Source organism: Triticum aestivum, chromosome 6B (genome assembly GCF_018294505.1).
Source record: "Triticum aestivum cultivar Chinese Spring chromosome 6B, IWGSC CS RefSeq v2.1, whole genome shotgun sequence".
NCBI lineage: Eukaryota > Viridiplantae > Streptophyta > Magnoliopsida > Poales > Poaceae > Triticum > Triticum aestivum.
The window spans coordinates 701,930,865-701,981,423 of record NC_057810.1 but is presented as its reverse complement, the minus strand read 5'-3'; the positions used below and the strand labels follow the sequence as shown (position 1 = coordinate 701,981,423).

Genomic DNA, 50,559 nt, shown 5'->3' with positions numbered 1-50,559 from the left:
CCACCCCTTGCTCCTATATAAGTAGATCCATCTAGTACCTTTTCCTTGGGATTTGTTTAGTTAAAAGTTAGCCATTGCAACTTCGTGTACTTCGTTTGTGTCCAACGACCAGACCAAGACCGCTTCCGGATCCCCACCATTATCAATACTTCATATTTATTTGCAATATTCAGATTGCTTTATCATATTCTTGCTCGTTCTTCGATTGCTTGCAGGAATAGACCTTCGTGGTCAGGCTGACCGTGCTTCCAGCATCGTCAGTAACCTCAGGAGATTGGTTTAGCGATTGCTAAGGCGCAACGTCGTGCACGTTTGTAGTCAGATCGTCAAAGTCGTCTCCACCAAATCGATAGTTATCATCTCATCGAAAGATCGGGACCCTCGCCTCTATCAAGTGGTATCAGTTTTCAGGTTGCTCGGTGAGAATTTCCAGTTTTTCCTAGATTAGATTTATTTTCTTACCTATTGTCCAAGAAAAAGGCACAAAACAAAAGTTAGATCTATTCATCCTTTGTCTTAGCCAGACTGAGCCTTTGCAATTTTCTTTTCATTGTTTGCATTATTGAATTATCGGTTGCATCGCCGTGTCGAATTGCTGGTCTTAGTGTCTAGTTCCTTTAGAGTTTCGAGTTCTGTTCATATTAGTCACGCAGCCGCTGCATCATTATTCCATCCGCTGTCCATCATCCCATCCACCAATTTCCACCATGTGCTACGCACTATTTATTGTCATAATCATAGTTGAGGTCACTCACATCTTCGCCTGATCGAATCTGCATCTTATCTAGTTTGTCTTGGAAAGAGGGAGAAAAAGAAGATAAAGAAAAAAAAAGAGAGGAAAAAGGAAAGAAAAAAAAAGAAAAAGAGGGAGAAGAAAAAGAAAAAAAAGGCGTGAGAAAAATAAGAGAGAAGAAAAAAAATTGGATCTATCTAGAATCAATCTCGTACCTGAATTCGGATTGGAATCTGTTTTGCGCACTGTTCAGTAAAATAGGTGTATCTTCCTCATACGAAGTCAGTTTTGGCTCCGTGAGTACTCAAATTGAAGATAGCGACGAGCCGCATCTAAATAGTTGCAGAAGCTAGTTCAATTTTTGACACCTCAAAATCGGCTTCTAAATAGGTCTTTTTGCCCTCCGAAGTTCGTGAACACAACTTGTTCCAATTTTTCAGGCCAGTTTTAGAATTCTTTGACTCCTCATATCAACTCGGAATTGAGTGATTCTTTTTGCATTGGAAAGCTTGAGTTAGTAGCATTCTTTGAAAGAATTTATCAGAAAATTGTCTCAAACTTTTAAAGAGGAAAGTTGGAGAGAGAGTTGTTGTATATCCTGCTTGGCAGTTGTTTTTCATCATTATCTTCACTGCCGTTGTGATCTTCACTTATATCTTGCTGTCAAGAGCTACTTAGTATCCTTCATTGATGCTAGTTGTGCTACGCCGTGACCTCATTAGTGTTCTAGGCTCGCGTCTCTAGTCCGGTCTAGCCTAGGACTAGCACAGTATCGTCGTTGAGCGTTTATTCAACATTGCATCTTTGAATTGATTATTGCTAATCTTTTGCTACCATATATAGCCAACCCAGCTCCACATATTTCTACACCGTGTATACGTACGCTCCCCTGGCAATCGCTTTACTCAATATTCGGAGTTACTTGACACCGCTGGTTGCCGATCACCGCCTGCTGCATGGTAAGAACTTGTAAGACATTGATATTTGCTTTACTGTGAGCGTTTTACCACCACATCCTTGTAGTTATAGGAACATTATTTTTGGGTTTTGTTTCTTGTTCTACTAATCATGACAGGATCCAGAGTCAATTCATGGGCTTTGTCGATCGCGGGAGACGTGCCACCACCTTTGCAAATACCACAACCGTCACGAGAGGTGCACAAACATCCAAATGCACATGATCAGGTTAATGTATCTATACCACCATTTAATGGCCGTTTTAAACCTGCTTTATATATTGAATGGGAGTTCGACATAAAAAATATATTTGCTTCCCATAATTTCAATGAACATAAAAAGGTTAAGGTTGCGGTTGGTTCTTTCACTGGTTTTGCTTTGGTTTGGTGGAGTGAATATTGTCGGTTATACCCTGATTATATACCTACTACTTGGGATGATTTGAAACTTGTCATGCGACATACTTTCGTCCCTGCTTATTATACTCGTGACATGATTAAGAAGTTGCAACACTTAAAACAAGGTAGTGAAACTGTAATAAAATATTATGATGATTTACAAACTACCTTGTTGCATTCCTCTTTAGAAGAAAGTGAAGATGATTTTATGGATAGATTTTGGGGAGGATTAAACCGTGATATTCAAGAGATACTAATTCATGAAGAGTGTTATCCTATGGACCATTTGTTTCATCTTGCTTGCAAAGCTGAACAGGAAATAAAACGACGTGTTGGCCACGAGGAGAACAAGCGCACGGTGCACATTCCAAGAGTTGATATGATTGTTCCTTCAACTACTAGGCATACTATGACAACCACATCCGTTGTTGTCAGGACTACATCACCTCCACCATGTGACACATCGCCCCCGAGAGTGGCTACATCATCTGAGTTGATCATAAGAGGTAATGACAAAGGTACTGATCTTCCATCTCTACATGAGAATGATGAATGCCTTGTCAATTTGAATGCACCATCTGATGAGCTACCCACTACTTTGATCACACCACCTATTTTAGAGGACTACGTTGATAATTTGACTTTGCCATGTGATCAAACAACTGAAATACCAACAATTTTGAGTGCACCCATTGAATTAACTATTGATGCAAAAGAACCAATGTTTAATCATTTTGATATGACCTCTAATCTTGGTGATGATTCTGTGTTGAATGACTTATTGCATGTTTGCTTATTTAAGCATGTTGTAGCATGTAAATTTGATGCAAGTAAGGTTTATTCACCAATGTTGGGATGGTTTAATGATGAACATTGTCAATCTTTTGAAATGAATAAGAGCTTCACTTATATGTGCAAACTGAGTTGCAATATTTTCATGCCTTCTACTTCTTGTGCTAATTTTTTGGCTTTAGACTTTATGAACTATGTAAGTTACTCATCTATTCATGTGTCATATATGCAAAAATCAAGGGAAGTAAAAATGAATGACATATACATATACAACATGTACACCTTGTCTCTTTTGTTAGCCACATTTCAGATTAAGCAACGCCGAGGACGGCTTTATTTTGAAGAAGGGGAGGATGATGAGGACATGACTACCTTGGATATGACCAAAAATATTGCATATATGCATATTTGTCAGGTGATTTCTAGTGCAAACTATTGAATAATCTATTTATGTTATCCAGAACAAAAATACTTCACACACTTTTGTGTTTTGTCTAATTGCAGGTGTATGGGACATTTGTACAATCCAGATATGAAGATAAGGAAGAAAGAGATGTTTATTTGCTGTCCAAAAAGTTCTCTCACGTCACTTTTGGCCCAAGAGAAGATAGAGTCCAAGTCTCTCACGTTCTGGATTCAGATTCGGACTGCACAGACATACCTGACTCAAAACGCACACAAGTTTTTCATACGGACTCCGAATTGGGTGATTCTTTTTTTTGTTGGAAACTAGATTTCGTGCACTTTCCAACCCAATTGGAATCACCTTCAAATTCGTCCGGAGCGTTGAGTTGTGGACGAAACAATCTGATGCTGCAGCAGAATCCGAGTCAAACTACAAGTCCAAAGGTGTTACATCACCTCCACTTGGGCCCATTGGCCTTGTACGACCTAGATTTAGTTTTAGGCTGCCTTGGGACGTCCTCCCACCTCCTTGGCCGCCACCCCTTGCTCCTATATAAGTAGATCCATCTAGTACCTTTTCCTTGGGATTTGTTTAGTTAAAAGTTAGCCATTGCAACTTTGTTTCTGTCCAACGACCAGACCAAGACCGCTTCCGGATCCCCACCATTATCAATACTTCATATTTATTTGCAATATTCAGATTGCTTTATCATATTCTTGCTCGTTCTTCGATTGCTTGCAGGAATAGACCTTCGTGGTCAGGCTGACCGTGCTTCCAGCATCGTCAGTAACCTCAGGAGATTGGTTTAGCGATTGCTAAGGCGCAACGTCGTGCATGTTTGTAGTCGGATCGTCAAAGTCGTCTCCACCAAATCGATAGTTATCATCTCATCGAAAGATCGGGACCCTCGCCTCTATCACGTCGTCTGCATTCCTTTCTAAAAAACAATCTGTTTGAGTTGTTGCAAGTGAAAGCTTAACTATCCATCTAAATTTCACCTCGATCACTAGATTAACGCGTATGCCAAGTTAAGGTTTTTATTTATGTCTTTTAGATGATAAGAAATTTTATTCATGTTGTATTAAAGAAGGTACAACGTGCATCAGGAGATTTTGCCGGCATGAACACAACCCACAAAAGCAAAGTAAAGAAAGAACATCCACGGCCGTCCTTCATTTTGTCCATTTAGTCGATTCTCAGCATAATAAATTTAGCCAACACCTGCAAACTAATCTATTTTAAGTACTGATATTCCGCCCGGGTTTCATCCGCCGGCGAGGGCAGCGGCTGGTGTTCCTTGATGCCAACGAGGTTGTGATCGACGGTCAGGGATGGCGCGACGACGCAGGCTTCAAAGAGGGCCAGATAGTACAGTTCCCGTGCCACTTGGCTAGGATTGCGGCGTCTGGCCGGTGGGGCGAGCGCGATGCGAATTCCAATGTGAGTAATGGCAAGAGAGGGGGAGGATATTAGGCGGTCACGGCCCAGTATAGTCCCTCCGACACTCCGCCATTATGCCATTATGCCATTATGCCATATGGCATGACCTGCCAGAAAAAAAGCGCTCAAAAAATTATATGACACGACGCCACGACACATGACTATAGTGTGATACTCTAATTATTACTAGTGACCATTAATCAACCTCAATTTTTTAGGGATAATCAATCTTGTTTAGTGTGGGTGCTTAGCCAAGTGTGATTGTTTGCTCTTTCTGTTAGTTATTCTATTGCCTCCTGCATCATGTAATCTTCTCATCTCTTTCGTCTGATGAGTTGATTATTCAATTCATAAAAGCTTGACAAAAGCGTTCTCGCCTGCCTTTCTGGTTTCACCAATCTCCTAAGTAATCAATTTGATCCACGTGCCTACCATGCACGCGCGCGATCCGTAGCTAAGAGAAACATGTCATGGAGTTCTTTTTTCTTTTTTGAGACAAACATGTCATGGAGCTGTGGCCAGAAAAAGAAACATGTCGCGGAGAAAAGTCGGAGCTAATTATTTACATGTATTTGTCGGCTGGGATGTGTTTATAAGTCCTGGCGTCTGGTCCCGCGGTACGTCTCTTCCGATCTACTCCCTCCATTTCACAATGTAGTGCTTCCTCTATCCTCGTGCTTCAACTTTGACCGCAAATTTAACTACCAGGACCGATTGCGGCGGGAGCAAAAATTATATCAGTGAATTCGTATTCAAAAGAAGTTTTCAATTATATATTTTTTCTCCCGCCGCAGTTGGTCTCGTTGGTTAAATTTATGGTCAAAGTTGGACCTCGAAAAGCGTGGGCGCACTATATTTTGGAATGGAGGGAGTAGATCTATCCACGAGATCTATCCCATCATGGAAGCAGGCGGCAATGAGATCTCGCGCCTGTCGGAGGAAGTCCTGGCGTCGATCCTCTCCCTCACGTCGCCGCCTGACGCAGGACGCTGTGCCGCCGTCTCCCATGCCTTCCTCGCCGCCGCGGACTCGGACGCCGTCTGGTCCCGCTTCCTGCTCCACGACCTCCCACGGTTCGCTCAGGGCGTGCTCTGCCGCGCGCCGCCGTCCAAGAAGGGCTTGTTCCGATGCCTCTCCGACCAACCGGCGCTCCTCCCAGACAAGCTCGTGGTACGTAGTACAGATCCCATGCATATCACCTCAACCCAACTAGTAGTACTGCTTATCAAAATCGGCTACTGAATCGATCTGCTGTTCTTTTGTGTAGAGCATGCGGCTGGACCGGGCTACTGGCGCCAAGTGCTACATTCTCTCCGTGAGGTCGCTGCATATTTCGTGAGGCGAGACAAGACAATACTGGGAATGGATCAAGCTCCCTTCTGATGATATCCAAGCAAACAAGAGGTTCGTGCTAATTAATTGGGCCTATTAGTTTAGTTATCGTCTCTCTATGATCTGATGGTATTGGTTCCATCTAATGTCAGTACTAACCATACCATATGCTCGCATCTGCGACAGCTTCTTTGAAGCAGCTCAGCTTTGGGGAGTTTGGTGGTTATTAATCCGTGGCAAAATACATAGCACAATGCTCTGCCGGAACTCCAAGTATGCTGCTTACATGGTGTTCAAACTAGCGGATGAGTTCAGCAAGCTTGATTTCCCGTTTCAAGTGGCATCAATAAGTGTTGGAGGGAATGATTCATCAACACGCCAAGTTTGCCTCCAAGCTTACATGGAGGATGGGGATGACGGAGTATCTCGCAAACATATCTTGAGGTCAAGTTGGGAAAGCTATCTGCCTCATACGAAACGCCGTGCAATTCCTCTCACGGATGCCGTTATGCTCCCTCGAAAAAGGGCTGACGGCTGGATGGAGGTCGAGCTAGGCGAGTTCTACAATGGAGAAGGATGTGACGGTGATGTGTTTGTGACCCTAATGGAGACAGAAGCAGGAAATTTCAAGAGTGGTCTTATTGTGTGGGGTATGGAGATTAGAACTAAGCAACGATGTTGATGAGCTTGTTGGGTTAAGAACCGTCGTCTACATTCCTTTCTAAAAAACAATCCGTTTGAGTTGTTGCAAGTGAAACATGAACTATCCGTCCAAATTTTCGAAACCATTCATCGACGAAAGTACATGACTGTTGCTATTTGTAACAAAGTATACTTTTTGTCCTTCAATTCTTGGCAGAGTCTAGATTTGGTTCTTTAACTTTGAAACCGTACAAATTGCACCCTTAACTCTTCAAACCGTACAAGTTTTGTCCCTTGACTGAGCAAAAGCAGTTTTATGCTAACTCGGTGTGGTTTTGACGGGTCAGCGCTCACGTGGCAGTCTCTTCCCTCTGTCTTATTTTACCTCTGGTCAGCATTTCCTCGAGCGGTTGCCGTGTGCCTGCGCCACCACCGGCACCAGAGACAACGCTGGCCACTGCCATGCTGGCCGGGCCGGAGTGGAGCTCCTCCGAAGCTGGTCTGGGCATCAGCACGAGGTACCTGCAGCGGCATGGACCTCCGGAACGCATCCATGCTAGGCGGCGGCGTCGACATGCGCACCTCCACGCCCATGCCTGCAAGGCGTCCCTCCGCCGCGGCCATGGTGCCTGTCCTCGTCATCTTCACCGTGTGCGTGCCGAAGAAGATAGCGAGGCGTGGGTCTCTGCCACCTTCACTCCCAACTTTGTGTGGCTTACCCCGGGCGAGCCAGTCACCGGTGGCCACGCCGACAGCTCAAGCTGAGTGCACCACGCGCCACTCTTGCCAGGCCGCGGGAAGTTGGGAACGGACCATGACGAGATGGCATGGAGCTTGGGACGCAGACGTGTAGGGAGTTTGAGCCACTTCCGGGTGCCCTGCGACTACAAGCATTGCACGCCCATCGCCAACGCCTCCGCGAGACGCGACACATGGGACCTTCAGCCATACAGCCAAGGCAGTCGTCAAAAAGCAAGACCGTCACCTGCGAGTACGCGCTCTACTTCACGGTACCCCTGCTCACCAACGCCGCGGTGTTCGCCGCTCTGCTCACGGAGTTCAGTACCACAGGGGCGTTGTGGCTGGGCTCCGACTCCGACGATAGGGCTGCAAGTGCAGCCGACGAGGTGGTGGAAGTGCAGGCGCGCCGCAAGTGCTGGACAGAATGCCTACAAGAAATAGGATGAGAAGGACAAAGGAGAGAGAAAAATATTGCCATGTGCGCAACGACTCGTCAAAACCATGCTAACTCAGTATGGATGCGGCTTCTTTCGTATCAAAGGACGAAACTTAACCGGTTTGAAGAGTTTAGGGTGCAAATTGTCCGGTTTTGAAATTGAGGGACTAAATCTAGACTCGGCCAAGAATTGAGGGACGGAAAGTGTACTTTTCTCTTATCTATATTCATCTCGACCACTACATTGACTCGTATGCAAAGTCAAGGTTTTTATTTACGTCTTTTATATGATGGGAAATTTTATTGATGTTGTATTAAAGAAGGTACAACATGTATCAAGAGATTTTGCCGGCATCTGCGGGAACACAATCCACAAAAGCAAAGTAAAGAAAGAACATCCACGGTCGTTCTTCATTTGGTTCATTTAGTCGATTCTCAGCGAAATAAATTTAGCCTACACCTGCAAACTAATCTATTTTAAGTACTGTATGTAGCAACAGTTCTCCATGATTGTATCAGAACTGAGCTGAATTGCCTCAACTCACTCCACACGGTTTAGTGATTTTTTTTTTGCGAAGAACACGGTTTAGTGATTTCACAAAAGAAATTGAAACCCCACTGTTAGATCCTTTGATGGTTAAACTCCTAGAAGATAACGAAGCGGAATGTCTACAAAGAGGCAAGGCAACAGAAGTACAAAAATGATTGCAAAATTCACTACAGCAACGCATTGTTCATGAAAGAAAGCAAATGTCATCAAAACAAGTTAAACAATCCACAACCGCTCAAATTTAATTCTACAAAACAATGACTACAATACTTCCTTATTTGGAAACAAGGTATATAGTAGTTGTCTGATTTATGATTCACAACTGAAACCTTCTTCACTCAGTAATATTTTTAATCTTGACACGCCTTTATTTAAAATTATGTTACTCAATTGCTTCATTCTACTTCCTTTTATTTTTCCTTTTTGCAGCCAAAGTATTTCGTATACTGAAAGAACAGCTCAGCCCAGTTTGCATGTAGCTGGCACATATGTTTGCCGAAAAACAGACGAGGTTGAGTGTGTGTGTGTGTGTGTGTGTAAGTGTGTTCTTACTGCTTTAATACTTAGAGTGACTGATCAACAATGATTGTGGGCAGCAAGCAGGGAATGCTCACGATGGTGGTGGTGGTGATTGAAGAGCCTTGAATCAATTCGGCCCTATAGATTGGAGCAACAACATGGGAGTTGCCTCTGCACCATGTAGCTCCGTCTGTTTGATTCATCTCCATTTCTTGGATCTATGAACTGGAGCAATCTACAGGTACGTGCAGCATGTTTTCTACTAACAAGAGAGTAACATATGTGTGAAGACTCTCATTTCTGATTTACTTTCAGCCTGTCACAATTATTTTAACCGAAGAAACTATTATTGTTAGTTGGATGAGAGTTGATGCTATACTTCTAGTAGATAGACTATGGTGCAAACTGTCTTAGTCTGTGCAAATAACAGTGCAAACCAACCTTGTATTCTATGAGGAACAAACTGATATTATGGTTATACTTTTGAACAAAAAACAAGGAATCTTAGTAAGCATCATATATTGATGTTACATCGTTTTCTGACCTTACGACCGTAAGCTGGGCATGACCTTACAAAATGCGTGCATTATCTGGCCAGCCATTCTTCCTTTTGCTACCTGAACTGACAACAAAGCAATGTAGTAACATGTTGTTTATGTCCATTCCAGATTCTCGAATACATTCCCGACCTCACGCAATCGATCGTGTCAAAACCAGAAAATGTGGCATAGACCTGAAAGATGATTTCGTACTGATTGTTGCCTGAAATTGTGTCATGGGTAGTAATGAACTAACATTATCTTCCTAGTATCTTCTTAGTTGAGCTCGAAGAGGTAATTAAAGCTCCTACATGTTTTCGGAGAAAGAAGTTCTATTAACTGTTTTTAGAACAAAAGACTAGAACATGAGAGGAAACAAAAATCACTATGTAACAAAGACACTTCAAAAAGGTCATTTTTTAACTGCCAGGAGTTACTTAATGGTATGCTACAATCATGTCGGCTTTTGTTGCTTACTACTGAGCTCAGTTCCCAGCACAAGAAGAACAGACTTTGCTTTCTCCCGAGAAGCTGATGGACACCTTGCCACCATCGCCAACTTCGTCGTTATGGAACTCACCCAAGTCCATTCCATCCAGCCATCAATATTTTTACGAGGGAAATGAACGTCCTCTCTTGGAGTAATTGCATCACAGCTAAGACACTCTCTGCAACCTTGAAAGATATGTCTCCGAGGCGAATTGCCATCCCCATACCCATCGGGTGACCCACGGGCATGACCTTATGCCCATACCCTACGCACGACTAATCGGCTTACCCATCGGGCTTACTCATGGGTGAACGTGACGACCCATATCCTAGCCATTTGAGTAGGGTGCCCATGGGCGTGGCTGCCCATGGGTCAGATTGCCGGCTTGACCATAGACAGACGTTGGAGAACAACCGGGGCCCCGACGCCGCCGTCAGCCACCTGGGCGTTGCCTAGTGGCATTTCCAGCAGCGGCAAGGAGGGAGAAGGTGGAGAGGGAGGTCGCAAAAAATCATATCGAGATCGCCTCCTGTGCTGCCCATCCGGATTGAATCACAATGTTTTGTTGTGCATAAACAAATAAGAGTGCACTTGTTTAAGACCAGATTTACTGGCAGACGATGATTCACACTGAAACATTATGATGCACTTTGAAACAAGAAAAAAAACTAGTGAAATAGTTTGAAACAAAACAAGACAAATTGTGTCAAAAACCAGAAACTATAGCACGAATCTCAAAACAATAACGGACGTTGTATCCATGCATGATTGCATGGTAGAATATTATGTCTTGTGGGAGCGGTTTTCTCACAAAGGAAAATAATAATTGTAAAGAGGGCCAGATACACCTTTGCATATATCTTTGCTGTTTTTGTGCATGCCTCTCACAAGACTCCGTCAAAGAAGATGGATGGGATGGCGTACAACAATGATGAAACTACATATAATGGGTTCATTATACGTCACATGTCTAGCATTTACTCCCTCCATCCCAGAAATAAGACGTTTTTGCAAGCTATGTTAGCTTGTAAAAACATCTTATAATATGGGATAATATGGGACAGAGGGAGTACTTGCCATCTAGACATAGTGGGATTACATGGGTTCAAATCCCAGGTTTTTCACTGGCTGGCCTGTAAATTCTCTGCCCATATTCTTCTGGTGTTGTTGCGGGCAGTAATGAACTAGCAGTATCTTTTTAGTTGAGCTCGAAGAGGTAATTAAAGCTCCTACATGTTTCTAAGAATTTCTATTAACTGTGTTCAGGACAAAATACTAGAACATGAGAGGAAACAAAAATCACTATGTAACAAAGAAACTTCAAAAATGTCCCCTTTTAACTCCCAGGAGTTACTCAATGGCAATGCTACAATTATGTAGGCTTTTGTTGCTTACTTATGAGTTCAATGCCCAACACTTTAAGACAAGACTTGCTTTCTCCCGTGAAGCTGATGGACACCTCACCACCATCGTCGGCTTCGTCATTATGGAACTCACCCAACTCCACTTCCATCCAGCCATCGGCATTTTCACGAGGGAAATGAATGTCCTCTCCTGAAGTAATTGCGTCACAACTAAGAGTCCCTCTGCAACCTTGAAAGATGTGTCTATGAGGCGCATTGCCATCCCCATCTCCATCCTTGATGTTGCCTTGCACGGAAACTAGTCGGGTCGACTCCCTCCCAGCAACACCAACGGAGGCCACCTCGTACGGGAATCCGAACTCATAGTATACATATTCTAGCTTGAACACCAAGTATACGGCATATGTTGTGTTCTGTGAGAGCATCTTCCTTTGTACCTTGGCCCGGATCTCCAACTCATTGACACGATAGAACTGAGCGGCTTCGGAGAAGATCCTACATGTTGCAATTCACAAAACATAAGTACAATAGCGAACAATGTGGCAATCTCGGGATGGTGCCGCTGGAGCAATGCAGGGAGCTCAACTCTCTAGTGATCATCACTATCCGCTATATATCTATGGCTCGAGAGGAACAACCGTGTGTTCGGCAATATTGCGTCTCTTCCAGTGCCTGTGGTTGCTAGAGTTAAGGCAAGAGTTTTCTCTATGGAATTTGGCTAGATCAGGTGGGACCTATGGGGATAGAGGATAGTGTTGTTTTCTGTGTGGAGCGTTGGCTGATTTTACTGGGTATGGCCGGCAGCTGTGGCAGCCCGGTGCCCAATCTTACTCCCTCCGTCCGGAAATACTCGTCGGAGAAATGCATAAAAATGGATGTATCTAGAACTAAAATATGTCTAGATACATCCATTCCTCCGACAAGTATTTCGGGACGGAGGGAGTATTTGTCTGTACAACTCTATTTTCCCTATATTTAAGTGACACACTTAACTTATGCGCGTTCTTGAAAAAAAAACAATGTGGCAATCGATCTTACTTTGTGGGAGGCAAAAGCACTAAATTCGCTAGTTAAGTACTCCATCCGTTCTAAAATAAGTGTATTGACTTTAGTATTAATTTAACTTACTAAAATTCCTACAAAGTTGAGACACTTATATATTTTAAAACGGAAAGAGTATAAGGTTGGAGACGGTTTGAACCTTTTGTTTCCTTTGCTGCAGTTGGAAAGCGAAGCTACAGGTGCCCGGTTCTGCAGCGCCCTCGCCGAAAGCGTGAAGCGCTGGGCGCCGGTAGCCCTGTCCAGCTGCATGCTCTGCATCAAGCAATTCAACAGAAAACGACATTAAGTTAAGCCTATGAATTGAACTGCAAGAACGTATGGCACGCATGAACGATAAAGAAAATTAAGCGGCATGCTTAACTGGCTAGCTGGGTTGAGAACTTGGGAGCGTACCATCAACTTGTGTGGGAGGAGAGCTGGCTGGTCGGAGAGGCGCCGGAACAGCTCCTTCTTGCTCGACGGCGGCGTGCGGGGGAGCTCGCCTTTGGCGAACCGCGGGAGGTTACGGGGCAGGAACATGGACCACACGGCGTCGGAGTCCGCCGCGGCGCGGAAGGCCCGGGAGACGGCAGCCGCGCGGCGGCGACGTGAGCGAGACCACGCGCATGAGGAGCTCCTCCGGCAGGCGCTCCATCTCGCAAGCGGCCGGCGTTCTCTTGTTATGTGCGCGGTTCTGTCCTTCCGACGTTCTGGAACTCGTGACCATATATAGGAACGTATATAAGACCGAGACCATGGCAGAGTCGGAAAGCTGAATAGAGGCGCCAAACCTACGTGGTGAGGGAGAGACGCGTGATGGTTTTGGTATAACACATCTACGCCACGTCACCCCAGAATAAGGTCTCACCTCCTCGTGCTTGGTTGTTTGTTTGTTTGTTTTCGTTCCCCCATTTTTCTTTTCTTTTTTGGCGAGGACCCATTTTTCTAGTTGTTGGTCATGTTTTTCTTCTCCAGCATTTTTTTTCTTGTTTGTCCTTTGTCATGCAGCACATTATACGTCAACACTTTCCCTCACGTGTGGCTCCCTTAGACCTAAAGGTGGACCGAAAGTGAGCTGCAATTTAATTGCGTCAGCCGGGTCTTGAACTTAAGACCTCTTGGCTTAGATACCATGTAGAAGTGCATGCTCTAGCCAATGCAACCAAAAGACCGATCTGATGGAAGAGACTATGCAGCACATTATACGTCAACCGTCCCTGTTTGTGTCACCTAAATTGAGAAGCAATCGTTGGCGTCCTCGGTCCTGGTTATCTCTTCTTCTTCTTCTTCTTCTTCTTCTTCTCTCTCTCCTAATAACTATAACTTTTGATGATAAGAACGAGACTAGGTGATGCAGCACCAATCAATCGCTCGTTCAAAAATTTGTGGCCCAAGTTTACTATTATTTCTCCTTTCTATTAAAAATAAGAAAAATAAATATGGGTTGGCTAAATCTCAGTTGAACCAAGTCTCAGTCGATTCTATATTGATGAGATCTTGCGTGGAGATTCGTGTAAAGCTTTTTTTTAAAATATATTTCTTCGTTTTTATATGTTCTGTCATTTGACTGAGACTTCGACTGAGATCTAGCCACACTCCAAGAAAAAACTAAAATAATAATAGAATAAATCGCTTGTCTGTATTGGTCGTTTGTGTTCCGCCGGAGATCACCCCAGTTGTTGAGTTGGCTTGAATAAATTGACAAGTTGGTTTGTTACTAGCTAGCTGCTTGGGCTATTTATGTACACAGAATTTCCTTATGATCACCGATGGACTACATGCAAGTATGTGTGCATTGTGGCTGGAAAGAATCGATCTACAAAGTAGCTTGGTCTACGTGAGCACGACCAACAAGCAAAACGACGCATGATCAATCCCATCGAACGGTGCGGCGAGAGGATCATGTCCTATCTGCTGAACAACGAGCAAAGCGAGTTAATTAGTGTGTTTCAATGAAATTAATCAGAAAGTGCATGATGAGTCGGGAATGCGTTCCAATGAAACTAATTGGAAGTGCACAATAAGTCAGGCCTACACCAATATGACCAAAAAGCGGTGACATTGTAAGACTTGAGGAAAACTGCAAAACCGGTCACCCTCTGCAAACCTCCTCACTAGGAAAGGACATCAGAAATGTATCATCACCATGTGGTACAACCTCCCAAGTCCACTCGTGCTAAAACCGAGCGATTTTGGCCACCTCTACCTCCACAATGTCGGCAGAAAGTGAACTGTCAGAAATCGATACCAAAGTTATCAGTGAGTCTACAGTGAGAGATCCATCCTACAAACTTTACCAGGCATCTGAAAAAACGCCATGCTTTCAGTTCCGTAACCACAGAGCATTGCCACCGGCTTCGGTAACTTTAGGGCAGGGCACCGCCACATGATGGCAAAGTTATAAACTGCACCTGCGTTGCTGTCATTGCGGATGAATAGGACGAGCTGGGCATTAGCCATGGATTGCATCGGCTGTGCAGTAGCAAAATTAGGGGAGCGCGCGCGCACACACACACACAAATGATACAAAAAGGTCATCCCACTCATTCGTATATAGAGCGGAGTATTAATTTTATTTGTGTACCCTCAAAAAAAATATGGAATGGAGAAAAATAGAAGAGAAAAAATGATGTCTGAGCCCAGGTTCGAACTGGGGACCTTTAGTGTGTGAGACTAACGTGATAACCAACTACACCACCCAGACAACATGTTTATTTCTGACAACTATATTATTTCAGGAATTGGATAAATCTTACCTGTAGAAAACGCGTCATGGCCTTCAACTGGATTACATATGGGCTTCCTTTTTTTTTTGATAAACATATGGGCTTCGTTTAGTGCTGTTGGGTGGGGCCGCTGATTAGGCGCCCTGCAACTGCTGCTATCGCCTGTCATGTGATTTCCCTCGGACTTTGTATGAACACTGTCCTCTGAGGTAGCTCTTGAGCTATCTAGCTTGGCAAAATTCGGTAGCCCTTCTGTTTGGTTGGTTGAACCCACTAGCGCCCGATCAATAAAGTGCCGATGGGCGTTTAGCTTCAAAAAAAAACCACTAATGGCACTGTCTTTGTTTGTTCATGATGTAACTTTGATCACCAATGAATAAAAGGGGTGTTTTGCTGTAAAAAAAAGGCGACAAAACTCCGACTTGAAAAAACCGATGACAAAACTCGAGAATGGCCTTATTGTTTAGGGCATTTGTAAGAGTAAGCAACAAATGCAAGTAAGATTGTAGTATTTGGTACCATACCACGTGAGAGCTAGAAAGAAAGACTTCATTGTACAAGTTTTGTTCCCAAACGCTATATGGGCTGAGGATCGTCCAGCGTTTTTGAATTTGTACACTGGTATTTTTCACTTCTGGGTCTTGAAACACCAACTCACGGGCTATTTCTTCGGTTTTGCCCGCGCAACAATGGGCTTCAAGCCACGCCACTCGAGCCACTTCTTCTAGTTTTCCGTTCCCCCCTTATCAGTTGGTTTTCTACCCCTAAACAGTCAGTTGGTTTTTCTCCCATACCCCTAAAAGACCTTGCCCGCCTGAGTGGGTGGAGCCGAAGCAGAAGCAGCAGCCAATTACCCCACCGCACGCGCCGGCGGCAAGACTGACACCATGGCCATATCCATGGCCGGCCGATGTACATCGACCTCGTCGACGCGGATGACGACAAGGGCAAGGGCGACGACTAGTAGAGTAGATCTAGGTTTAAAACATTTTGGTTATGTTTTTATTTTAATTAATGTACCAAATGAACTTTTGATGGCAGTGTATATATTTTTATTTCAAAATTTGGCCAAAAAACTGAAATGTTGCCCGACGCGTTAGGCGCACCGGCGGGCGGGACACAAGTAGACTTTTGGTGTCCGCGTGGCGATCTAAACAGATAAAAAAACAGATACATTGCGTGTCCGTTTAGGTCAACCCGTTGGAGTTGCCCTTTGTCCTTACAGCAAATATAGCTTGGCAAAACTACCAAGTTATAGACTTGTTGACAAGTTTAAAACGCTAATGTACAACACATCAATGTAACATACACATGAACAAATCAACTACACGCTACATCAATTTATTTAGTAATACGAACTGATGATTCTTTTCTTCCGAAACGGATGGAGAGGTGCCCAGGGCATAGGCTTCCTACTTGAACCTGGCCTTGACGGCGTCGATGTCTTCGTTATCGACCCTGAAGGCCTTGGCCAGCACGTCGGTTGGCACTGGTGGTGTGGCAGCGAAGAGTGTGGTGGCGATGGCTTGTGTGCCCTGGAGCTGGCTGTTGAAGGCGGCAATGACGGAGGCGGGGCGATGTCCCCTGTTCTGTTGGAAGTGCACGAGGCCACGAGGGAAGACGAACACCTCTCCGACGGTGACGAACCTAGTGAAGAGCTTGTTGGCGGTGGTGATGAAGCCCACCTCGAGGGTTCCCTCGGTGACGAAGATGATCTCGGTGGCGCGAGGGTGGGTGTGCGGCGGGTTCTGCCCTCCGACCGCGTAGTCGATGCGCGCCATGGACACGCCGAGCGTGTTCACCCCGGGGAATGACTGCACGTTGGCCGCCGTGACGACCGACCCTGCGGGGTTGTTGGTGTTACCGGCCTTCTTGAGACCGGCAAAGAAGAAGTCGTCTGCCGTGATGTTGGCCTTGCACGGGAACCCGTTGATCTTGATCGCTGCCGCGAAGCATTTGATCGAACACACAGCGTGAGCAACAACCAGGACACCAAGATCCAAAGAAGAAGCTGACAAGCTAAGATGAACTCATAATTTTGCAGGATGACTCACGGGATGCCAGGTCGGCGACGCAGACGTCCTGGAGCATGTCGGGGTCGCCGGCGAGGGAGGGGGCGGCAAGCGCGAGGAGGACGGCGCAGGCCGCTATGGCGGAAAGGTGAAGCCTCGCCATGGTCGATTGGTCAATGCTTGCTTGCTATGAGCTTGGCCTTGGTGGTATAGCTTGGGTCTGGAAATAGCAGAGGCAGGGAGGTGGTACTTGTAGGCAAGTTGATTCGTGTGTGGAACTATGGATAGCATCGCTATCCCAAGGTCAAACAGGGGTAGGCTGCGACGAGGCGACAGGGTTGGATGGGGAGGGAGAAGCAAGCATACGATTCCATTAATTTGGAGCCAATGGAGATATACTACTCTGAGTCAGATCCATGATCCAATCCATTCGGTGGCACGCTATGAGACACGAGGAAACAACCCCCCCCCCCCCCCCCCCCCCCCCCCCCCCCAATTTTCGCGGGTCTCTTGCCACGAACAATGCACGATTGCACATGCATGGCGACGGGTGTATCGAGTAGTTGCACATGCTAGTTCGTAGTCCCTCCGCTCCCGGTTTAGTAGCCCTCTCATATTTTGGGTCAAAATTTGACCATCTATTTGACTAATAAAATATAATGTATATGGTACAAAAATATAGTCTTGAATTTGTATTCGAAATAGGTTTCCGGTAGTATAATTTTTGTGGCATATAGTTTACATTTGTTTAGATAAATCTTTGTTCAAACTTTAGCCTAAATAAGAGGGGGCCTGATAAACCGGACCGAGCGAGATAGTACCGTTAGACCTCACGGTGATTGACCAATACATACATACCCCTGCCTCATTGATGGCAAGCTGTCCCAGCCAGTAATCAATTCCACTCGCATCAAAGAGGAGCCATTCTGCTCAACAACTACATCCAGATTTTGTTCCAGGAGAGGAGATGAGAAGGATGCTTCTGACTATTTTTTGCTTGCGAGGCTGATCTGGAACAGCTCTCGTACTACTTACTTAATTGTTAGAACTACTTAATTGTTACTGGAAATCATGGTGCCCAACACCATGCCCCATCAGAGACTTTTGTTTCTTGTGGGAATATTTTTTCCGTTGGCTAAACCGAGCACTCACCCACTCACCATATTTTTAAATACTTCCTTCATTTCATAATGTAGTGCATGTATATATTTTTAAAAGTCGAGAAACATATTTATATTTAGAATACCAAATGTATATCATCGGATACATGGTGAGTTAAATGTTCATAATGTTCATATCGTATATGTTTGGTATTGGAGATATAGATAGTTTTCTTCATAAACTTGCTCAAAGTTTCTTAAGTTTGACATTGCAGAAAATCTATATGCATTACATTATGGAACGGAGGGAGTATAGCGGACGAAGCAGCGAGAGCGAGGCGAGACTTATGCCGAAGAATCTGATGTTCTTCATGGTGATTAGAGCATCTACAGCCAGAACCCGTGGATGCGCTCACGGACAGTGACCAGACGGGTCTTAAATTTTACAATTTGCAACCATGTACCTTATTTCTAACGTCTTGGACCGGCGAGGCTGTCAAAACACACCAAAAATTGCTCATACTTAGGATGCAGACATGCAGTAACATCAGAGGTGGGGACACTTCTACACGGTCTGAACTTGGCAGGTCAGGTCGGCTATAATTTTATCGAGGTTAAATCAGACAGTCTCTTTTTCTTTTTGAGTATTGAATCAGGCTGCCTCGAGGCGATCAAAGTGATGAAGAACGTAATTTTATAGGCCCCACTGCAGCCATCTTCGAAGAGTGCTCATTCTTGTCTCGCAACTTCAGTTTTGTTTCTTTTAATCATTGCCCTAGGGAAGCTAATAGCGCTGTTGATGGATCCCCGAACTACTGTTTGGAACGGGGGGTATCCTTCATTTTTGGCTAATGTATTACTAGCGAAGGATGTATTCATTATGCATAGTTTAATATTTCCGCCGTCCTAAAATAAGTAACTCAACTTTGTGTTAACTTTAGTATAAATTTGTGTCACTTATTTATTTTGGGACGGAGCGAGTATAACCACCATAAATGTTTTCTTCAAAAAGGACAGCAAAACTTCAATTAAAAAAGAGAGACCACTTACCTCTAGAGTGGCCCATCGTTTAGGGCAATCATTAGAGCTAAGTAACAAAGGCAAATAAAGATTGTAGTATTTCGTACCATACCATGCGAGAGCGAGAGACTTAATTGTACTACAGGTTCTGTTCCGAAAAGCTATATGCTAACGTCCCAATTTTAATCTTGCTACTCAAACGCTTCGAGAACCACTTCTCTCGGTTTTCCCTTTCTCGCTTATCAGTTGGTTTTCTTCTTTACGTGGGTGGTTTTTTTCTCCGGTATCTCCTGGTTTTTCCTCTTGCGCTTATCAGTTGATTTTTTTCTCATGCGACAAAGTTCTCCTGTATTTGGGTGGTTAGTTCTTATGAAAAATGTAGCTTGGAAAACTACTGCCAAGTTATAGATTAGTTGACAACAGTGGCGGAGACAGCACCCGGCGAGCCGGGGCTGCTGCCCGGGCTCCCATGGTGCATGTGCATGGAGCTCTAGTAGTAAACAAATGGTTTCTTAACTGTTTATTTGGGAAAAATATAATTAACTTGGCATTACGTATATCTTGCCCAGGCTCTAAGTTTGAGCTGGCTCCGCCACTGGTTGACAAGTTGAAAAAACCAATGTAATAACACATCGCACTACTAAAATGTGGTAACATACAGTGCGCGAAACAGAAGCAAGTTTTATTATCTCAAAGAGCAACAAATGTAACATACACAACAACAAATCAACTACACGCTACAGCTCACTTGATGACTTGATTACCATTTATTCAGTAACAAACAAACGATTTGTTTTCTTCCGAAACGGATGGAGAGCTGCCGACAGCAGAGGCTCCCTAGTTGAACCTTGCTTTGACGGCGTCGATGTCTTCGTTATCGACCCGGAAGGCCTTGGCCAGCACGTCCGTCGGCACCGGTGGTGTGGCAGCCAAGAGCGTGGTGGCGATGGCCTGGGTGCCCTGAAGCTGGCTGTTAAAGGCGGCGATGACGGAGGCGGGGCAGTCTCCCCTGTTCTGCTGGAAGTGCACGAGCCCACGCGGGAAGACAAACACCTCTCCGACGGTGACGACCTTAGTGAAGAGCTTGTTGGCCGTGGTGATGAATCCCACCTCCAGAGTTCCCTCGGTGACAAAGATGATCTCGGTGGCGCGCGGGTGGGTGTGTGGCGGGTTCTGCCCTCCCACGGCATAGTCGATGCGGGCCATGGACACGCCGAGCGTGTTCACCCCGGGGAATGACTGCACATTGGCCGCCGTGACGACGGACCCCGCCGGGTTGTTGGTGTTGCCGGCCTTCTTGAGTCCGGCGAAGAAGAAGTCGTCGGCCGTGATGTTGGCCTTGCAAGGGAACCCGTTGATCTTGATTGCTGCCGCCATTCATGGGTCAGCCATCAGCAAGATCCAGCTAGCACACAAGATGCAACATGGAAGTTGACAAAGTTGAGTGAATAACTCAGCAGCAGGATGACTCACGGGATGCGAGGTCGGCGACGCAGACGTCCTGGAGCATGTCGGGGTCGCCGGCGAGGGAGGGGGCCGCGAGCGCGAGGAGGACGGTGCAGGCCGCCACGACGGAAAGCTGAAGCCTCGCCATGTTCGATTGCTCAATGCTTGCTTACTACGAGCTTGGTGGTAGTATAGCTTGGTTCTGGAAATAGCATTGGTAGGAGGTGGTACTTGTAGGCAAGGTGATTTGCGAACTATGGATGGGATCGCCATTTCAAGGTCAAACAAACAGGGTGGGCTGCGACGACGCGACATGGCCGGATGGGAGCCAATTCAAGCATCCGATTACATTAATTTGGAGCCAATTCAATGAGGGTGTAGGAGTAGTTGTTTATGCGCTCCTTGCAGGCTACCCTTTCACATGCGTTTCTGGATCAGATCCACGGTTCATCGATTATTGACACGAGGCGTATGACGCGTATCCTCTTGGAAACAACACCCCTGTTTCGTGGGTCTCGATCGCCAGAAACAATGCAGGATTGCACATGGCGACGGGTGGCTCGAGTAGTTGCACTTGCACATGTTAGTTCGTACCGTTAGACCTCATGGTAACCAAGTTGAGTTTCCGCCTCTGGGGTGGTTGCCAAAACAAAAGAGGACCCTGCCTGATGGAACGGAAGCTGTCTCTGCCAGTAATCAATTCCACTTGCATCAGAGAGCAGCCATTCTGGTCAATAACTCCATCCTGATTTTGTTCCAGCAGAGGAGAGGAGAACGATGGCTTCTGACTGTTTTGCTTGCGAGGCTGAGCTGGAACAGCTCTCCTACAGGAGAGATTAGATGTACTATAGAACTACGTACTACTAATGATGCTGGAAATCACGTTGCCCAGCACCATGCTCCATCAGAGACTTTTGTTTCTTGTGGGAATATATTTTTCCCTGGGCTACACCGAGCACTCAGCCACTGACCTTATTCAATTAGGGCGAGGGCGAGGGGAGACTTGTGCCAAACTGCAAAGCATTACATGCGGTTCCTGGTGGTTAGTGGTCAGGGAGTAAATCGGTAGCTGTCCGGCCGTCTCTATCACCGACAGGGCACGTACCCCGATAAAATCTCAACGTTCGGATTTTAAGCATTTCATCCGGAACATTTTTTTTTCCGCATGCAAACGAGCACCACAGCTTCACTCACTCGTCGTCGGGCGACGGGGCGGCTCCCGTGCTCGCGGCCGCGATGGCGCCGTCCGCCGCCGATGATCGCCGGCGCGTCGGCGGGCGGTTCTGGGCTCTCGCCGAGTCCGACGAGGATGATGCGGACGACGATGGGGATGCATCCCCGGCGAAGTCATCGCCCTCACCCTCAGTGACACCTTCGGATCTCATTTGTGACTTTTTTCATTCAGGTTATAACGAAGATGAAGTGGCAACTACGATCAATCATGTTCTGCCATCGGACGATCCGGCGCGAATCGGTCTTCACGCAGGCGAGAAGAATGAGATAATCCGACGCGTTGTTCATCGGAGGACGGCGGTGTCGGCGCTCAGACCTTGGAAGGGTCCCTTACCTAAGGTGATGTTGGGGAACGTTGCAGAAAACAAAAAATTTCCTACTCGTTTCACCAAGATCATCTAGGAGTTCATCTAGCAACGAGTGATTAGATGCATCTACATACCTTTGTAGATCGCGAGCGGAAGCGTTCAAAAGAACGGTGATGATGTAGTCGTACTCGACGTGATTCAAATCACCGATGACCAGCGCCGAACGGACGGCACCTCCGCGTTCAACACACGTACGGAACAGCCACGTCTCCTCCTTCTTGATCCAGCAAGGGAGGGAGGAGAGGTTGAGGGAGATGGCACCAACAGCAGCACGACGGCGTGGTGTTGATGGAGCTGCAGTACTCCGGCAGAGCTTCGATAAGCACTATGGAGGTGGAGGAGGTGTTGGGGAGGGAGAAGGAGGCAACCAAAGGCCAGGGCGTTCAGGTATGAAGTCCCTCCTCTCCCCCACTATATATAGGGGTGCCAAGGGGGGGTGGTGCGCAGCCTAGGAGATCCAATCTCCTATGGCCGGCGGCCAAGGGGAGGTTTCCCTCCCCCCCAAGGCACCTAGGAGGTGCCTTACCCTCCTAGGACTCTTGTCCCCTTAAACCCTAGGCGCATGGGCCTATGTGGGGCTGGTGCCCTTGGCCCATTAGGCCAAGGCGCACCCCCTTACAGCCCATGTGGCCCCCCGGGACAGGTGGACCCACCCGGTGGACCCCCGGGACCCTTCCGGTGGTCCCGGTACAATACCGATAACCCCGAAACTTGTCCCGATGCCCGAAACAGGACTTCCCATATATAAATCTTTACCTCCGGACCATTCCGGAACTCCTCGTGACGTCCGGGATCTCATCCGGGAATCCGAACAACATTCGGGTTACTGCATATACATATCCCTACAACCCTAGCGTAACCGAACCTTAAGTGTGTAGACCCTACGGGTTCGGGAGACAAGCAGACATGACCGAGACGACTCTCCGGTCAATAACCAACAGCGGGATCTGGATACCCATGTTGGCTCCCACATGCTCCACGATGATCTCATCGGATGAACCACGATGTCGAGGATTCAATCAACCCCGTACGCTATTCCCTTTGTCTATCGATATGTTACTTGCCCGAGATTCGATCGTCGGTATCCCAATACCTTGTTCAATCTCGTTACCGGCAAGTCACTTTACTCGTACCGTAATGCATGATCCCGTGACCAGACACTTGGTCAGTCTGAGCTCATTATGATGATGCATTACCGAGTGGGCCCAGTGATACCTCTCCGTCATACGGAGTGACAAATCCCAGTCTTGATCCATGTCACCCAACAGACACTTTCGGAGATACCCGTAGTCTACCTTTATAGTCACCCAGTTACGTTGTGACGTTTGGCATACCCAAAGCACTCCTACGGTATCCGGGAGTTACACGATCTCATGGTCTAAGGAAAAGATACTTTGACATTGGAAAACTCTAGCAAACGAACTATACGATCTTGTGCTATGTTTAGGATTGGGTCTTGTCCATCACATCATTCTCCTAATGATGTGATCTCGTTATCAATGACATCCAGTGTCCATAGTCAGGAAACCATGACTATCTGTTGATCAACGAGCTAGTCAACTAGAGGCTCACTAGGGACATTTTGATGTCTATTATTCACACATGTATTACGATTTCCGGATAACACAATTATAGCATGAATAAAGACAATTATCATGAACAAGGAAATATAATAATAATGCTTTTATTATTGCCTCTAGGGCATATTTCCAACAGGTGAGTCTTCCGAATCTTACGCTTTTCGATATGATTAGGCCGGAGTCGTGGATTACTGTTAAGAAGAGGAAGCATGCGAGGCGGATCAACTCGTCAGGCACCGGTGGCGCCCGTGATGGCCGTGCCGGCGACCGGGATCTCGGAGATGAGATCGCTACGTTTGAAACACTTACTGGGTTGTGCTGGCCCGCTCGGAGGGAGCCGGGTCCGCAAGGAGATGGCCCAGGGTCAGATGGGTATGAGGCCCATGCTGTATCGGACCATAGTCTTACCCGTATCGTGATCCCATGCACGTTCGAGGGTGATCGATCTTCTTTCCTGCGTGCGCCGTCTCCTGCTGCTCCTAGGGTTCACAGACACGGGACCCGAGGTTTCCCGGTGTGTGGTGCTCGTCGGGCGAGGAGGATCCGGCCTCTCCTGGACATGGCCGGCCGCGGGGCTGCGCCGCCGCCAGCCAAGAAGAGTGTCTCATCCGCTCCAGCAGGACGGAGCGGGCCGGCTCCGCTGCCGGCGGACGGTGTCGGGCGTGGAGCCCTGGTGCCGCTTGGCCAGAGACCGCTGGCAGGCGGGGGTGTTTCTCTGGGCAACCCGGGCCGTGGCACTGGCCACTTGGGCGTGCGGCTGCTGAGGCAAGTGCCCTTGCAATCTGCGATAGGGCGGGGCGGGCTGAGGCCTCCAGCGCCGGGTGCGGCGTTCGCCGCTCAGCCGACCGCGGGTCATGGTGGGCCTCGGCCGCAAGCGTCGGGCGCGGCCGGTGTGGCTGCTGCTGGCCGGGGTGGTTTTGCCCTTGGGGTGGCGCCGACATCTACGGGCGGTCAGCCTCGTGCCGCGCCTCCGCCTCACGTCGTCGCGAGGCCAGCTCAGAACAGGTTGGGACCGGCACAGACAAGGCGGAATTCTAACACTAGAGAGTCCCATGATCCACCCCGAGGCGAGTTGGGGGACGATGGGTATGATGCGTATGGAGAGGGACAACATCGTGGTTCCTCTTCCACAGGAGGAGGTTGAGGTTATGCCTGGCAGAGTGACGGGTCTACTGAGAGACCGTTTCTCGGCCCTCCATGTGGATTTGTCGAGGGAGCCTCAGGTCCGGACCACCGCCAGAGAGGTGGCTACCGTGGACATCGTGGTGGTCGGGGTGGTGGCCGTTGGAGGTATCGCCGACAGCCTCCGCCTCTGGCAGTTGTTGACCATGCGGCGTCAGCAGTGGAGACCGATCACGCTCAGTCCACGGATCTCCCTCCCCAGGCGATGGATGTGGTGACGGCCTTGGCCAATGTTGAGGTTCCTGCGACTGGGACTGTGGTTGAGGCTACCGACAGGTCTGATGCAGAGAGGGCGTCCAAGTGGGCGCGTAGAAAGGAAAGGATGCTTTGCTACCGTTGTGGTGAGAAGAGCCACTTCATTGCTGAGTGCGTGGCGGAGCTGTGTGAGTCGTGTGGCAAGCCAGCTCATGCCTCGGGGGATTGCCCGTTATTGCGTGACCAGGCTCCGGCTCTGACAATGTATGGGGTATATTGTGCTGAGCTAATGTTCTTTGAGTCACCTGCCGCGAGAGAGATTCCGGAGGAGACAATGAGCTTGACCACCGGGGTTGTGAAAGCTACCCAGGGTGCGGTAACTGAGGCTCAGATTGTGCGGAGGCTTCAAGAGCTGGCACCGGGAGACTTCCAATGGGAGATGGTTCCTCTTGAGGCTAATATTTTTAAGGTTGATTTCCCCACTATGGATGATTTCCAGAGACTGCTGAGCTTTGGCTTATGTAGAGTGCCTGGCACTAAGTGCATTCTGGAGTTTAATGAGTGGAAGAAGGTGGAGCCTAAGTGAAAGCCATTGACGTAGGTCTGGTTGAGGTTTTCGGGGGCTCCATCTAAGCCTTTGCAGGATGTTCAAGTTGTGGCCAGTATGGGTATTATGGTTGGCTAGACGGAGAAAGTGGATATGGCTTTTACCTGTACTCATGGAGTGGCCCGGATTTTAGTGAGCATTCTGGATATTGAGTACATGCCCGATGTGGTCAACTGGACTTATAGGGGAGAGGTGTTTTCGCTAGAGATCGAGTTCAAGGAAACGGATCTGTTTGCTGAGGCGATTAATGGGAATGATGTTGATATGCACGAGGGTGACGACAGTGCGGGTGCCAAGGGGGCGCCGACTGATGACTCGACACGGGAGGGGTCTAATGGTGCTCGCCCTCATGCTCAGTTGACCGGGGATGGGACCGGGGTTGAGCCAGCGCCCTCACTAGCGGTGCCCATGACTTCGTTGCGTTTTGGGTCCTTTGAGCCAGCCTCGGCCCCTCCCAGACTTTGGAGTGACCGGGTAGATTCTGATGATGTGTTTGAACATACGCTCCCTTTGTTGGAGTTCGAGGGTGCTGGCGGATCCTCGGCTGGACGCCTGGTGATGGCATCGTCGGCGAGGGCTTTGGATAGAGTTGGGGAGGTAGAGCCAGTGGTTGCTCCTATTTCCCTTGCTTCACCTGTGGTCGAGGCTCCGGAGATGACGACTGCGTCCGAGGTGGAGCTTGGGGGAGGGGGTTCGGGGCAGGTGGCTTTGACTTCTCTCCTCCCTATCCCGACGCCGGCGACGCCGGTAACGATGACGTCGGCTGGTGCTGGGAGAGGTGGCCCGAGGCAGGAGGCCTCGGCTCTTTCTCCTCCAGTCGTGGTGACGGCGCCTGCGCTTCCAATGGCGCTGGGGGGGGGGGCTGGGGCAGGTGGCCCTGGCTCCTCCTCCCTCTTCGGCGGTCAGGAGGACCGCGTCTCCGTCGACGACGGCACTCGACTCTGCGTCGAGGGGTGGGGCGGGAGGAGGGCTCGGGCAGGCGGTCCCTATCATCCTCTCTCCCGTTGTGCCTGTGGACCTGGGCCTCGGTGTGGGGCACTCGTCCGAGGGGCATGGGAGCCCTCAGCCGCCTCCTCCGGTAACCTTGGTTGACCCTTTGTGGGATTCCGCGCGAGGCTTTACTAGGGAGGAGGTCGTTGCTTTTGGCGGGATCCCTGACCCGGTCTCGACGGGGAGACGGATGAGTGCTCGCGTTCAGGAGCTTCCGGGGGTTGATGACATGCAGCAGAGGTGCGCTATGAGGGCGGCCAAGCTTCATGATGCTTAGATCTCTACTGGTATGTCCGTCAACATATCTAATTCTTTATTGCATTTTTCTAATGAGGAAATTATAAATAATGCAAACCAATTAGGAGTTTCACTAGGGGCTACTGATAGTGATATTTCCAATTCGGTGAATGATTTGTTAGATTTGGAGGCGGAGCGTGCCTTAGAGACTATTCGTAATCTTGCAGCGGTAAAACCCATGAATGATGATGAGATTGATGCGTTAGGAGTCAGAGTGCTCGATAACCTGTGTGCGGATCTAGCACCCTCCAATCATGAGTCTGAGGATGATGATGTGCCCCTAGATAATGCAGTTGCTAGTACCGCTGAGCCCGGTTATGAGGACCGTGTGACAGAACCTAGTAAACCAAAGCGCAAGTGGAAACAGAAGATTTATCCCGACTCTGCAGTTCGTAGGAGTGCTAGGATTCAGACTACTAAAAAATTTCATGATGAATTATGAAAGGAATCTTTTGGAATAGCAGAGGTCTGAAAGACTTGGCTAAAAGAAGGTTTCTTGCTGAGGCATCTCTGGAGCATCGTTTAGATTTTATTGCTCTTTCGGAAACTGGTAGAGATAACTCTGCGCCCCAGTTTCTTTCCTCTCTTGCGGGTGGTGTTGATTTCGATTGGCATTGCCTCCCTCCGCGAGGAAGATCGGGTGGTATCTTGCTGGGTGTGAGATGCGATTCACTTGAAGTCCGAAGTGTAGTGATGGGAGACTTCACGGTTAAGTTTCGAGTTAGGTCTAAAGTTGATGGGTTCAACTAGGCTTTGGTGGCGGTTTATGGTGCTGCACAGCCCGAGCTTAAACCGGAGTTTCTGGCGGACCTTGTTCGAATCTGTGGGTCCGAGCAGCTTCCAGTTTTAGTTGGGGGTGATTTCAATATCATTAGGAGGAGAGAGGAGAAGAATAATGATAACTTTGACGGCAGGTGGTCGTTTATGTTCAATACCATTATTGAAAGCTTGGATCTGAGGGAGATAGAGCTTTCTGGTAGAAATTTTACCTGGGCTAATGCTATGCCAAATCCGACTTACGAAAAGCTTGATCGAGTTCTCGCGAGCGTGGAGTGGGAACAGAAGTTCCCTCTTGTTACGGTTCAAGCTCTCTTGCGGGGCGTGTCTAATCACACACCCTTGTTCGTGGACTCAGGGGAGCCGAACCACATGGGAAACAAGAACACCTTTTCATTCGAGATGGCCTGGTTCAAACGCGAAGGGTTCTTGGACCTGGTTGCCAGGGAATGGGCTAAGGGTGCAGGAGGTAGGACTGCGGTCAAGTGTTGGCAGAATAAGATTAGGAATTTGAGAAGTTTCTTACGGGGTTGGGCTAAGCACCTTAGTGGGGTGTATAAGATTGAAAAGGATAGGCTCCTTTCTCTTATACAGACCCTATACTTAAAGGCCGAAACCATGATTTTGCTGCCAGCTGAGCTTCAGGTTAAAAATGAGGCAGAAAGAGGTTGAAAGAACTTCTCCGCGAAGAAGAATTGAAGTGGGCTTTGCGGGCTAAGGTCCGCAAAGTGGTCCAAGGGGACGCGAATACTCAATTCTTTCACTTGATTGCTAATGGTAAGCACAGAAAGAAGAGAATCTTCCAACTTGAACAAGATGAGGGCACTATTTTAGGACAGGACAACCTAAAAAGCTATATAACCGAGTATTATAGGCAGTTATTTGGACCTCCGGAGGATAATTGTGTGTCCCTCGATGAGTCCAGGACTGAGGATGTGCCGCAACTATCGGCTGCTGATAATGATATTCTGGTTGCCCCGTTCTCAGAGAAGGAGGTGTTTGATGCTATTGCACAGATGAAAAACAATAAGGCTCCCGGACCGGATGGATTCCCGGTCGAGTTCTACAAAAAGTGCTGGCACATTATTAAGGGGGATTTGCTACCTATGTTTCATGATCTGTTCTCTGGACAGCTTCACTTATTTCACTTGAATTTTGGAACTATCACACTGCTTCCTAAGAAAACGAATGTTGTGAGAATTGAGCAGTTCAGGCCGATATGCCTTCTCAATGTTAGTTTCAAAATCTTTACCAAGGTCGGGACTAATAGGCTCACACAGATTGCGCATTCTGTGGTGCAACAATCCCAAACTGCTTTCATGCCGGACATAAACATCCTTGAAGGGGTGGTTGTCCTTCATGAAACGCTCCATGAAATCCATTCCAAAAAATTAGATGGAGTAATTTTTAAGGTGGATTTCGAGAAAGCGTACGATAAGGTCAAATGGCCTTTCCTCCAACAGGCATTGCGTATGAAAGGTTTTTGATGAAGCCTGGCGTCGCCAGGTTGAATCATTTACGCAAAAAGGGAGTGTGGGAATTAAAGTGAATAACGATATTGGTCATTACTTCCAGACACATAAAGGCCTAAGACAAGGAGATCCGATGTCCCCTATCCTGTTTAACATTGTGGTTGATATGTTAGCGATTTTGATAGGAAGGGCTAAGGAGAATGGTCAAGTAGGTGGCTTGGTACCTCATCTTGTTGATGGAGGTATATCCATCCTTCAGTACGCTGATGATACAATCATCTTTTTGGAGCATGACTTGGCCAAGGGGAGAAATATGAAACTGGTGTTATGCCTTTTCGAACAATTGACCGGGTTAAAGATTAACTTTCATAAGAGCGAGTTGTTCTGCTTTGGTAGAGCCAAAGACGAACATGAGTCTTATAGGCAATTGTTTGGGTGCGAGATGGGGGATTTACCTTTCTCTTACCTAGGTATCCCAATCCACCATCGTGAGCTGACAAACAGAGAATGTAAGTGCATCGAAGACCGATTTGAGAAGAAACTGAGTTGCTGGAAGGGCAAGCTCATGTCATGCGGAGGCCGATTAATTCTAATAAATTTGGTGCTCACAAGTATGCCTATGTTTCTCTTATTGTTCTTTGAAGTCCCAGTTGGTGTCAGGAAAAGACTGGACTTTTATCGATGGCGTTTCTTTTGGCAGGGTGATGAACTAAAAAGAAAATACCGGCTTGCTAAATGGGATATCATCTGCAGACCGAAAGACCAAGGGGGTCTTGGTATTGAGAATCTTGAAGTAAAGAACAGATGCCTTCTCAGTAAGTGGCTGTGGAAGTTGTCATCTGAGACTGTTGCCACGTGGGCGCAAATCCTTCGCAGCAAGTACCTACAGACAAAATCACTGTCCCAGGTCACAGTCAGGCCGACTGACTCGCCTTTCTGGAAAGGACTGATGAAAGTAAAACAATCCTTGTTTAATAGGACAACGTTTGTTATTGGCAACGGCGCTAGTACACGTTTCTGGGAGGATACTTGGCTCGGCGACACACCCTTGGCCATTCAATATCCGTCTTTATATCGTATTGTTCAACGACGTGAGGTGTTCGTTGCAACGGTATTTCAATCTATCCCCCTTAGTATTCAGTTCAGACGGTCGCTAGCGGGCAATCATTGGGAAGAATGGCTCCGTCTAGTTAGAAGACTGATGGAGGTTCAACTTTCTCAATAGCCTGATGAATTACACTGGAAACTGACTAGGTCTGGAGTATTCACAATTAAATCAATGTATATTGATGTTATTAATTCGAACTCCATTCCTACCTCCAAGCATGTTTGGGCTGTCAAAGTTTCATTGAAAATAAAAGTGTTTATGTGGTTTGTCCATAAACAAGTTATTTTAACCAAGGACAACTTGATAAAGCGTAATTGGACAGGACCTACTAGGTGTAGTTTCTGTGATCGGGATGAGACGATCAAACACCTCTTTCTTGATTGCCCGTTGGCCAAGGTCCTTTGGCGGACGGTCCACATTGCTTTTAATATTACTCCACCGAATTCTGTCAACACGTTATTTGGGACATGGCTTAATGGGATTGAGCCTGACTTAGTGAGACATATTCGTGTTGGAGTTTGCGCTTTATTGTGGACTATTTGGAATTGCATAAATGATTTAGTTTTTAAGAGAACATCACGTATTCACTTTTTGCAGGTTATTTTCCGAGCCACGGCATTGATCCGTTCGTGGTCGCTACTCACTCCGATGGAGGCCAGGGAGCATTTGGTTACTGGATCCATCCGTTGGGAGATGGTAGCTCGGGATATCTTCAACCGGTTTGGATGGCGGTCATGTAATAGGATAGGAAATTAGTTTACCTATCTATCTTTAGCCAGTCGGTTGTGGCGTCTTTGTTTGGCTAGTTTGTGTTTCTAGCCCATTTTGGCTCTGTGTGAGCTTTCTTTTCAGTTTTTACTGTTGGAGACTTTGGCACCTTGTTGGAACCTTTTCATTTGGTTAATAAGATGGCCGTATGCATCACTCTGATGCAGAGCCCGGGGAGACCCCCCTTTCCGAAAAAAATCCGAAACATTTTTACATGACAAGTTTGGTTGAGGCGAGGTGGCAATTTTAGTTGTTAAGACATGGCAACTTTGTCCCAGTTTGGGGTTTTTTTGTCAGAAAATTGTAATGTTTGCCAACCACACATGAACTAAAATTGCCTAAAAAACGTTCGGGTTGCCATGCTTAAAATCCAAACATTCGGGATTTATCATTGCCATATTAAAATTATACGTACTTTTCAAAAATGTGTGAAAATTTATAAAAATTACATGTAATTTTTTAATACGTAAATTCTTTTCTTGATTACTCAAAAACATGCATAGTTATTTTAATCAATATGAAAATGTACATGGGTTTCAAAATCTTCTTCAACATTCAAAAAGTTCTTGGATTTTATAATTAGTCCATTTGTTTAAAGAATGTTCAAAAATTTCGGAAATATTCACGCATTTGAAAATGTCCAAAGTATTCATAAAAAAATCACTCACGCATTCACAAAAATAATTCATGTATGTTTTTGTAAAATGTTTATGCGGTAGATTGTTTTTAAATAAAGCAATAAAAAGATAAAATCAAGAACAAAAATAAATATTAGAAGCAAAATAAAAAATAACATAATTAAAACCAAGGAATTCCGGCTGATATAGTACAAACCGACAGAAAAACAAGAATAAAACCAATAAAACATGGAACGATCCAGTTAATCAAGCCACGTCTCGAAGGAAAGGCTAGCCGCCACATCCTCCTTCCTCCATAAAAAAGTTAGGGTTTCTGCCTTCCGCCGTCGCCGCCGCAGGTCCGCCTCCTCTCCGGTGGCCCTAGGGCCATGGGGGCGCGGTGGATCTCGGCAAGGGCCGGCGGGAGGGCTCCGTTTTTAGTCGTTTCTTTCAGTTTTGCTAGGGTTTGTGTCCTGCTCAGCAAGACGAGATGACGGCGGCTCCCTGAAGATGGAATAAAGGTCTCCCCACCTAGTCCCCGTTCCGGCGGCGCGTATAGCACGATTGGTGGGCATGTGGAGGTGTGTCTCCGGCGGATCTATCTTTGGTGGATTTGCTCGGATCTCGTCGTTGTTCGTCTACGTTCGCGTGTCTTCGGATTGGATCTTTCTGATCTACGTTATTCTTCATCTGCGGTGGTTGCTGTTCTGGTGCGCTGGTCCTACGGGGCCTTAGCACGACGACTTCCTGACTGTCTACTACAACAAGTTGTGCCCGACTCTGGCGATGGAGGGGTGATGACGGCGGCGCGCCTTCGGCTCGCTTCAGTGCTGGTAGTCGTCGCTAGGTGGTCTATGGATCTGGATGTAATTTTTATTATTTCTGATATTCGTTGTACTGCCATGATTGAAGATGAATAGATCGGAAATTTTCTCGCAAAAAAAACATGGAACGATCCAAATAAACACTTTTAGTGGTGTGGTGCGAGACGGCATAAAGAACGCAAGAAAAGCTAAATGGCCAAGCCCAAGTGAAGGGATGGCGGCCGGATTTCTACAATTTTGCTAGTCTGGAAAGTCCCTCAGTTTTCCTACCCTAGCCGCCGCCACGCCAGGCGACTAGGGAGGCGATTTTCTTCCTCCGATCTCAGCCGGTCAGGGCGTTGGCCCCCTCTCCCTCCGGCTGCTCCGGCGGCGAGAGGGAGGGGGACCCGTTCCTCCGTTCTGTAGTTAGGTTTTGGATTTGTAGGTCATGGTGCGTCGTTGGGGTGGTGGGAGCGGCGCCCGGACGAATAAATCTGCCTCAGCTTCACTCCCATATCGGCGGTGCCGTTGATGGCGGCGTCTCGGAGTTGATGGCATCGTGTGATTTCCGATCCTTCAGATCGGCTGTGTTAGGGTTCATGGGTGATGTTGGCGAGGCGGCGGCGGCGACTTCATCAGGTGTGTCTCTCCTTTTGCTCTGTCCCCGTTGCTGTGGCGTTGTCTCCGACGTCATGGTGGAGCAGGGAGGTTTTGTCATCCAGAAGTACGTGCAGACGGTTGTTTGCGCAAATGACAGCTGGAAGATGGTGCATCCCGTGCTGGGTTTGTGGTTGGTGGCCGACAGTTCTGGTTTCCTCCTTCGACGTCGTTGTCGTGCGGGGGTGTCAGATCTAGAGTTCGATGGCGTGTCCGGGGACATGTTGCCCCGGTCTGATTCTTTCAACGGCAATGGTTTTGCTTCTGGCAAACTACTTTCGAGGTTCGTAAAGCTGCTGATCAGCGATGGAGCCGCGTCGAGCTCGGGTGAAGAGGTGATCTGTTTTCTTTTCCTTTGGTGGTCGCTTCGGTGGTGTCGGAGGAGAGGAACAGGCGCTGGTATTATGCATAGGATTATCCTATCTTTTCAGTACTGTAATGTCGGTGCTTACGTGGCTTGTAACTGGATCTTTATTTTATAAATGAGACACGTATTACCATGAAAAAAAATACCGCGAGAGCTATATCTCGCCCAGGAATCCTATTTACCGTGTAACGCGATAGATACCGACTAAACGCGCACCCCGCCCTCTGCGTACACTCACTACATGGGCCAGCCCATTACAAGGTTTTTCCAAGTTTTTTCCACTCAGTTCTGGGAAAGTTCTAGAAAAACCTTTGAACATGTTTTTTCATCTTTTTTTGTTTCCATTTTATTCATCTGTTTCTTCCAATTTCATTTTTCTTTTAGTTTTTATTTTTTGGATTTTTAATCCTTGAACACTATTTTTTTTCTTTTGGTCTTATTGTTTCCTTTTTATTTTCTCTTTTCATTTTTCCTTCGTATTTTTCCATTTTAAAATTCGAAACATTTTGTGTAATTCAAAAACACAAGGTGAACATCTTTGGAACTTTGGAACAATTTTTAAACTCATGATTTTTTTTCAAATTGTTGAACGAATTCACGAACTGTTTCTGAAAATTGCAATATTTTTGATGAATTGGTGAATATTTTTTAAATCTATGAGTATATTTCAAATTCATGATCTTTTTTGAAGATTTAGGAATGTTCGTAAAGATTTTCTGAATTGGCTAAAATATTGTGAAAATCGCCAATATTTCATAAATAACAGAACATATTTTTAAATTAACATACTATTTTTGTACTCATTAAGATTTTTCAAATTTGTGAACCTTTTCGAGTTTGTTAAAATAATTTGAACTTCCTAAACAGTTTCTGAATCCAGGAACATTTTCAAATTTGCGAAATTTTTTGAACCAGAAATATTTTTAAAATGTATGAACTTTTTTGAAATTCCGGAAAATGGACGAACATTTAAAAATGAAGAACCTTTTTGGGAATCCATTTTTTTTCAAAATAGGCAAAAAAATGGAAAAAAACAAATAAAACCAAAAAACTAAAACAAATAGAAAAATTTGGGGCATCTAGCTTTGCACATGGGCCGACCCAAAGTGCGCATGTGGGGGTGGTCAGGAAGAGGTATGCGAGCAGCTTTGGATCGTGCGCGTCAGGGAATAGGAGCCGGTGTTTCCTACTTTGGGGGTTATTATGTGTTTATCTAATGGATATTAGTTGAGATGCCCGTAATGAAATATATTATCTAATGGTGCAACCTACTTTGGGGGTTATTATGACTATATTTAGGATTTTTAGGCTAGATTGTTTTTCACATTGAATATATAATGACTCACACAAGAAGTCATGTTGGCAAAGATGTGGATGAACTTGTTAAACTTGAACAGCTACGTATGTGGTGCCAAAGGTGGCCACACATGTTTCTTTCTATTGCAAGGAAACTCCAAGTGGTCTATGTTTTGTTGGAATGTTGATTCATTTCTGTTCCTGAAATTTCAGGCGCTCTATATGTCTTGTTTTTAGAAAAGGTCATGCCGAATTTGTTCATGAATTTTGGCATGATTTGTGCTAGAAAGTAGAAAATACCAAGTGCCCGTGATTTGCCGGAATGGGATTAATCGACATTCCTGCAAAGCATAGGCCTTTTTATGTCATTAATTGATATACGTAACGTGTTGACTTTCAGTCTGTTGGGACTCCTTGTGTGACTTTCAGGCTGTTCTTGAAGGAAGGATCCCAACTGTTGTCGTCGGGGTCATTTCTCCTCTTTTTCTCGTGATATACCTTGGTAATGCATGAGAGAAGTGTATGGGGGGGGGGGGGGGGGATAACCATTACCGATAGCGTAATCAAGATGAAGATTTAGTTCCTAGGCTTGGCATAAACTTTAAACATATTTAGATGATTGGCATGCTTATTCCTAGGTTGTAACCGACCATTGTAAACCCTATATACCCCAGGTGCCTATATGAGCCGTGGGGTTTAGTCTTTAGAGACAAATTACGAGGTTTTAGAGTTTAGAACTCCTTCATACGATCTCGAGGTAGATCATACTGTACTTTGTACCCCCATCAAAATCAACATATTAGAAGCATGACGTAGGGTTACCTCCTTGAGAGGGTCGAATCTAGGTAAACATCGTAAATGGTTGCCTAATATGCACTCGAAACCACTATTAAAATATTTGCTAGTGTATATGATTTAGAAATATCTACCATGATATTTGATAATATTAAAAAATGTATAAACACACAGATAGATATTCAAATATATATATATATATATATATATATATATATATATATATATATATATATATAGTGGGTCTATTATGATAACACCCCTTAAGACCTTATTCTGCACACCAAAAACCTTATTCTGCTAACACCCTAACACACAGCGAGCGGATCAATCCCAGTAGAAAACCCACCCATTGCTCCCACTCCCACGGCTCCTCGTGCCCACCAACTAGTCTCCCCCCGCCTTCTTCCCCTTCCCCACTGCAGCACCTCCCTCCCACCGTCGCACCACCTCCTTCCCGCATCGCCACATCACCTCCCTCCACTCGTAGCCGGGGGGCCGAGCCACCGAGCTTCCACGACCCCTCCCGGTGATGCGCGGCCACGCGGATCTCGTGCCCGCCGACGGGCCCCTGACCCCGCGCCGCCCTGCGTCGGTATCCTATTCCCGTAGCTCTATCTCTCCCCGACCTTCTCCTTTGTCCATAGGTGGCGCCGCGCGAGTTGCATCCGACGGCCGGAGGAGCATGGGCATCCGCCAACTTCCTGCTGGTCGTCGCGGCTGGATCCACCCTTCCCACACCCGAATCCGGCGCGGCCCTGCCCCAGTCCCACGGTGGCGCTCGTCGATTCGTGCCATCCCCTCTGCCACCATGGCTCGTGGCCGGCGCGACCCGTCCCCCGCAGCCGGATTCGTCCGTCCCGGCCCCGTACGCAGCTGCAGGCGCCAGGCTGGCCTCCCACCTCTAGGCACACCGAGCCGCCACGCCCCCTCCAAGCTAGCCGCCCCATCCCATCCCCCACAACATCCAGGTGACGTATCGAAGCATCCCAGGCCAGATCCCGTCGCCACATTCCCTGGAGGTGAGGGATCCCGAGCGGCCTTCCCCGCTCCGACGTTCAGTCGGACGATGCTCCGCCTGTAGTGCACTTGTTGGGCGCGTGCAGAAACATCCCCTCCCCGCTCTGCAGTGCACCTCACCGTGCGGTGCGGATCACAAGATTTTTTTTTCATTTTTTGGCACGACAGCCGTCCATACTCCCGTCCTCACGTAGGCAAATGGACTGCATGGTGCATGGACAGCGATGGTGCTCAGGTGACCACAGCAGCACCGAAGGTGAGCCTCCCCTCCTCTCCCTAATTGCCTTCATCTTCCTCCCTCACATCTCCCTTATGCCCGCAGGTGCCGCCAGGGGCATCTCAATCTTGTCTCCCACTGCGGCTCTGGATCCTGATGTCATTGTGCGTCAGATCTCCTCTACGGCATTCAGTTAAGATAGGGCGTCACCGGCGTGCAGTTCGCCTAGTTCCCCTTGCTGTGGTGCGGTGCGTCACCGTTGTTCTATTGCACTTTGGGTCCTTCTTTTCTTCAGATATTGCTTGTCTGCAGTTCGCCTATGATCTTGGTGCGGTGCCGTGGATGTGCCAGCAGCCGCTCTCTGTGTGGTTGGCCACGCTGTTCTTTGCAGATCCCTGAAGGGAGAGAGGAGGTGATCTACATGGCGTGTTGCAGTTCCTGGTGCCACTCTAGTGCAGCTCAGTTTGTGCACAAAAGTGGAGTTCTTTTTTTGTTGTTGTAGTAGTTCCTCGTCATTGTAATTTGTGTGTGTTTGTACTATGGATTAAAAAGAGGATCACTGTAGTTCGTTCGCCCCTTCTCGTAGTCCAGAGATGTACAGATCGCATCTCTCTCGAAAACATTCATTGAAGAAAACAACAACAAAAATTTGTTTATGTGCAGCTCACTTGTTTCATTGCCGCAGTGATCTTCTCTCTCGCAGTGGTTCACTATGTTGCCAAATGCAAAAACAAATTGGAAAAATCGTTTTTTAATGCAGCTCACTCTGTTGTTATGTGCAGTAGAAAGAAAATTGGAAAAAGAAAAATTGATGCAGTACACTCACCTTGTCCCTGCAGTGCATACTCATAGATAAAAAAATTACGGAGACGATAAAAAAAAGAATGTGGTTCACTTTTCATAGTATTGCGGTTCACCACCGCTCGACATGAAGTGCACTCCACCTTGTTTGGGAAAAATTACGTCCCACAAAAAAACCATGCAGTGCACTTGCCCATCTAATGAAGTGCGGTATTTCGTCTGAAGCAGTGCGTTCTTCTTTCCCCATCCGAAAAAAATACGTCTAAACAAAAAGAAACCATGCAGTGCACTTGCCCATCTAATGAAGTGCGGTATTTCGTCTGAAAGCAGTGCGTTCTTCTTTCCTCGTCCGAGAAAAAATACGTCTAAACAAAAAGAAATCATGCAGTGCGCTTGACCATCTGATGCAGTACGGTATTTTGTTTGAAGCAATGCGTTTTTCTATCCGATGCAGTAAATATGACGATTTTGGTCTCGCGAAGAACAGAGTGTCCGCTTTTCGGTAAAATCGAAACTGTTCTTAAACCGAAGGGAATTAGAGAGAGTGTTCTACATGAAAAAGTTGCGTCTCATCGATATCTTTCCAACGGCGTATGATTTGAATTATTCCGACCAGTTATTCATAAAAATTTCACGAAAAAACAGCCGCTGCCTATCAAAGTCAGCCGCACGATTTTCAAAATTAACTAAAAACCGTAATGAATCTCAAAACCATTTCAACATATGAAAGTTGCGCCTTGTCCGTAGCTTTCCAACAGTGTATCATATGTCTCGTTCCGACAAACGGTTAGAAAACTGGAGCAAAAACAGTACCGAAAATTTCAACAAATTTGAAAAACAGAGTTCCGCGATTTAGTAAATTTGAAACTGCTCTTAAACCGTAACGAATTAGAGAAACATTTATATATGAAAAAGATGCGCCTCGATGATATCTATCCAACGGCGTATCATTTTCTTCATTCTGACAAGCGGTTTAGAAAAAGATGCTGCCACTTGTCATCCGTCGCACCATTTTCAAAACTGCTCTTAAACCGTGTGGAATCTTGAAAACTATTTAACATGTCGAAGTTGCGCCTAATCCATAGCTTTTCAACGGTATATTATACGCCTCGTTCCGATAAACAATCAAAAAATTAGAGCGAAAACAGTACCAGAAAAACACTGCGTGCAGTTTTTTCCGACGCGAAGTTCGCTAGTCTATATTGCAGTGCTCGTCGTCAAGAAGATGCAGTGCACTTGCGTTCAGCGTGCAGTGTGGAAGTGGTGTGCAGAATAGTTATTCTGCTAATATTAGCAGAATAAACCGTCTGTATATATATATATATATATATATATATATATATATATATATATATATATATATATATATATATAGAGAGAGAGAGAGAGAGAGAGAGAGTTTATGCAATATTAGAAATTTAATTCGAAGGATTTTTGTTAACAAAAAAGAGAAATTTTGGTACATCAGACAATAGTTTTGCATAACAAAATTTCCAGTGATATACATTACAACTGTATAAAAATTTAAAACATAACTATTATTCGAAAAATTATTATATGGCTAATTAATAAGAAATTATATTAAGAAAATTGTATTATGGTATACTTAGTTTAAAATAAGTATAATTTTTAGTATCAAAATGGTTTTTGACCAACTCAGCCTAAACTAATACACGACCTGCCAGATTTATAATGAAGAGGACCTCGGCTCCACTTCGTGGACGTCTGGAAGCGTCCGGACTTACGAGCAAATTTCCAGATTAGAATTAAATTTCCTTTCAACCCTTTTTTGTTGACATTTTAGTTTTTTTCAGATTCCCCCGGGCCGGCTGATGTGCAATGGCTACGACACTCTCTTAAAGTTTGTAAAGAGCTGTAAGCGAAAAAAAGAGAGCAATTTTTTTATTGAAATATATTACTTGAGAAACTGTCATGATTTATTTTGTACAATAGTGAATAAACATGGGGAAAACAATACTCAAAAAAGAGAAGGCCGATATAAAATAAAAAATTGGCAAAGTTTTTTTTTTTCTTAAACCATGAAAGGATTTCTTGGAATTCCCTGTCGAGTTTATTTTAACTTATAAAAAACAATGCACTAATGTTTCTTTTAACTTATAATAACCTTTAAGGCACCAAGGTAGCCCAATCCTGTTGTGAGTACCATTTATAGCCAATAAAATTGTTTGTATTTGTTTTTTAATTGACCACCTAAATATATGAAGCCCAATGGTTTTTTAATTATCGGGCATGTCCGATAGTTACAATAGTCATAAATTATGCAAATATATGTTTTCCTTTACTTCTGTTTTTTTATGAGATAATGTAAAGAAATATATGTTGGTTTCATTGGCAAAGACCAACATAGACTATTGCTGCATGTCCATCATATTATTTTCTTGAATTCTATAAGATATTCATTAGCATGTATTTTACATTATGTTCAAGTTATGTCTCAATATGGTATGTTGTTTCACGGCTGGGATTTTGCACGTATTCTGAACAGCTCTAAGATTCTCAATTTTTATACAGAAACAATAGCTATCCGGAAGTTACCTAATTTTCTGTATTTGTGTTCACACATATACATCAAAATTTCTATTCTTAGTGGTGTTATCATCATTGTTCAGGGCCATCAATACAACTTATAGTGATGTAATAGGTTATTATGCAAGCATGATTCCATCCTTTGTTTTCGAACTTTAAAATTCCTCCTAGGGATTATTGTGTTTTGTTATAAAAAAATCACGTTTGTGTAATGTATTACATGCCCTCCTATTTTCTTTGATTTTCTTCGCCCGTTGCAACGCGTGAGCATGTTTGCTAGTGTATGTATAAACTCTGGAGCCGGAAACCTTGGAATGCACAGAGCAAAATCCTAAACCCTTTGCACTTTTTACAACTATAATAGATTGTATATGGTAACTTTTGAAATAAAAATTGAAAATGGAGCTATTTTTACTAATAAACAAAAACAAATAATCACTACACCAAACGCAAAACTCATTTTAAATTAAATCTACACATGCTCTTTTGCTTCCATGCTTACTTCTAAGGGCATTTCTAACCGATCCTCAATAAATAGTGGAGTATCTTGTGGAGTAAACAATTTACTCCACTAAGTTTTGGCCGGACCTAGTCGATCCCCTATATATAATGGAGTAAAACTTACTTTTGCCTCATGCATTTCGTCGAAGACCTGCTATGCGCCAGCGCCGATGGTGACCAAGCCAGCACGGCTAGTGAGCACGCCAGACACGCCTGAAGTCACCGGTCTTCTCATCGCCACTATCCTGTTGGTCGGGGTGTTCGACGGGAGGGCCCCCAGCAGCGTTACGGACCTCGCCGCGCCGCTGCCCAAGGCCGCGCCGCACTGCTGCTAGCGCTCTCTTTCTTCACCCTTGGCGTTCCATGCCCATGCGTGGAGGGTCGACAAGAAGACGCCGAGGGAGCCGCCGTACCGGCTGCTCGGCAACCTGCATCAGTTCCTGGCGAAGAGGCACCGCATAGGGTGACCGAGGTACTCGCGCGCCAGCCCACCTGCACGCTAGTCCTCCACCGCCCGGGTGGATTATGGAGTAGTTGCACATGCTAGTTCGTACCGTTAGACCACCTCATAGTACTAAGTAACCAAGTTGAGTTTCTGTGTCTGGGGTGGTTGCCGAAACAAGAGAGGTAAAATGTACCCCTGCCTGATTGATGGGGAGCTGTCTCCGCCACTAATCAATTCCACTTGCATCCATTCTGGTCAATAACTCGATCCTGATTTTGTTCCAGAAGAGGAGAGGGGGAGGGTGGCTTCTGCATATTTTGATTGCGAGGGGCGCAGCTCTGGAACAGCTCTCCTACCGGGTAGATTAGATGTATAGAGCCACGTACTAAATGATGCTGGAAATCACGGTGCCCAGCACCATGCCCCATCAGAGACTTTTGTTTCTTGTTGGAATATTTTTTTTCCTTGGGCTACACCGAGCACTCAGCCACTGACCTTATTCAATTAGGGCCAGGGCGAGGGGAGACTTATGACAAAGCATCAGATGCGGTTCTGTCCGGCCGTCTCTATCACCGACACAGCGCACGTATCCCTATCGATGAAGGAGGAGGAGCGGGGTGGTGAAAAGGATAGACAAAATGTAAGATAGAGTACAACTCAGCCCGAACATGCTGCCTGGAGTTGGCGGAAAAGGGACAAGTCCGAACACACAGCTACTACGACTTAACCCGGCCTCCAGCCAAACAAGGCAAGGAGACGTGGGGCTCAGGACACCCAGACCATGTCACGATCAACACGAGGCACCACCTCCGAGTGGCCGCGGCTGCAGACTCAATAGGATCTACGTACACCCACCTAAAGCGCCAAGAGATCGCTGAGTGGGCAGTAGGATCCAGCCGGGCCGGAGGCGGAGAAACACCGGCGAGGTCATACATAGCGCACAGGATGCCCACGCCTTGAGAGGCTGCCAACCTTTACTTGTTGTCCGGCTTCGATCGGTCACAACGGCCCTAGCACGTTAAATAGGATCATTGGTTTGAGATTGTAGGTCCGCTGCTCCTGTTAGGTTTGTTTGTCCGAAAGCAGCCAAACTAGGCCAATCCTGGCTATGCTTGCTATGCTAAAAGATACTCCCTCCGTCTCACAATATAAGAGCGTTTTTGTAAGGGTTTCAGGAGTTTATCTTCTTTCTTATAGCGACAACTTATCCCCAGTGGTTTCTTTCGCAAGCAGTCTTCTACCCTGGTTCCTGCTGGTTTTCTGCCAGATTTAACTGTATCCTTTTGTTTTTTCGCTGGATTTTTTCTTTTTTCTTTTTTTGTTTTCGATTTTCTTTTTAAAAAATTGTTTCTGGTTTTCCCTTTTTGTTTATCTTCTGAGAAAAACACATACTTCTTAGGTGAAAAACACGAACCTTTTGTTCAAAATAGATGCCCAAATTTTCAAATTACATCAATAGTTAGTAAAGCCATAAGAAATTTAAAAAATTATGTAAACATTTGTAAAAATACATGATCATTATTTTAAATATGTGAACATTTTTAAAATTATATGAACTTTTGAAAAATATGAGAAACCTTTTATATTACATATAATATTTTATAAATGCATAGTCATTTTAATGAATTTCAAAATTGCCATGGGTTTCAAATCTTCTTGAACTTTCAAAATGTTCATGGATTTTATGAAAAGTCCATGCGGTTAAAAAATGTTCAAACATATGTACTGGGTTAGGCTGCTAGTTTGGTCAAGTAGTAGGCCGTGCCCCTGGTGCGCTGGCCTAGGGTCCAAACCCATTGATTCTTGAACTTCGCGAGAGCTATATCTCCCCTGGGAATTCTATTTATCACATACCGTGATAGATACCGACGAAACGCGCACCCCCGCACTCTCGGCGTAAACACGCTACATGGGCCGGCCCATTAGAAAGTTTTTCCGAGTCATTTTCCAGCCGGTTCTGGGAAAGATGCAGAACCTTCCCTGAAACACTTTTTTTTACATTTTTTGTGTTTACTTATTCTTCAGTTGTTTCTTTCTATTTCATTTTTCTTATCGTATTTTTTTAATTTTTGAGCATCAATGTGTTTTCCTGTTTGGTCTTTTTGTTTTATTTTTTATTTTTCTCTTTCATTATATCCTTACTACTCCTTCCCATTTTAAAAATCGAAACATTTTTTGTATATAGTAAATATTCTTTAGTTAGTGAATATTTTCGAAATTTTGGACGGTTTTTATATTTTCCAACCACTTTTCAGTTCATAAACAATTGTTTGTATCTTGGAACATTTTTTTCAAATTTGGTAACCATTTATGAAATTTTCAAAAATTCTTTAGATCGGCGAATAGTTTGAAAAATCATTGAAAATTTTCAAATTCCTGAACAATATTTGATATTCAGGAACGTTTTCTGAGATTCATGAAGATTTTTTGAATCTGCTAACATATTTTGAAATTTTTGAATATATTACTTCTGAATTGTTTTCAAATTCAATAACATTTTTTAAATTGAGATTTTTTCACATTTACGAAAATTATTTTCACTAAATTTTTTAGTCCGGGAACATTTTTGAATTTGTGTTTTTTTATTATGAACATTTTTGAACTGGAAATATTGTTTAATGAACTTTTTTGAAAATTGGATCTTTTGTGACATAAATTGAAACTTCTTAAAATATGTGAACAGTTTTTACTGTTCAGATTTTTTGGGGAAATCCAATAAAAATTAAAATAAATAAATAAATAACAAAAAACGGTAGAGAAAACCGAAAAAACAGGGGCACCCTGCCCGCAAATGGGTGGCACAAATTTGCGCGTGGGAGCGAGAGATGTGCGTAAGCTCAGTTTCCATTGCACAGGTATATGGTTGCTCTTATTAGGTGATTTAGTTTCGTCTCAAAATCACTAATTAAGGAGTATTATTTGAAAAGGCCATTTTCATCTTCCCAGGTTACGACAAGTGACGCACTGCATGTGCGCCACGGAGGTTTTTTCTTTTAGATTCATTTATTCAAAAAAAAATTAGCAGTTAAACCGAGCGTCCAAATTTCAAATCGATTCTACTCCTAGATTCCTCACGTCGAGATCTTTAGAGCTAGATCCCATGTTGATAGGTTTCGATAAACTATTTTTCACGAAAAAGGGATGAAAAAAAAACAAACCGGGAGTACAGTTTTTCCTTTGCGAAAAGGCAGTGTTTTCCTTTTTTCCGAGAGGCACGACTGTGCCTTTTGTGAAAGCAAATAAGTGCCTACTCGAGAAGTAAATATGTGCCTCTTGTGTAAGAAAAATAAAACAGTTTTTTTTTCTTCTTCGAGGGGCACGACTATGCTTTTTGTGAAAGTAAAACTGAAGTAAATTTGTGCCTCTCGCGGAAAGCAAAACGCATATTTTCCTGCAAAAGAAAATTTGAAAATTTTTGTTCCAAACCTAAGGAAAGCTAGGGAAAAAACAAAAAACCTGGAAAACAATCATCAAAAATCTAAAAACACGTAAATAAATAAATAAAAAGCAACACATGGAGGCTGCTGAGAGCATGCCAAGTGGCACGCTCTCAGCCCACCGAAAATGACCCTTGCAGAGGCTCCCCCGAGGAGTTCTCCTTAATTAGCTGCTCTCGTTTTGTCTTGCAGTAGACGAGCGTTATGATGAGCTTGCCCAGTTGACATGTACATGAGCAATTTTGCAAAGCTACCGTTGCGTGGAACCTTTCGTTTGTTTTTGTCCGTGTTTGGAAAGGCTTCACGTGGTTTCTTTTTCTTTTGTCTTTTTGTGTGTTTTTCTTTGCAGTATATACCAGTTTTACTTTTTTTGTTATTTTTGTTTTCTTTTTTCACTTTTCTTCTAGTTCTTTCAAACATATGTTGCTTTTAATACATATTTTTAATACACTTTGAACATTTTTTAAATTCATGCTTAATATTTTTTAATACACATTTAAGATTGTTTGAATACATGTCAATTTTTTTCACAAGCACCTTGTAATGTTTTTCAAAATACATGATGAGCATATTTCTCAATACATGCTGAACATTTTTTTTACAAATATACATTGTACATTTTTCATATACACAAAGACATTTTTGGGTACACACTGAACATATTACAATAAACGATGAATATTTTTTAAAATGTCATGAACATAATATTTTTATATGTGTGAATATTTTTAAACGTCACGGACAATATTTTAATGGTGTACACTTTTTTTAAAAAAATTGTAAGAACAAAATTTTATACCGCATGGACATTTTATGGACGTGTGAACATATTTTTTAATGACACCAAGATATTTTTTTTCAATGTAGAAACAATTTGACGGCAACTAGCGTGATGCACTCTTGTACATAAGCATCCCATACTTTTACTCCTTCAATTCAAAGAATTTTCAAATCTTACACTAATGGTGCGAAGTACACATAATTGTCTTTACCAGGTTGTTTCAAGTCCCTAGATCAATAGTGCCGTCCTGATATACTTGCTCTTCATATACAACCATGAAGGAAGATTGCAAAAGCACATATTTACTGGCCATGTGCTATGCCAGCTACTCATCTTGCCAAATGGGTTAACAAGATGGTGCCCGACAACAACCCTCCATACCGAGACACTGACCAGCGGCATCAATAGCCTACCCACTCAAAACAGTGACCAGTGTCAGATGGAAGTGTTCCTACTCCTCCGTACAGGAGCCCCAAATTTATATTGGTTGAGGACAGGAACAGCCCCTGCCGTGGCTAGCTTACACCTTAATACCGATCGTTGTGATTCGGTTGTTACAGAGAAGAGAAAGCTATGAGAGAGAGGGAGAAGATAGAGTCTGTTGAGATTACAATAGATGACTTATCTCTAAGTCTAACACCTTTCCTTAATCTCAACTATCCTATACTAGGATTCCTCTTGAACTCCTTGAATGGCTTGATTGACAATACCGTATATCCAACTTCTTCTCTACAACTCTTTCTCAAACAAACTAAAAATAAATTTCAATGTGTTTGTTTCTGCCATGAAAGGCTGGATTAGCAGAGAGATAGGTGGCTCCCAAATTAGCGCACCATAGACATGAAACACGATGTTGCTTGATTCCCAACTCATTAAACAATGATTCCAACCAAATAATTTTAGTACTGGTGTTTGCTAGTGATATGTATTCAGCTTCGGTACTTGACCTCGACACTGTAGAATGTTTTCTGGCACTCCATGAAATAAGATTAGGGCCAAAGAATACTGCAAATTCTCCAGTGGTAACTAGCGTGGCAACTACCATGATGTACTCTTGTATCCCATACTTTTACACCTTCAATTCAAAGAATTTTCAAATCTTACACTAACGGTGCGAAGTACACATCATTTTCTTTACCAGGTTGTTTCAAGTCCCTAGATCAATGGTGCCATCCTGATATACTTGCTCTTCATACGCAACCATGGAGGAAGATTGCAAAAGCCCATATTTACTGGCAATGTGCTATGTCGGCTACTCATCTTGCCAAATGGGTTAAGAAGATGGTGCCCGACAACAACCCTCCATACTGAGTCACTGACCAGCGGCAGCAATAGCCTCCCCACTCAAAACAGTGACCGGTTTCAGATGGAAGTGTTCCTACTCCTCCGTAGAGGAGCCGCATGTTTATATTGATTGAGGACAGGAACAACCCTTGCTGTGGCTAGCTTACACGTTAATACCGATCGTTGTGATTCAGTTGTTACAGAGAAGAGATGGCTATGAGAGAGAGGGAGAAGATCGAGCCTGTTGAGATTACAATAGACGACTTATCTCTAAGTCTAACACCTTCCCTTAATGTCAACTATCTTATACTAAGATTCATCTTGAACTCCTCGAATGGCTTGATTGACAATATCGTATATCCAACTTCTTCTCTACAACTCTTTCTCAAACAAACTAAAAATCAATTTCAATGTGTTTGGTTCTGCCATGAAAGACTGGATTAGCAGAGAGATAGGTGGCTCCCAAATTAGCGCACCATAGACATGAAACATGATGTTGCTGAAGGAAATATGCCGTAGAGGCAATAATAAAGTTATTATTTATTTCCTTATTTCATGATAAATGTTTATTATTCATGCTAGAATTGTATTAACCGGGAACATAATACATGTGTGAATACATAGACAAACATAGTGTCACTAGTATGCCTCTACTTGACTAGCTCGTTAATCTAAGATGGTTAAGTTTCCTAACCATAGACATGAGTTGTCCTTTGATTAACGGGATCACATCATTAGAAGAATGATGTGATTGACTTTACCCATTCCGTTAGCTTAGCACTTGATCGTTTACTATGTTGCTATTGCTTTCTTCATGACTTATACATGTTCCTATGACTATGAGATTATGCAACTCCCGTTTACCGGAGGAACACTTTGTGTGCTACCAAACGTCACAACGTAACTGGGTGATTATAAAGGGGCTCTATAGGTGTCTCTGAAGGTACATGTTGGGTTGGCGTATTTCGAGATTAGGATTTGTCACTCCAATTGTCGGAGAGGTATCTCTGGGCCCTCTCGGTAATGCACATCACTATAAGCCTTGCAAACAATGTAGCTAATGAGTTAGTTACGGAATGATGCATTATGTAACGAGTAAAGAGACTTGCCGGTAACGAGATTGAACTAGGTATTGGATACCGACGATCGAATCTTGGGCAAGTAACATACCAATGACAAAGGGAACAACGTATGTTGTTATGTGGTTTGACCGATAAAGATCTTCGTAGAATATGTAGGAGCCAATATGAGCATCTAGGTTCCGCTATTGGTTATTGACCAGAAACAGTTCTAGGTCATGTCTACATAGTTCTCGAACCCGTAGGGTCCGCACGCTTAAGGTTTCGATGACAGTTATATTATGAGTTTATGAGTTTTGATGTATCGAAGTTTGTTCGGAGTCCCGGATGAGATTACAGACATGACGAGGAGTCTCGAAATGGTCGAGACATGACGATTGATATATTGGAAGCCTATATTTGGATATCGGAAGTGTTCCGGGTGAAATCGGGATTTTACCGGAGTACCGGGAGGTTACCGGACCCCCCGGGGGCTTAATGGGCCTACATGGGCCCTAGTGGAGAGGAAGAGAGGAGGCAAGGGCCGGGCCGCGCGCCCCTCACCCCCTAGTCCGAATAGGACAAGGAGATTCCTCTCTCCCTCCTCCTTCCCCCCTTCTCCTACTCCAACTAGGAAAGAAGGGAGTCCTACTCCCGGTGGGAGTAGGACTCCCCTTGGCGCGCCCCTCCTTGGCCGGTCGCCCCCTCCCCCTTGTCTCCTATATATACAGGGGCAAGGGGGCACCTCTAGACACAACAATTGATCCCTTGGATCTCTTAGCCGTGTGCGGTGCCCCCCTCCACCATAGTCCACCTCGATAATATTGTAGCGGTGCTTAGGCGAAGCCCTGCGACGGTAGAACATCAAGATCATCACCACGCCGTCGTGCTGACAGAACTCTCCCTCGACACACGGTTGGATCGGAGTTCGAGGGACGTCATCGAGTTGAACGTGTGCTAGAACTCGGAGGTGCCGTAGTTTCGGTGCTTGATCGGTCGGGCCGTGAAGACATACGACTACATCAACCGCGTTATTCTAACGCTTCTGCTTTCGATCTACGAGGGTACGTGGAAAACACTCTCCCCTCTTGTTGCTATGCATCACCATGATCTTGCGTGTGCGTAGGATTTTTTTTTGAAATTACTACATTCCCCAACAGTGGCATCCGAGCCAGGTTTTATGCGTAGATGTTATATGCACGAGTAGAACACAAGTGAGTTGTGGGCGATACAAGTCATACTGCTTACGAGCATGTCATACTTTGGTTCAGCAGCATTGTGAGATGAAGCGGCCCGGACCGACATTACGCGTACGCTTACGCGAGACTGGTTTCACCGCTACGAGCACTCGTTGCTTAAAGGTGACCGGCGGGTGTCTGTCTCTCTCACTTTAGTTGAACCGAGTGTGGCTACGCCCGGTCCTTGCGAAGGTTAAAACATCACTAACTTGTCGTTTTTGTTTTTGATGCGTAGGTAAGAACGGTTCTTGCTCAGCCAGTAGCAGCCACGTAAAATTTGCAAGAACAAAGTAGAGGACGTCTAACTTGTTTTTGCAGGGCATGTTGTGATGTGATATGGTCAATACGTGATGCTATATTTTATTGTATGAGATGATCATGTTTTCTAACCAAAGTTATCGGCAACTGGCAGGAGCCATATGGTTGTCGCTTTATTGTATGAAATGCAAATGCCCTGTAATTGCTTTACTTTATCACTAAGCGGTAGCGATAGTCGTAGAAGCAATAGATGGCGTAACGACAATGATGCTACGATGGAGATCAAGGTGTCACGCCGGTGACGATGGTGATCACGATGGTGCTTCGGATATGGAGATCACAAGCACAAGATGATGATGGCCATATCATATCACTTATATTGATTGCATGTGATGTTTATCCTTTATGCATCTTATCTTGCTTTGATTGATGGTAGCATTTTAAGATGATCTCTCACTAATTATCAAGAAGTGTTGTCCCTGAGTATGCACCGTTGTGAAAGTTCTTCGTGCTGAGACACCACGTGATGATCGGGTGTGATAGGCTCTACGTTCAAATACAACGGGTGCAAAACAGTTGCACATGCAGAATACTCAGGTTAAACTTGACGAGCCTAGCATATACAGATATGACCTCGGAACACGGAGACCGAAAGGTCGAGCGTGAATCATATAGTAGATATGATCAACATAGTGATGTTCACCATTGAAAACTACTCCATCTCATGTGATGATCGGACATGGTTTAGTTGATTTGGATCACGCGATCACTTAGATGACTAGAGAGATGTTTGTCTAAGTGGGAGTTCTTAAGTAATATGATTAATTGAACTTAAATTTATCATAAACTTAGTCCTGGTAGTATTTTGCAAATTATGTTGTAGATCAATAGCTTGCGTTGTTGCTTTCATATGTTTATTTTGATATGTTCCTAGAGAAAATTGTGTTGAAAGATGTTAGTAGCAATGATGCAGACTTGGTCCATGAGCTAAGGTTTATCCTCATTGCTGCACAGAAGAATTATGTCCTTAATGCACCGCTAGGTGACAGACCTATTGCAGGAGTAGATGCAGACGTTATGAACGATTGGCTAGCTCAATATGATGACTACTTGATAGTTTTGTGCACCATGCTTTATGGCTTAGAACCGGGACTACAAAAACATTTTTGAAACATC

The 50,559-nt window shown here is 45.0% G+C and overlaps 4 protein-coding genes and 1 non-coding gene across 5 annotated transcripts; 1 reads left to right on the top strand and 4 right to left on the bottom strand.

Moving 5' to 3' along the window:
• The first annotated feature begins 5,604 nt into the window (after window positions 1–5,604).
• LOC123134997 (F-box protein PP2-B11-like) lies at window positions 5,605–6,892 on the top strand. Its single transcript, XM_044554132.1, has 3 exons — window positions 5,605–5,896; window positions 5,994–6,130; window positions 6,245–6,892. Exons 1-2 carry the CDS (start codon window positions 5,627–5,629, stop codon window positions 6,063–6,065), a joined length of 342 nt encoding a protein of 113 aa, XP_044410067.1. The 5' UTR covers window positions 5,605–5,626; the 3' UTR covers window positions 6,066–6,130; window positions 6,245–6,892.
• A 4,175-nt stretch (window positions 6,893–11,067) lies between these two features.
• Window positions 11,068–14,840, bottom strand: LOC123139673 (F-box protein PP2-B11). The gene is made up of 4 exons (XM_044559406.1): window positions 14,678–14,840; window positions 12,795–13,090; window positions 12,541–12,653; window positions 11,068–11,834 (listed from the first exon to the last, which is right to left on the bottom strand). The coding sequence occupies exons 1-4, from the start codon at window positions 14,838–14,840 to the stop codon at window positions 11,348–11,350; spliced, it is 1,059 nt and encodes a 352-aa protein (XP_044415341.1). The 3' UTR covers window positions 11,068–11,347.
• A 170-nt stretch (window positions 14,841–15,010) lies between these two features.
• On the bottom strand, window positions 15,011–15,084 carry TRNAV-CAC (transfer RNA valine (anticodon CAC)). The gene has a single exon. It is a non-coding gene; the product is annotated as a tRNA-Val (tRNA).
• A 1,179-nt stretch (window positions 15,085–16,263) lies between these two features.
• On the bottom strand, window positions 16,264–17,512 carry LOC123134995 (germin-like protein 1-1). Its single transcript, XM_044554131.1, has 2 exons — window positions 17,161–17,512; window positions 16,264–17,048 (listed from the first exon to the last, which is right to left on the bottom strand). Exons 1-2 carry the CDS (start codon window positions 17,279–17,281, stop codon window positions 16,519–16,521), a joined length of 651 nt encoding a protein of 216 aa, XP_044410066.1. The 5' UTR covers window positions 17,282–17,512; the 3' UTR covers window positions 16,264–16,518.
• A 2,387-nt stretch (window positions 17,513–19,899) lies between these two features.
• LOC123134994 (germin-like protein 1-1) lies at window positions 19,900–21,011 on the bottom strand. Its single transcript, XM_044554130.1, has 2 exons — window positions 20,712–21,011; window positions 19,900–20,605 (listed from the first exon to the last, which is right to left on the bottom strand). Exons 1-2 carry the CDS (start codon window positions 20,830–20,832, stop codon window positions 20,076–20,078), a joined length of 651 nt encoding a protein of 216 aa, XP_044410065.1. The 5' UTR covers window positions 20,833–21,011; the 3' UTR covers window positions 19,900–20,075.
• Between the last annotated feature and the right edge of the window lie 29,548 nt (window positions 21,012–50,559).

Bases quoted from the DNA above. Each gene is read 5' to 3' on its own strand.
- LOC123134997 (XM_044554132.1), top strand. From the start codon at position 5,627: ATGGAAGCAGGCGGCAATGAGATCTCGCGCCTGTCGGAGGAAGTCCTG. The intron at 5,897-5,993 runs GTACGTAGTACA...TCTTTTGTGTAG, and splicing joins TCCTCCCAGACAAGCTCGTG to AGCATGCGGCTGGACCGGGC.
- LOC123139673 (XM_044559406.1), bottom strand. From the start codon at position 14,840: ATGGCTAATGCCCAGCTCGTCCTATTCATCCGCAATGACAGCAACGCA. The intron at 13,091-14,677 runs GTAAAGTTTGTA...CACGAGTTCCAG, and splicing joins GGCGTTTTTTCAGATGCCTG to AACGTCGGAAGGACAGAACC. The intron at 12,654-12,794 runs GTACGCTCCCAA...TGCTTGATGCAG, and splicing joins TCCTCCCACACAAGTTGATG to AGCATGCAGCTGGACAGGGC.
- LOC123134995 (XM_044554131.1), bottom strand. From the start codon at position 17,281: ATGGCGAGGCTTCACCTTTCCGCCATAGCGGCCTGCGCCGTCCTCCTC. The intron at 17,049-17,160 runs GTGAGTCATCCT...GCTTCGCGGCAG, and splicing joins CGTCGCCGACCTGGCATCCC to CGATCAAGATCAACGGGTTC.
- LOC123134994 (XM_044554130.1), bottom strand. From the start codon at position 20,832: ATGGCGAGGCTTCAGCTTTCCGTCGTGGCGGCCTGCACCGTCCTCCTC. The intron at 20,606-20,711 runs GTGAGTCATCCT...GAATGGCGGCAG, and splicing joins CGTCGCCGACCTCGCATCCC to CAATCAAGATCAACGGGTTC.